Source organism: Sinohyriopsis cumingii, chromosome 14 (genome assembly GCF_028554795.1).
Source record: "Sinohyriopsis cumingii isolate HCF-2022 chromosome 14, ASM2855479v2, whole genome shotgun sequence".
Taxonomy (NCBI): domain Eukaryota; kingdom Metazoa; phylum Mollusca; class Bivalvia; order Unionida; family Unionidae; genus Sinohyriopsis; species Sinohyriopsis cumingii.
In genome coordinates, this window is record NC_142974.1 from 37,001,315 (window position 1) to 37,068,138 (window position 66,824).

General features: G+C 36.3%; 1 protein-coding gene across 4 annotated transcripts; it reads left to right on the plus strand.

Moving 5' to 3' along the window:
- The first annotated feature begins 23,773 nt into the window (after positions 1-23,773).
- Positions 23,774-48,922, plus strand: LOC149783593 (uncharacterized). 4 transcript variants are annotated; one of them, XM_089931852.1, is made up of 5 exons: positions 27,748-27,861; positions 29,348-29,562; positions 41,420-42,117; positions 43,773-43,982; positions 46,013-48,922. In XM_089931852.1, exons 3-5 carry the CDS (start codon positions 41,460-41,462, stop codon positions 46,768-46,770), a joined length of 1,626 nt encoding a protein of 541 aa, XP_089787978.1. In that variant the 5' UTR covers positions 27,748-27,861; positions 29,348-29,562; positions 41,420-41,459; the 3' UTR covers positions 46,771-48,922. The 4 variants fall into 4 exon arrangements, with proteins under 4 accessions (XP_089787979.1, XP_089787978.1, XP_089787977.1 ...); XM_089931853.1 differs by lacking the exons at positions 27,748-27,861; positions 29,348-29,562 and adding an exon at positions 23,774-23,887; XM_089931851.1 differs by lacking the exons at positions 27,748-27,861; positions 29,348-29,562 and adding an exon at positions 31,874-32,029.
- Positions 48,923-66,824: the final 17,902 nt, after the last annotated feature.

Genomic DNA, 66,824 nt, shown 5'->3' on the forward strand with positions numbered 1-66,824 from the left:
TAGCACATAAATTGTTAAGAGAAATAAATACAAATTTACATAAGTGATATTTTTCTAATTAATGCAATTTAAAATGAATTGTGCAATATCATTTAATGTTGTTGGGGGTGGAGCTGGGTTAACACCATTTATCAGCACATAGTAGGCTATGTGAGTTGGCCAGTATATTTGGCTGAGGTTGAACCTGGCAAGAACCACCGACCCACGGGACATAGGTGTGCTATGTGATTGACCTTTAAAGGCATAGCCGCAGACCAAGCGTAAAATTATGCGTGTCAGGTAAGCGGTAGGAGGCCCACATTCGCCTCTTGTTGCTCATTTGCTTCCTTCTCAATATCCCCAGAGTCCAGATAGAAAGTCCATTATGTTATTTGAAATCTTTTTCAACAAAAGGATGAAAATATTTATTATTGAAGTTTTAAGTCAACCAAGACACGCACAAACGAGAGATTTCACGTGCATTTATCTATTAATAAATGTTCATGTAGAATGGGAAAAGTAACTTTAAACTTAAGCAGATATGTTTATTCACATTAATAAAAGATTCATTACCTTGGGATCAAACATTACATTTAAAACACATTTCAATGCAAATGATGACATATGATATGTATATTTTACTTTGCAATATCCACATTCTAATGAATAAGAAAAACCTTTTTATAACCATTTGAAAAATACCCGACGTGTCAACAAGTGAAACTTAAATCACACGACCCATTTAAAGCAAAAATTTATACCTTTCGCAACTGGTAAACAGCTTACAATTGCCGAAAGAAAGAAGTTCAAGTGTTTTTTGTTGTTGTTGTTGTTTGGTTACGTAAAACTGGGTTTTCTCCAATAAATTGGTTAAATCTCTTGTCTTTCTTTATTTCCTTGACCATTTACATTCTAAAATTAAATAATATTCAACAAGCGCTACAGCAGAAATATTTTATTTTTGCAGAAAGTTTTACATAAAATTTACAAGACTAGAAAATAGCTATCTTACGAAGACAAATATCAACGGCAGCATAATAACTTTAATTTGTTTCTACACATAAAATAAGATTACTAACGATCACGTTTTACGCCACTTTTCAGTGTGAAAATTAGTAGCTTGACTGGTTCCGTCAGTGTCCATCAATATTAAATACATGATGATTCATTCTATGATATTTTATTGTTTATATTTAATATAGGATACAGGATAATATTTTATATAATATTCATGCCAGAAGAGAATTTCTTTTACATTTTTACGAAATGAACAACTGGTACATGTCATATTATCTCAGTCACCGTCGGCCGCCACTGGAAACTGTCCATTAAGTCAAAGGTCAGTTTATTTGTAGAATGAATGCATGCACTACACAGTTGAAACTCTCGATTACAGTACTTTAGGACACACACACAGACACACACACACACACACACTAACAACAACAACACCAACTTAATTGCTTGATTAACTTTACTGATGCTGAACATGAAAAAGAACAGTTGCATTTAAATATCAGCACATATAAAGCATGTGTTATATATTTTCAGGAGATACGTGTAGCTACATCTGGCGCTCGATTTACGCCGCGCCTGTGAGGTTACGGCGTAAATCGATATTGGCATAAATTGAAGGTAATTTTTCTCATAGAATGCTTGTAAATTCGGGACTTTTTTGGGCAAATAATGCCTGTAATTTTTCAATTAATGACTAACTGCATACAATTCTGGGTGAAGTACGAGATGCACTTATATGCACGTACGTGACCTACTTTCGAGATACATCACATGACGCCTGAAAAGGCTTAAAAACGAGCACAGTGGCGCAAATTGAGTATTATTTCTTCATTATAAATGGCTTTAAAATGAAGGTGCGTGAAACATGCTGGACTATATAGAGCGTAAACTCTATAGCTTTTTTATATACCTTATTTACTTTATCTCGAGTGAAAATGTAGTCAAATATGTTAGATTTGATGAAAGCGTTTTTCTCGAACGAACAATCTTAGCTGTAACCTATTTATTAATATTACAGAGAGGATCAACCGACATCGAAGCATTCGAGGATCCATAAATGCCTTCGTGCGGTTCATAAATCTAACCTATACAAAAGGTTGGGCGAATCACATGATGGGTACAATTGCTTTGAAAAATTTCAAACTGACTTTTTCCCTAATTTCATATTCTGCAAAAACACATGAAGGCATTTGCGTAATGAATACTTTAAGAAACAAAAAAATTTGATAGGCTTGTTATTTATATCTATATTTTTGTTACTCTTGGCATATGAATTTATCTAACTTCTACAAGTTTTATTCACGGTTGTAATGTATAGAGAATATCTTTTGTTAGATGGGCTTACGTGCGCTAAATCTGCTTAAAGCATAGTATTGCATAGGATCTGTAAATAGGTGTTTACGAATGCGTTCACAATTATTAATGATAGACTTAAATGACGCTTATGGCTATTCAGTGGAAATAGAAAGCGTTCATTATTTGGATTATAATAGCATTCTGAAACTGTCGTAAATTATTCCAAGGAGTTCTGGATAACGCCATCATGACAACGTCACAGTTCTTGGGTTCTTGGAGGACCAGTACAATACCGGTTTCGACATTTATAAGGAACTTTTCATTCATTGAAGACTTTCATATACGTTTATAGGGATTATTTTTTTATTAATTTCATAATACTGTAAGTTCCTCTCACATTTCTAATTTTGATGATTAAATTAATTTTCAAATTTATAATACTTGTTGGTTTTGTTTTTATTTTCTGTTACTTAGTTTGTGACCGTAGAGTCGTAACAAGCTATATCAACATCATCACAGCAAAAATAAGAACATCATTCATGCATCGACTTTACATTGAAAAATATTATCAGCAAGACCGATTTCGTAAGGAATATCGGGAGAAAAGTTTGGTCAGAATTTTAGGAAAGTTAGAGTGGAGTGTTCACATACTGTATTTTCAAGATACTAACTAAAAGTTGTATTTATTTGCAGGATTCATTATTCTGTTAAGCAATGGCAACAGGAATACCCGGTCACAATGGACACCTATTTGTAATGAATATCGGACAGCTAACAAATGTTTAGGGTGAATATCTCTGATCGCATGTTTTTGCCCTTTAACTTTGTCTATGATTGCAGACTGGAAGGGTTAATTTGTAAATAACATATTACGTAGCTAACGTTTGAACATGAATGTAGAATAAACTTAAAAAAGTGAACATGTTTACTTGGATTTGAGTTAAGGACATGGGAAGGTCGTGGTCTACGTGATGTTTGTCAGGTTGATTTACTAGAATTTAAGTATACAGACATGACCGTGATGACAGTTTGGAGTAAGTTTCTATTAAGATGATGGATTTTTTCTTCTTCAGAAACGGTTATTGTGACATAGATCAAGTGGTGGTGCATATTAGGCATGTTAATAATGTAAATCCTTCCTGTTCAACAGAACAAGGCCTTGAAATGTATTGAACTTGAGCAAAATGAATGTCCAGAAGTGTTATATGATACGTATGTACCAAATTCGGACACAGACAAAGCGGCAGTACAAAATGGATTCTTGAAAGAATTTTATATTTGACAATGCATTCACACCCACAAACTCATAGAACAATAATTTAAACAGATTCTCAGAATAGATGCTCAGTAAATTAGAGAACGTGAGGAATGGTGAATATTTATTTTCTCATTTATATACATATATTAAAAATTGGAAAAGAGTAGAGCAACGTCCATCAGAAGTGGAAATAGAGAAACTACATTGATCCGGTTATAATACAAAACAGCGTGAACAAAACGTGTTGGCATGTTAATTTTTCATTGTGCTGGTTGTAACGACTACAAGAATAGATAATACCACTATGACAAAGGTTATTACCGTCACAGGTAAACAGGCATTACAGTCAGAAACACGGCAAATATGTTTTGGATGTGTACAAAAATCAACTTTTTGCAATAAACCTTGACAATTATTAGAACGTATAAGACCGTATTACGAATTAGATAGCTCCATAGGAATGATGAATGAATATGGTTTAGTTCAGGCACAAAATGTGCGTCATCAGCATTATTTAATAGGCACGTACATGGTCTATCGCATAACGAAAATAATTGGAGTTTAAATATGAAAACTACGTATCATTTATCGACCATGTCACATCTGGTTGTGAGAGTGATCTGTCCATTAAGATATTGGTACAATTTTCAAGTAAAAGGGTTAAAATCACATTGAACTATGGTAAATATATATTGCACTTAGTACGAATTTCAGAGTTCAAAGGTTCAAGAAAGCATGAAATGAAAAAGCAATTAAAAAGAATATCAGGATTTTATCTTGCTTGTGATTAACACGTTAATACTTTTCAAAACAACCTTGCCACCGGTAAAAATATTTTGGTCATCACATAACGATTTGAACATAAATAAATGACTTATTCGAATGTATGCAATTCCATAGAACAGTAGTGAATGGGGATGATTCAGGGCAATATGGTTAGTATAAGAAGAAAAAAAACGAGTTTCACCGTTGGGAAAATATCGGAGTTTTAACAATGTGGAGCCATTGGGTTCAGTATGGGAATTTTACATGGTATGACTATCTGGGGCACTAGATAGGAACTGAACATGAATAGGACTGTATAGGGACAAGGGGAAACAAACAGGGGTGACGTCACGGTACTGAACACTGGTAACAATGTTGCCAGTGGCTGACCTGAGTCGGGCGGAACAGAGTGGCAAGGGCTAACCCGAATACGCGTGACTCTAGGGACAAATACATATATACACAAAAAACGTACGCGTGCTAACATATACACACATACACACATATACACACAAAGGTACGCACATACACACACATATATACAAATGTACACTTGTGAAGGGACAGTGTTAGAAAGATAGACCTTTCACACAAACATAGATTTATCAACATAAATCTATCACACAAACAACTATAGAACCAACTAAAAAAAATTTAGGTAAGAGACTAAATCTTTTCGAGGCAATGTAGTGGCTCTAAAAAGGGACTTTGTTAGTTTTGTTGACACCATTCAGTTAACAAAAGGGCATCGCAGAGATGTTCTTCTTTTCCATAAACTTCGTCTGACCTCTGGGCCGTAGATCAAAATTCGCTTCAGATAGCCTTGTCTCTCCACATAGATCCTTCGTTTCCAAAGGGCTGTCTCTGCGATCTAGGTAATTGCCCATGATGATATGACATGCATGGGATAGTCTGGGTTGAACAGCATCGACGATATGAGAACAGAAGATTCTACGTTAGTCAGCATCTTGTGATGAGAATAGGTGAATTGAATGAAGTCAACTGCTGTTATTTATAGAGAAAGAGCGTATTGTAACGGATTGAGTTCTTTCAACAATCCTAACACGCGTTACAAAATTGAGTCACAGTGCAGAGTATGTCTTCCAATCCGAAGAGAGGTACCTGTGATGTCACAGTCCGTATATAGGAACGCTAGCGTTTGTGCACAGTGGATCAATGCGACAGAGTCAGAACATGACAGAAACTACGAAGACGATGAATTGGGGTGTACCGGCTGTAGAGACTAGGAGTGATAGCATCTCAGCGACTACAAAATCAACCACAGTCTTACTTCCAGAAGAGAGCACTATTAATTGTGATTTAGGTGATTTTCTCTCTTCACAAGAATTTGTTTCGGTACTATTACCTTCGTCGCTTTCTCCTTCCTTACCGTACGTCGAGGATTTTAAACCGAGGCAGAAAGAAGAATTGGAAAAATGTTTGCAGCAGCAGAAGGAAGCAGAACAAGACCTTCTCATTCAACAGCAACAGCGGGAAGAAGAAGAGGCAAGAAGAAAACGACAGGACAAAGAAGAAACAGGGAAGAAACAAGATCAAGGAGAGAAGGAGGACAGTGAAAGTCAAACAGTGACGGTACTCTTAGACATTTTGTCAAAATTAAAGCGTGTGAACGAAATGTATCAGACTTCTTTAATACGACCCAAGTTAAAAATACCTCCCCGAGTGAAACACTCCAACCACATTAACACTCCCACCACGCCTGATATACCAAAGCTAGTGATTTATACAAAAAATCATCGACAGCAGGAGGTCCAGAAGTAGGTCTTGGTCGTGTCAAAGGGACAGTTAAAGAGCTTGTATAAAAAAAAATCCAATACCCAACGGTCCTTTTCACGGCCACCCATCTCTCTCGAAAAGAGACTACTCAATGTTTGCCAAAATCAGTTAAAACTCAAAATCTCTTTCTTCCCCATGATTCGTGGAGAACGTGAAAAAGTATTTCGGGACCTAACACGCACTTCCGATTTTGCCCAATGGATCGTAGACCCTAACGAAGAAACGTGGAGCCAAGAGGATAACGAAAGTTACAGATATTGACACCGCTATGCCACGGTGATGGATCACTATTTCTCGGGATACGATGGACAGTTTCTACTGAAATACTATACGGAACAAAGCAACGAACTTCCTAAAGTGACTTTGAAAGGAGCCAAAATCTTTTCCATGAAGTGGGACAAGTGCAGTTTAAAGATTCGATGAGTTACTTGGCCATGCATTTGAGTCGAATGCCTAAAACGTTTGGAATAACAGGCTATTTCCGCACTTTAATGCCAATCAACATGCCGTTCTACCCCATTTGCTTTATGCTCACTACTTCGACCCCGACAACATGTGCACCGAACAACGAGAATATTTCAACGATTGGTACCACATTCACGCTTCTAACCCCTTCGACTTTGAGAAGGAAATGTTAAAGTATTGCCGTTTCGACGTGGACGTTTAACGGTAATGGTGTGGAAAATTTCGAGAATTGTTCATGGAGCGTGGAGGAATCGATCCTTTGAAGAAAAAATACGCACCATTGCCGAAGCGTGTTCCTTAGTGTACCGCAAACGATTCATGCCCGAGAAGACCCTGGCTGTCATCAGCCCTCAAACGACCGATTTAGTCAAACGTCAATTCTCGGTCAAAGTTCTACGCTGGCTACATTACTTGTGTGACATGGAAGACAAATGGATCCAACACGCCCGAAAGGGAGGAGGTAAAAAAAACCCATCGGAACGTATTTTTTGGTCGGCAGGGACTTAGAAAACCCCAAGATCGTGTACGAGTTTAACGGTTACTTATTTCACGGATGTCCCATTTGCTACCCTCAACGGTACAGCAAAAATCATTTTTATTTTCAGCTTACCATGGAAGACTTGTACGAGGCCACTTGTCAGCAACGCTTAAAGTTACAACAACAAGGATATCAAGTGGTGGAAATGTGTGAACACGAATACGACTACCGTTTGAAAACTGACCTCAAATTTAATCGCATCGTGGAAAGTTACAAGTTGGTGGTCCCTCTGAACCCGAGGGTCAGTGTGTATGGAGGACAGACGAATTTCACCTGTTTGCTGTACCACGCCGACGAGGAGAAAGATGAGAAAAATCAAATATCAAAAGTGTGTTCGCTGTACCCTTGCGTGTGCAAATATTGTCACTTTCCCGCAGGACACTCACAATAGCTAACGGAACACATCGACCTGGACATCATTCGACAAAACGAAAGATTGATCAAGTGTAAAGTCTTGCCTCCCACGGCCTTGTAAAATCCCGTTTTACCTCACCACTGCCAAAAAACTGATGTTTCCCTTGTTTCGTACTTGTGCCGAAAGGTACAACCAAGACCAACCTTGTCATCACACCCAGGAAGAACTTGCCTTGACAGGAATGTGGGTCAGCGTGGAATTGTTTAAAGCTCTGGACCTGGGATAATAATTGTTAGAAGTGTACTAAATTTATCACTTTTCCGAGACACGAAAATAGCACACGGGCGACGAGACTCAGAAGGTCATTTTCGCAGACTTCGTAGATTCCTTTTTGAAACTGAAGCAAGAAGTAAGTGGCGATCCTTCCTGGTACCTCACTTCGGAGGACCAAGATAAATGCAAAGAGAAATACTTGGAGTAGGAGGGCGTCACTTTAGACCACATCGAGAAAAACGAACGTTGACGATCATTTGCCAAAGTGATGTTGAATTGCCCATGGGGTAAAATGGCACAACGACAGTGTTTTCCCAAGACGAAATATTTGACAGAACCTTCCCGCTACTTCCAGATGATTCACGTCAAAACAAATATGTGAAACACGTGGACGTCCTTCGTGAAGATTTGATCCTAGTCATTTACGAAGAAGAAGTGGACTTTCTACAGGCAACCGAATTTGAAAATGTCATTATTACAGCTTACTTGATAGCCCATGATCGCTGATAATTGTACGAAGAGTTACATCAGATTGTCTGCTGCATTTTGACACGGACATTGGATCTACATCGATCGCCAGGGTCAGCGAGACCCTGACATCCAAGGAGACCTTTTAGGAACCTGGACAGACGAGCACCCCGACGACAAGAGTCTACGTTTTGCTTGTGGCGGTCCCAAGAGTTACGGCTACTAATACTGGGACTCCAAGGAGAAGTGCACACCGGGTGTAAAGCGAAAGGATTGACTATGGATTATCGCACCAGTCAAGTGGCGAACCTTTGGATATTGGGCCTTGAAGTCTGGAGAGGATCAATATTTTAAAGTGACCACCTACGAATCTCACAAGATTCGTACGTTTACCCACGCACCAAATCGTCAGACGGCATTTAGAAAAAGTGTATCAAGTTGTGTACCAGAAACGAGTTCGATTTGCAATCACTTCACTTTACCTTACGGACACACTGGTAAAAAAATGGTTCTAAGACGATAGTCACCAACAAGAAATATGACTTCGTAACAGCAAGATTCGAGAGAGAGACCCACAGCGAACTCCAGGTTCAAGCAGTACAGTTTTCCTGTCTTGTTGACTGACTATTGTTAAGATGTCAATCACTTGAAAATATTTCAAAAATGGCCCACGGATAGGGAAGGGTTGCCTACTTCAAATGTTTTAGCTCGAACAGGATGTGTCTACATGTGACCTGAGACTGGATTGGGATACGAAGTAAAATGTTTCAGTTATGATCTGAAGTTGCGCATGGGTCGATGTATCTATACAGATTCAGCATTTCTTGAACATACTCGATGGTCTCCTCACTATCCTTATCTTTCTACGGCCTTTCCACCCATTACACTACGGTATATTGATGACGGTACTTTAGAGACGTGGTACTGTTATCCAGGAAGAAAAAAAGGAAGACTTCCAAAACTAGGCATAAAAGAAGAAAGATTTACAATCTCAAGATTTCGTTACGACTAGTATGAAAAGAGAAAACGTGCAATACCGATAATTCAGTGTGACTACCAACACCAAGCTAGAAAGATGAATCCGAACAAACAGACACCATTTAAGTTCGGTGATTCTCAAGTGGAGTGTGATGCTATGCCTTCCGATTGCAGGGATGGTGTACGCTGTGACCTTAGCGATTCAGTACCACATCGTAGGAACTTTGGCATGAGTACTACAATACTTGCCATGGAAAGTGCTGTTGTGCGTGTCAAAAAGCGATGTCACTCGTTACAGTACACCTTACCACTTTAGTGGTTTTTATCCTCAACGTTATAATACTGTACATCCACCACCGTACGGATGTCATCCCTGCCTGAGCAAACTATTTATTGTATTACCACCTCTGCATAAAAATGAACATGTGAAAGAAGAATATTCGTTCACTGTGCGTTTGCCCGAATACTGCGACTTTGAAGGTCGATTCTAAACTTCCAAGGAATGTGGCCTGAATATCTGGGAGGACCTATCCACGAAGAATTAGCAAGAGCTGTATTTATCTATTTGGGCAAAGGTGACAGAGTCAAGTGCATCAGTTGCTGTCTGTCACTTCACGAGTGGGATCAGAAAGACTCTACTTACCTGGAACATGCTCGATGGTCTCCGCAATGTCACTACATACCTTTTGTGCGATTACCTCATTAATCTCTTGATGGATATTTTACAAGGGAACATTCGTTGTTTGCCTGTGGGGTTGAAAGAACGCATAATTTGTCAAAATGCAAGCCAAACGCAAAAAAAAAACAAAAACAATTTCATCCTTTACATCACCGATGTTGTAACCATTGGTAGCTGAATGGTATCAGCGGACTGATTCATTTCAAAGTGTTTCAATGGTCAGAAATTGCCGAATCACGGGAGATTCATCAAGTTTTTGATGCCACTCATTCTACTTTCAAGGTGACGATAGTATACCGAATTCCAACGGAAGAGTTAGCGGATTACCAAAATCTTTTACACGAACTAATCTTGGTTTAAGGGGAAACTTCTGTGCGACGTGTGTTGTGTGAGTTAGTAACTACACCATTTTGGTAAGGTACTGAAATAAAGCGGCTTCTGTTCAAAAAGAACATTTGCTGTTTTCAACAAAAGACGGTATAAAAATTGACTACAATGCCAGACCGTTATCAGTCATGACACAACATATTCTTGGAAGGAAATCAATCACATTATTCAGAGTGTGGAGGATTACCAACAATTATTACGAGAACCGTGTCCTTTGAATTGGGGTAGACGTGTAATATGTCTTTGTGAGTTCCTTTCGGGTATTTCATTTGCAAGCCGATTCCTTGTGGACTCTTTACGACCAGTACCTACCACCAAAAACATGAGGGTATTACCTTTAAATGTGCACGAGAGACACATTCTGTTAAAAGCCTTGCACTTTCATATTGATCATTCTCTACCTCTCAGGTAAAAAGATTCGTCATCTTTTAGATACAGAAAATGTTTACGAAGATATGTGTGTGTAGCTTATGACTTACACCCTCAATGACAAGATGTACGTGACTGGAAAAGTCTTGGTTTCGAGGCCTGGCCAAAAGAAGTGGCAAACGAGACCCTAGATTTGTAATCATAAATTCAAGCGTTCAGTGAAAAATGTAACTTTTACACCTGTGTTAACTGCAGTGCCAGAAGAACCAGACACCGAGGAAAACCACCCCTTTCAGGACAGGGCCGTCATCGACATGGACATCCACGCAAGGCCATTATGGGAGGACCCCTCTGTTAATGTACCAAATCTAGAGACGCTAAGAACGCTACCCAGTGTCCCTTGAACGCCACACCTTGGTCACAAAACATATTGTACAGTTGTTTGTTTATATTCCACTTCAAGCGGTTTGATGTGTATTTTATCAATGTACCTAACCAGTAAAGTCTATCATACCATCAGTTTCAATGCTCATTACCTGGTCTTATTTAAAAGGCATAGACATAAATCGCGAGTGCAAGTCTTAGCCAAACAGTTAGGAACTCCTTGGCTAATTCATGCACACGACGATCCCACTCAAACCATTAACGCCTATTTACTTGCGGATTTTAAAACTCGCGACCTCCGATTATTTGCGATTGTGTACCCAACTGTTTCACCACTGGTGCCAAGACGGAGAGCCTGTTGTGTACACGTCTCCGTTGATTTAAAACTAATCTAACAAACCTCATACAATTTTGGTCTGTCTCACATATCGTCAACATGACGTCCCTTCAGTCTGATCTTCCTCTGAAATTGATTAGTGCTTTGTATAGCATCAGTCTCGAAAAAATCCACAAATACGTGTCGTGTCTTAGAAGTCAGTCTCAAAGAAGTCTTACGATGGTTTACGGTGACAACACGTCAATTACTGAAAGGCATCATTCACATCCCTCATCAAACCAAACGCTTTTTTGAGAAAAACAAAGTAGCCTTGACGCAACTGGCAGACCTTGCATCGATATTCAAACCAAAAAGCAAATCATTTTGAAACCTGGAGGTAGCGGTTTTCTAGGAGGTGTAATCATTCGCTCTCTTTATATGGGATCCCAATGCCCCTAAAGGTCATCCCCAAGACAAAGGCCGCTCTCCTAGCCAAACGGATCAATAAGAATACAATTACGGAATTGACCAAGAAAGATTGCTATGGATGTCAAATCGATCATTCCAGTCAAATTCAACATGATAAATGTCTGATGATGAGTCAAGAAGAAAAAATTGGACGAGTATCTAGAGGACGCTTGGGGTATCATTTCGGAAGAAGCAGTGTTTCATCAGTTGTATAAAGCTTTGCGTGATTGTTCCTCCCCTCTATTGACTGCTCTGGAGATCCATCATATAGAATCTATCTTTCCACAGAGTACGGAGACGAAGCAAAGAGCTGCTTACTTCACAGAGCTTTTCAAGTAAAAAGACAGGATTGTATTAAAGACTTATTATCATCTGTGAAAACAAGAAATAAAAAAATCAAAATGGATACCTAGGAACTATATTACCGTTTGAAAAATAGCTCGCACACCGCTTCTTGCAATCCTGTCGTGTGCGTTAAAGATGAACTTCCTTAGCGCAAACCTAAAGACCATCAAGCTTATGTCATCAACACGGATGACAGTCATCTCCCATGAACCCACTGGGTAGCCAGAGAATGTCAGGATGTTAAAAGTGGCCCAATGCCAAATAGAAGAGGTCTATAAAGACGAAATCAAGAATGAACAAGAAGGATGGACCGAGAAGTACAGACTTCTGAAACAGCAGAGAGAGAGAGAGAGAGAGAGAGAGAGAGGGAGAGAGATCAACAGAAGGAGAAGCAACATCAGTCGCATGAACCAGACAGTGATTTTATGGATGTCGAGTGAACATGAAAGAGTTCTCTTTCTCCTTCAAAAGAAGTAATCCCTGTCTTGTCGGAAATCCTGCAGTCAGAAGTGTGCGCAATCTTAGACGATAGGAGATTGCCACAATCCCTTCAACAAAACAGCCCTTTTAATGGCTAACCCAACAGACAAGAAAAGAAAGAGTAGGCAAATTGCCAAAATATTTGTCTGTCTTTGTGTTTGTCTGTAGGTTAAAAAATAGTAGTGTGCATACAAACACTTCGTTTCCCTAGCTTGTAAGATAGCGTAAATGTGTGTTTGTAAATAATGGGATAGAAGTCTGCCTATAAATATTTCGTTTCCCTAGCTTGTAAGATAGTGTGTTTTTTGTAAGTATGAACTGTAATAAAGTGTGTTTGCAGATAAAAAGTGAACGTGAGTGTTTCTTTTAGGTCCGCGCGTTCTCTGTTATTGATGTTGATGTGGGGATTTGTAATTCATTTTTGGATTATACCACCTCGTATAGCAACTAAGTACTTTAGTACAAGGTAGGAAAATTACTAAGCCTGGGGGCAATCAAAACGCTGTGCTGTTTACAACTCACTAAATATCTTTTACCTTTCTTATACTAAACTCCTTATCTACTCAATTTGCCGCCTATTCTCTTAAACAGTCTCTTGGAACCATAGTAGAATCGACTGGATTGAATCCACACGTGGTAAAAACACGCATATATCATTGTGTGATTTTCAATCACAGAGAACAAACACGTCAAATTACACAACTAACTAACCTCTACCCTTTTCTCATAATAACAATTCTAGCTGTTAGCACCGTTCCCGAAAACAGGTACTAGGAAACATACTAGTACTACGCCTGGTCAGAATCCTCACAAGTTACAAGCACAAGCTAACCGCTGTGAGATTTTCCGATACACGGAACATAACAGCACCTCCTCTCTCCTTTTTTTTCTTCTAACCGCAACTGCTATTAACAATATAATAACTTATACTCAAAACCTTACTCAAAACCCAAACTAGGAATGTCTCAACCAATTACAAACAAACTTAACTTTAAAACTAGAAATCCAGAGAGACAATAGACTTAAAAAGGAAATGAAAACCCACAATACCCCCACCCCTATGACACCAAACTCGCAAATGATCATAGGGAAATTGGATCTCAGTGCAAACTCCAAGCACTTAGAACTCTACGAAATGAAACTCAACTTTTCCTCCACCCCTGAAAGGAATGATCTAACAACACCTCATCTAACCACCCCTGAGAGAAACGAATTAATTCAAATATCAGCAGCCGGTCTAAGTATCAACTCAACCGTAAGTTTTAAAAACTTATTAAATCCATCGGCAAACAAGGAATTAGATGATACAATGCCCATAGGAACCCAAATATCGCCACTCCAAAAACAAGACCAGCCACCCACCCCCAACTCTATGGCCATTGCACAATCCCCGAAAAAAAACAATAGCCACGATAGTAGGAAACACACCGAAAATAGGGACCGACATATATAACAGGGAAAAAACAACAACCAACCCAATACCTCGACACAAACAGGGAGAAACAACTACACCCAAAATGGCGCCCAAAGGGACGACAACTCGACTCCTGCCCCCCCCCCGCCTTCATATCAGTATCAACAAACCCAAATGCCATAATAGTCAGATGCATGGACCATCAAAACCGTTAACTGAGGAACAATTACTCAGCAGCCAAAACAAAACACAAATTAACCCACCCACCACAACCACTAAATCAAACCCTAATGTATGGGATGGTAAGGGTAAAGGGAAGGGACCCATGTACACCAAGAACAAACCTACCCCCCAATAGCTCAAACACCCCCACCCCCAAATACCCCCCCCAAAAAAAAACAATCAAAAATTTCCGTATCACCCCATAGAACACACCCTTTATATCAGAAGCAACTCAAATAAACTACTAAACTTAACCATTAACAGTCTTAGACAGGCCCTCCTTAGGGTTCATCAAATAAACACGAGATACATAATAGTACACTGCAGCACTCGCAGTCAAATGCCAAATTCCTTGAAGTTGAAACAATTAATAACATAGGGTTAAAGTCGAAAGACACAAACATATAGGGATAAAAAACCAAATAACCAAAACACACAATAGCAACCAGACCCCAACAGCTAAAAACAATAACCCCCGAGCAAATAACTTAGCCACCCACCCCCCGCATGAACAACCCCACATTTAAAGCAGTTATCATACTCCCAGGACAAAATAAAGGGATAGATAATGAAACTATCACTGCCAAACTCAGAGACAGTGGTACACCCATAAATAGGGCTTATAAACTTAAAAATCACCTAGGACAGGAAACAAACACAGCGATCCTGGAATCAAACGCCCCACTCTCAACCATGATTAGACTAGGGCACTCTGGGGCACGTCACCGCCTTGAGACCTACATAAACAAACCCAGGTTCTGTAGCAATTGCCAACACTGGGGACACTTCTCTAACAAATGTAGATATGCCAAACTATTCTACAAATGCGGGGGCAATCACAAAGGCGAATGTCGTAGAGCAACACCTAAATGCACTAACTGCAGGGGCCCCCATCTACCGCAATCCCACTAATGCCCCACCATTATAAAGGAACATCAAACTGTAGAAATCATGAATAATAAGCAAATACCGTACCATGCGGCAAAAAAATGAACCCCCAGTATAAAAAATCACCACTATGTTATGACCCCAAACAAATCAGCAACTGAAGCAACCACAACCCAAACACCCAACCAACCAAGGTCAAACAAGGTCAACAAAGGTCAACCAAGATCAAATAAGCAAGACATACATACAATCAAATTTCACAAAAACCCACAACCTCACTCCGAGGAAACATATATTACCAACTCAAAAAACAAACCACTGTCAAACCCGACACTGGAAAAGTTACTCCAAGAGATCAAAACCGATCTTATTAACAACCACCACTCCATCGTGGACAAAATAACACAGATAGTAAGCAAAATCGAATTAACTTTGAAATTAACAACATAACCCACAATACAAACAATCAATAAAGGGGACCACCCCAATAATGAATTATACAACAAACCGCAATATAATAATATGGCAATAGAATGCTAGAGGGCTAACAAGTAATATCAGTGAACTTAAAGCTAAACTACAAAATACAGAACACAAACCAGATATCTGTGTACTAGACACAAAAATAACGAGTCGAACTAAACAAATACCTAAACTCCCAGGTTACGCCCCAGGACAAGGGGGGGGGGGCTTAGCCATATTTATAGCAGATAACATTCCAAATGCAACAACAAGTTCAGTCCCTCATAATTCACACAGGCAAGGGTCACATACAAGTATTAAGCATTTATGACCCAGGGGAAAATCAGACACAACTAATTTAATTACATATAAACAAATAAATGACCACAAACGAGTAGACCAGATCGTCATCTGTAGAGATTTAAATGCCCATAGCGAGCTGTGGGGGTGTGGTGTGTGACGGACAAAACAGGCATATTGATTGAAGAATGGACCGCTGAGTCTAACCTGACCATTTTAAATGACGGCACAAAAACACGCCTCAGCCCAGAAAACGGTCTCATGTCCGCCATCGACCTCACCATTTGCTCGCCTTAAATAACCCAGGTGGCAAACTGGATGGTGGATCAAACAGACACCTTGGGCAGTGAACACTTCCCAGTAATAGTTACCCTGCAGATGACGGTCCAGTACAATTCGCTCAAAAGAACCCCTAGATGGACATACCAAAAAACAGATTGGATGACATTTAAAGAAACTCTTAGCAAAATAGACACCAAAAACCTAGAAAATGACAATACTAACAACTATTATGAAAACTTGATTGACATCATACTAAAGGCGGCCACCACCAATATACCCAAAACTAGCGGTAACCCAAATAAATAAGCTATCCCATGGTGGAATGATGAATGCAAACAAGCCATCACTGATAAGAAAAAAGCCCTCAATAAATTTAAACGCACTAAAAATTCTATTGACTTCACTATATATAAACAAAGTGAGAAAAACCTTAAAAACCTAATTAAACAGGCAAAGGAAACAACTTGGCATGACTACTGCACAAATAGCAATACTACGACTAGTACCAAACAAGTCTGGGATAAGATTAGAACAATTAGAGGGAAGATGACTAACACCACCCCGAAAATAGCTGGAGCCATTACTAATAAAGAAAAAGCTGACCGACTAGCTCAACATTTCTCAGAGATGAGTAGTAACACCAACCATACCCCAGCATTTCAAATACATAGGGACAAAGTAGAAAAAACTCATAAAAATCTATTTAAAGATGTCGGTCCCAAAGTATCTCACCTAAATAAGGACATTACAACTTACAAATGGGACCTAGCATTAAAAACCAAAAATGAAACAAGCCCAGGGGAAGATCAAATAGGTTACACCGTATACAAAAATATCCCAAATAACATCAAACAATCAATTGTTAAATTACTAAACCAAATATGGACCACAGGCAAGCTACCCGATAAATGGAAGCATGCAATAGTAATACCAATACCTAAGCAAGGAAAAGACCCAAATGATATCAGCTCTTACAGATCCATTTCCCTAACAAACAACATTTGTCAGATCATGGAAACCATAGTCACCAACCGACTCAAACACCACCTAGAGAGCAATAATTTAATCTCTGACAATCAATGCGGATTTAGAAACAAAAGATCGACTACGGATCAACTAATACGACTGGAAACCGCAATCAAATTAACGTTCAACTCTAAACGCAAAGCTGATAGGAATTTAATTGCAGTATATATTGACCTCGAAAAGGCATTCGACCTTCTTTGGACAAAAGGCTTATTAGCAAAACTCAGTCAATATGCCATCACAGGTCGAATGTTTAATTTTATTGAGAATTTCCTCGCCGATCGTAAAATAACAACTAGAGTTGGCGACACCTGCTCTGAACTAGACCCTCTTGAAAACGGTACACCACAAGGGAGCGTACTTAGTCGATCCCTTTTCAAGATCATGATTAATGACTTGGACACCAACTTGACATCAAGTCTAATTGAACTTTCACAATTCGCTGATGATAGCGGACTATGGAGAGCAGGAAATCCCTCCAGCCACAAAGTAATTGGCGAAATTCAAACAAGTTTAAGCAATATAGGGAAATGGGCAGATAAATGGGGGTTCAAATTATCCCATGAAAAAACTACAGCATTATTGTTCTCTACCAAACGTAAATCCCAAAATCAGTACCCAAAATGTACCATTCAAAATCAAGAAATTAAATTCGTAAATTTTTAGGAATGTTCTATGACTCTAACCTGAACTGGAGACACCACATTAACGAACTAGTTAAAAGGTGCAATAAAGACCATAACCTCCTTACAAACCTTACAGCAGGGATGGGCAAACTACGGCCCGCGGGCCGCATGCGGCCCGCCAAGGGCTTTCATGCTGTCCGCCAAGGACTTTCATGCGGCCTAGGAACAAGTCATCATTCTCACTGACTCTGTTTATGTTACTCTGTTTATCAAATAAATGTGCTTCTTTTGAAGTTTAAGTTTTCAAATATTAACAACATATTAACAACTGAAAATTAATTATGATGTTATTTAGAAAAACCTTTTGTTTTTTTGCGATTTCAAATATTAATTATTTTACTTAATGAACTATGCGGCCCGCGACAAGGTGTCAATTTGTGCATGCGGCACTTGCACTGGAAAGTTTGCCCACCTCTGCCTTAAAGGAACCAACTGGGGATCCAATCAAGAAACCTTACTGGTCTTATATAAAACATTAATTAGGTTCAAACTAGATTATGAATGCCAAATTTACAACTCGGCACCCCAAAATAACCTCAAGAAATTATATAGCATACAAAGAAAGGCCATAATTATTTGTACTGGAGCACTACCATCCACATCACCAGTGGAGCTTCAAATCCTAACTGGAGAACTGCCGCTCCACCTTAGAAGGCAAGAACTCACCCTCAGATATGCAGCCAGGCTAACAACACACCCCGATACACACCCCACCCGGCTAGCTATAAATAAATGCAACGTACCTTTTAGAACTAAATTAACACAAAACATACCAGCAGAGAAATTAGTTCATCAGCTAGTTGAACAACTTCCTATAGACAACCTTCAAGCAGAAATTACAAATCACTATGACAAAGAGCCATGGATAAATACCAACCCCTCAGTTAACACCCTCATAACAAAACATGGCAATAAAAACGAACAAGAACTCAAACTAAAAACAATCAGTACCGAAGAGATCAACACAAAATATTGCAACTACATTAAGATTTACACTGATGGATCCAAAATAAAAGAACCACCCAGAACAGCAGCAGCTTACGTAATTCCCGAACTTAACATTAAAGTAGGACGAAGATTACCTAACCTCTGCTCTATATACACAGCTGAATTCTGGGCCATTCTTGAAGCTCTCAAATGGATCGAAGAGAACAAATTAGCCCAAGCGGTAATAATAAGTGACTCGCTAAGCGTCATAAATTCAATACTTAATAACAACACCAAATCAAGAGAAAACTATCTTAGGCAAACCAATATATTGTTAAAAAACTAAACAATACTAACTTACAAGTAGAATGTATGTGGATACCATCCCACATTAACATACCAGGTAACGATATGGCAGATATGACAGCTAAACAAAAAATAAACGAAACCATTCACATCAACCTAGATTATAGCATATGTGAACTCTATAGCATATATAAAACCCTCATTGACAATAAATGGCAGGAATTATGGAACACAAACACCCAAGGCAGGAAACTAAAAACCATCATTAAAGAAGTCTGTAGAAATAGGAAACCACCCAAAACAAAAAGCAATGACCAAAAAATCATAAATAGAATACTCACAGGCAAAACCAAGCTGGCTAGCAGCTTCGGACAGTACATAAGACCACAACCACACAACCCTAACTGTTACCACTGCCGGGTCCCAGAAGACTTAGAGCATATTTTTAACAACTGTCACACACTTGAAAAGGAAAGGGCTAAGTTTGAAGTTAAACAAAGTAAGATTAGATCTCCAGCCACTTACCCAAAATTCTTGATGAACACAAACCCCAATATTAACTTAACATTCGAAAATATCATAAGTTTCATACACGAATCTAATCTAATTAAAAAAAAATTAAAAAGTAAATTAAGACCAGTCAAAATGCATCTACAAAATCACTATTTGGGAATTATGACGGCCGACTCGGTCTCGTGGGTTCACAGACTGTCACAACCGTTCATAGCCTGAATAATAAAAACCATCCAAGGCCACAAAAACTTAATAGGAAATTAGGAATCGAATTTGTTTTTAAAAATCACTGTTTGGGAATTATGACGGCCGACTAGGTCTCGTGGGTTCAGAGCGACACAGCCGTTCATAGCCTGAATAATAAAAACCAACCAAGGCCACAAAAACTTAAAATAGGAAATTATGAATTAATTTTAAAAAAAATTATAACAAAAATAAAATTATTTAATTTTTTTTAAAAATCAATTTTTTTTTTTTATTATATATATATTTAACAATTTCGTTTCTCCTATCTTTCTCTTTATTTATCTCTTTTTCTTTATCTCTTAAACAACATCTTAACAAACTCGCATGAAAATTAACACCTCTACGAATCCACTCACTCAACCCCGGTGACAGCCATAAAATGCTTTTAATAAAAGTACCTAGAATTACCGACAGGACCCAAAAGGCTAGATCATATAAGGTGACTACAGAACCCAGACCATCAGGACAGTCCACACTAAGTGGATCAACTTAAACAGATTTAGGAACAAAAGACCCCAATTTATCAATATATAAGGTGGTGTAAACTCCAAACACCATCAGATCCCGCAGCACAAGGCTGCAAAACAAAAACTGACTTAGGAAGTATAACCCCAAATTAACACGCATAAGGTGGTCTAAACCCCAAAGACCATCAGACCCAGCAGCACAAAGCTGCAATACAACAAGCACTGATAGACCACTAAGACTCTAAAATCCAATACCAACCAAGGTGGTCTCAAATACCCAAGACCATCAGGGCCCTGCCACACAAGGTGGCAACATCAAAACCTATGGCTGTCAACCTGGGTATTTATCTTTAACCAACTCTAAACAGCACATAGCTATCCTCAAAATTATGCAGGACTAAACTTTTAGAAACTATACCCTGGAGTCAACAGACGCCAAACTGTGCCATGAACCGCCTCCCGATCCATAAACCTTGCCTCCTCTACCACGACCGGACATCAAACACCACGCGTGCAGTGCACTCCCCTAAATAGCAGTATACACGAGTGCGCGTTGGGTCCAATCCCACTCGTCTCAATCAGCAAAACAATGCAACTTAAGCAATGAGTGCGTGCTGGGTCCAATCCCACTCACCTCGGCCATACATCCAGATCGTTAGGAACTAATTAGTACCTCGATCTGACGGCCTAATTAATAAGTGTTCCATGAACACATAAAAGCCTGGGGGATGTGGGTCTCCTTCCTTCTCCCATGAGTAATTAAATAGCACGCTGTGCGTGCAGAAAACAGTGATACATGCTCCAATTGAGCGAAAATCACTTTAATACAACTAAGTAAGTAAGATTTGTAATTTTTGTATAACGGGATGTTTTTGTTCACGTCCGCGCTTCAGGGATACAAAGCGGTGCGTTCGTCAGTGTTCACTCGTCAACTACCATATGTATCAGCAGAAAAAGCAAATTACTGGAACTTCAGATGCATCTAGAGTATGCCAGGCCACTCCAAGACCAGCTAACCATGAAGGTCATAGAAAAAAGTGCCAGTGTTAAAGAGGAATAGGAGAGAAAAATATAAAAAAGAGAAGAAAGAAAGGATCTTCCCTCAGTGTGAGGTGAAACCTGCGATTAGGACACGAACGCCGCCCCAGCGATAAGTACCACAGCCACTACATCTGTCGGTCTCTGTCTATCTGTCTGTCTCTCTCTCTCAAGCCTCTGTAGGCCGACATGTATATATAGGTCTTATGATCTTATGAGCAGGTCTCAAATTTATATTACTTGCCAACCTGTTAGACAGACACGCATGCATGCAGATCAATAATGGCCGTGCGTTTTCCGGTTCGGGACATTGCTACATCAACTGGAGCAATCGAAAGAACCCATATGTAGAAAAAAAATCTAACCTTTATTTAATTAGAGTCAAATTATGACAGATGAGGAATACTACTGATGGATATACATGTAGCAAGATAAATTAATTATCCCAATTAGATTCATGTTTACAGGGGTCAAGTTGTGTAAATATAAACGTCTTCTATGCTCATAGCATTTGAAGCAACTATAACACCATATATATATATATATATATATATATATACATATACATATACATACATACATACACACACACACACACACACACATATATATATATATATATATATATATATATATATATATATATATATATATATATATATATATATATATATATATATAGTATGTACGGGATGTATAGTATGTACGAGATGCATACATTTTTCATTAAAAGAACATGCGGCTTGCCGAGTTTCATTTTAATGAGAATTGTATACAACGAGTGGTATATCATTGATACAGCATACATACTGTACATATATTTTATTTATATCATATACAAACACATATCTTTGCCCTTTGAACAGAGTTATGATTTACTTGAGGCAGCTGTGTATTGACCAAGTGAATGAACTTACATTCCCAATTGTGTCCGCTACTAAATGTAATTCTATGCCTTTTGTGGGAATTCACAATCACCTTAACTTGATTGTTTTTTTTATATAGTTTCTTCTTTTATTCATATTAATTAAATCAGCATTATACACACTTATGATTTATTCACGAATGCGGTTTTAAAACTAAAAGTCGCGCATTACAAACACTTGGAGACCGCTACGGTGGCCTAGTGGATAGAATGTCCGCCTCGGATGCGGAAGGTCGTGAATTCGATCCCCGGCCGAATCATACCAAACACTTACAGAAGTTGTACTGACAGCTGCCTCGCTTGGCTCTCAGCATTAAGAGGTTAGTGTTAGGATAATGTGACTGGGTGGGACATCATGCTACATGTCTGCGGCATAATGCCCCAGTGCTAGACATCACTATAAACTGTTACACTGCAGACATCGTAGCGATATGACTGAAAAATTGTTAAAGCTACCTTAAAAATACAAATCACACACACACACACACCCACACCCACACACACACACACACTTGGTTACCTACGCGATTGATTTAAACGCTAATCCATTTACCTACCGGGTCATGGAAATTAATGTGGAATAGAAACTAAGCGAAACGATGAACCAAAAAGAGGTAATTAAAATATTTTAATATATTTACAGTTGATCTAAGTCATTATTCTGATTTAGTAACAGTACCACCGACAATAAACTCTCTCTCTCTCTCTCTGGTCGGTTTGACTCTCTCTCTCTCTGTGGTCGGTTTGACTCTCTCTCTCTTTCTCTCTCTCTGAGGCCTAATCGTTCTTGTTGTAATATAAGACTCACCGTTCTCCTTCTGTACTGGCGGATCATCTGATATAACTATCATTTTGTTCTTTTCTCCTCTTCGTCTCTCTTTTATTACCAATAAAACCGTGCAAGATGCAAGAACGTAAACAAAGTGAGATAATTATCAGAAAACGTCAGATTTTCAGAAGAAAAGACAACCACCGAAGAGAACCAAGGAAACAGATTTGCTGTCACATCACATGTGCAACTTTAATGTTCATTTCAATCTAGCAACTGTTTTAGAAACTGTTGTTGCTTTAAATGATACATTGTAAATGGTATGTAATAGAACCAATAAAAAATATGTCATCTAATGTGTATGAGACTTGTGTATGTTTTACAGAAAGTTTAAATTATTTTCTAATATAGAAACATTGCCAAGCGTAAGTTTTCTTTTCTCCATTTTGTCAAGAATTTCTAATGCGGGTTCGTAATCAATAATGTGGCACGCGCTTTGACCAAAAAGCTGTGTTACCTTCAATTGTTTGATTCAGGTATGTTAGTGATATTTGTTATCATGCAAACAAAATGATTCATGTTTAGAATTTAGGAGCAGGAAGGTCAGCAAGATATGTATGTGTTGTTGTAGACCTAATCACAAGTGCCAAAACAATACAGATTCAGCACTTACCACCGATCACGTGCAAAACATCGGGTGGCATGTAACGAGATAAATTTTTATCGGTATTTATTTTCATTGGTATCCTTACATTTGTCATCTTTCTCCAAACAGAAACTTGGGAAGACAAAATTGAAGGTAACACGCATTTTCTTAAAATTAGACCTTAATATGAATTGTCCAAATATTATATTGTTATTTAAATTAAACCACTAGTTTTAATAACAGATAAAAGGAGTTATATTTATGCAATCTGAATTTGTGCATATTTTCTGCCATTTGAATATTTTGATCTGTTGGTACGTACTAAGTAATAGCATTGATTTATCGATAGCTGTAAATAGCATACCGCTTATAGATGATCAGAGTAAACTTTAGGCAGGCTGGGGATGTCACATATTTTTCTATGTACTAAATTGTTTGTTCGACTGAACTCTGATACTTGATATTTGTACCTATTTAACATGTAGTAATTCATCCCGTTGTTACTTGACTATTTGTAACCATTAAAGTTTGCGCGCAGATTTTCCTAAAAATCACATAGCTATTTGGAATTTTCAAAATTTTAGAAGAGTTACCTCAATTGGACTTGTCTGCTTCTGAATTGCCTTCATCTGCTTTAGGTTGGTCAAAGAGAAATTTCATGAACAACTCAGTTATTCATTTTATTATAGTAAATATCACTTGTAATTGGTAGTATTTAAAATATAGACATTCGATAAGTACTGTTATTTATCATTATGTCTATATGTCTGTCTGTCTGTCGCTGTCTGTCTCTGTTTGTTTGTCTGTCTCTCTCGCTAACGTCTGTAGGCCGACATGTATATATATAGGTCTTATGATCTTATGAGCAGGTCTGAAATTTTACTTGCCAACCTGTTAGTCAGATACGCATGCATGCAGATCCATAATGGCCGTGCGTTTTCCGGTTCGGGACATTTCTACATCAACTGGAGCAATCGAAAGAACTCGTATGTAGAAAAAAATCTAACCTTTATTCAACTAGGGCCACATTATGATAGATGAGGAATACTACTGATGGACATACATGTAGCAAGATAAAATAATTATCCCAATTAGATTCATGTTTACAGGGGTCAGGTTGTGTAAATTGAAACGTCTTCTATGCTCATAGCATTTGAAGTAACTAAAACCATCAATATATATATATATATATATATATATATATATATATATATATATATATATATATATATATCTGGTAGTAAACGATGTAAAAATTTTACTCATATAGTAAAATGCATTCACTCAGGTAGCGAAATTATGGTGACAAATAAAGAGGGACAGATATACAACTTATCTTTACAGTCCCGAAAGATACACTGGGTTTTAGAAACCCCAAAATTAGCCCACGTCTAACAAATTACATGTACAGAGATACACTCCGTCATCAGTACATGTACACTTTGTTTCAGTTCCACGGCTGCTACAGTTAAACTTCACAGCTACTACAGACTCCGAACACTCAGGACACTTCGAAACACTCGGAACACTTCGAATATTAGACCCTCCGGACACTCTGGACATTAGACATTAGACACTCCGGACACCCCCGACATTAGACCCACCGGACCCTCCGGACACAAGACATTAGACCCTCTGGGCACTCCGAACATTCGACACTAGACAGCTAAAAGTATATCCAATACCGTGTACTATACATGACACGGGCATAATAACATAATGACGTTATACACGGTAAGTTATATAGATTACATTATCGGCACAATAATTACAAAATGACAGGTTCAAAAATAAACATAGCACTGCTCGATAAGAATCCTACTACATTAAACAGTTCTTCAAAAAATGTAGCTTTACATTACTAATATAAATCCCTTGCTAAGTCGCAAATAAGAATAGAAATAGGTGCATTATACTGCGTAAACCAAAGCTACATAGCAAACATACAAAAATAAACGTGGCAATACAGTGGTTATAACTTATAGACTTGAAATTAATAAATTTACATACCTCTACAGCTGAAGATGTGGAAGTCCTTGAAGCAGACTGCCGGCTGTAAAGACTTATCCGTATTGTAAAGAAATTTACGAACAGTGAGGTATTTATACACATAGTTTGTGCATTGTAGGCATTCGGTTCGTCCCATCGAGAGCGCTTCGCACGTGCGGCATGGGATGAACCGAACTCACTATTTCAAAATACAATATACATAAATCACCGTCGGGTATCGTTGTACACAAAAAACGAGACCCGAGTACATGTAATCCATGAATAAAAGAGTTTAATTCCGTGACATATGGTATGTAATAGATGTATACATTTTTCATTAAAAGAAAACGAGGCTTGTCGAGTTTCCTTTTAATGAGAAATGTATACAACGAGTGGTATATCATTGATACAGCATACATATTGTACATATATTGCATTTATATCACATACAAATACATATATTTGCCCTTTGAACAGAGTTAAGATTTACTTTAGGCAGCTGTGTATTGACCAAGTGAATGAATTCCTTACATTCCCTAGTGTGTCCGCTACTAAATGTAGTTCTATGCTTTTTGTGGGTATTCACAATCACCTGAAGTTGATTGTTTCCTTTTTTTGTTTCTTTTTTTATTCACATTAATTAAATTAAAATAATACATACATATGATTTATACGTGAATGATGGTTTTAAAAATAAAAGTCGCGCACTACAAACACTTGGAGACCACTATGGTGGCCTAGTGGTTAGAACGTCCGCCTCGGATGCGGAAGGTCGTGGGTTCGATCCCCGGCTGAGTCATACCAAAGACGTACAAAAATTGTACTGACAGCTGCCTCACTTGGCTCTCAGCATTAAGAGGTTAGTGTTAGGATAACGTGACTTGGTGGGAAATCATGCTACATGTCTGCGGCATGATGCCCCAGTGCTAGACATCACTATAAACTGTTACACTGCAGACATCGTAGCGATATGACTGAAAAATTTTTAAAGCTACCTTAAAAATACAAATCACACACACACACACACACACACACACACACACTTGGTTTGCTACGCCATTCATTTAATTTCTAAGCCATTAACCTGCCGGCTCATGGAAATTAATGTGGAATAGAAACTAAGCAGAATGACGAATCAAAAAGAAGTAATTAAAATGTTTTAATATATTTACAGTTGATCTGTCATTATTCTGCTTTAGTAACAGTACCACCGACCATAAACTCTCTCTCTCTCTCTCTCTCTCTCTCGTTTTGTCATTCTTTGGTCGGTTTGACTCTCTCTTTATGGTCGGTTTGACTTGAAAACTCTATCTGTCTGTCTGTCTCTGTCTCTATCTGGGGCCTAATTGTTCTTGCTGCAATATAAGAATCACCGTACTCATTCTGTACGGGCGGATCATCTGATATAACTATCATTCTCTTCTTTTCTCTTCTTCGTCTGTGTCTTTTATTACCAATAAAACCGTGGAAGATGCAACAACGTAAACAAAGTGAGATAATTATCAGAAAACGTCAGATTTTCATAAGAAAAGACAACCACCGAAGAGAACCAAGGAAACAGACTTGCTGTCACATCACATGTGCAACTTTAATGTTCATTTCAATCTAGCAACTGTTTTAGAAACTGTTGTTGCTTTAAATGATACATTGTAAATGGTATGTAATAGAACTTATAAAAATTATGTCGTCTGATGTGTATGAGACTTATGTATGTTTTACAGAGAGTTTAAATTATTTTTTAATATAGAAACATTTCCAAGCGTAAGTTTTCTTTTCTCCATTTTGTCAAAAATTTCTAATGCGGGTTCGTAATCAATAATGTGGCACGTGCTTTGACCAAAATATTGTGTTACCTTCAATTGTTTGATTTAGGTATGTTAGTGATATTTGTTATCATGCAAACAAAATGATTCATGTTTAGAATTTAGGAGCAGGAAGGTCAGCAAGATATGTATGCGTTTTTCTAGACCTCATCACAAGTGCCAAAACACTACCGATGCAGTATTTACCACTGATCATGTGCACAACATCAGGTGGCATGTAAGAGAGAAATTTTTTTTATCAGTATTTCTTTTCATTGGCATCCTTACATTTGTCGTCTTTCTCCAAACAGAAACTTGGGAAGACAAAATTTGAAGGTAACACACATTTTCTTAAAATTAGACCTTAATATGAATTGTCCAAATATTATACTGTTATTTAAATTAAAGCACTAGTTTTGATAACAGATAAAAGGAGTTATATTTATGCAATCTGAATTTGTGCATATTTTCTGCCATTTGAATATTCTGATCTGTTGCTACGTATTAAGTAATAACAATGATTTATCTATAGTTGTAAATAGCATACCGCTTATAGATGATCAGAGTAAACTTTAGGCAGGCTGGAGATGTCACGTATTTTTCTATGTACTAAATTGTTTGTTCGACTGAACTCTGATACTTGATATTTGTACCTATTTAACATGTAGTAATTCATCCCGTTGTTACTTGACTATTTGTAACCATTAAAGTTTGCGCGCAGATTTTCCTAAAAATCACATAGCTATTTGGAATTTTCAAAATTTTAGAAGATTTACCTCAATTGGACTTGTCTGCTTCTGAATTGCCTTCATCTGCTTTAGGTTGGTCAAAGAGAAATTTCATGCCCAACTCAGTTATTCATTTTATTATAGTAAATACCACTTGTATATGGTAGTATTTAAAATATAGACATTCGATAAGTACTGTTATTTATCATTATGTCTATATGTCTGTCTGTCGCTGTCTGTCTCTGTTTGTTTGTCTGTCTCTCTCGCTAACGTCTGTAGGCTGACATGTATATATATATAGGTCTTATGATCTTATGAGCAGGTCTGAAATTTATTTTGCTTGCCAACCTGTTAGTCAGATACGCATGCATGCAGATCCATAATGGCCGTGCGTTTTCCGGTTCGGGACATTTCTACATCAACTGGAGCAATCGAAAGAACCCATATGTAGAAAAACAAACTAACCTTTATTCAACTAGGGCCACATTATGATAGATGAGGAATACTACTGATGGACATACATGTAGCAAGATAAAATAATTATCCCAATTAGATTCATGTTTACAGGGGTCAGGTTGTGTAAATTGAAACGTCTTCTATGCTCATAGCATTTGAAGTAACTATAAAATCATCAATATATATATATATATATATATATATATATATATATATATATATATATATATATATATATATATATATATATATATATGTATATATGTACCTGATGTATAGTGTAACAAGATATTATTTGATTTAATTAACATAAGTACAGACTTAATTTTGAAAAATACAAATAAATTAATTTAGTAAATACAAAGACACGGGGTGAATGGTTCACAACGATTTGACAATGAAACGATGGATATAGTTTACTCTGGTAGTAAACGATGTAAAAATTTTACTCATATAGTAAAATGCATTCACTCAGGTAGCGAAATTATGGTGACAAATAAAGAGGGACAGATATACAACTTATCTTTACAGTCCCGAAAGATACACTGGGTTTTAGAAACCCCAAAATTAGCCCACGTCTAACAAATTACATGTACAGAGATACACTCCGTCATCAGTACATGTACACTTTGTTTCAGTTCCACGGCTGCTACAGTTAAACTTCACAGCTACTACAGACTCCGAACACTCAGGACACTTCGAAACACTCGGAACACTCCGAATATTAGACCCTCCGGACACTCTGGACATTAGACATTAGACACTCCGGACACCCCCGACATTAGACCCATCGGACCCTCCGGACACAAGACATTAGACCCTCCGGGCACTCCGAACATTCGACACTGGACAGGTAAAAATATATCCAATGCCGTGTACTATACATGACACGGGCATAATAACATAATGACGTTATACACGGTAAGTTATATAGATTACATTATCAGCACAATAATTACAAAATGACAGGTTCAAAAATAAACATAGCACTGCTCGATAAGAATCCTACTACATTAAACAGTTCTTGAGAAAATGTAGCTTTACATTACTAATATAAATCCCTTGCTAAGTCGCAAATAAGAATAGAAATAGGTGCATTATACTGCGTAAACCAAAGCTACATAGCAAACATACAAAAATAAACGTGGCAATACAGTGGTTATAACTTATAGACTTGAAATTAATAAATTTACATACCTCTACAGCTGAAGATGTGGAAGTCCTTGAAGCAGACTGCCGGCTGTAAAGACTTATCCATATTGTAGAGAAATTTATGAACAGTGAGGTATTTATACACATAGTTTGTGCATTGTAGGCATTCGGTTCATCCCATCGAGAGCACTTCGCACGTGCGGCATGGGATGAACCGAACTCACTATTTCAAAATACAATATACATAAATCACCGTCGGGTATCGTTGTACACAAAAAACGAGACCCGAGTACATGTAATCCATAAATAAAAGAGTTTAATTCCGTGACATATGGTATGTAATAGATGTATACATTTTTCATTAAAAGAAAACGAGGCTTGTCGAGTTTCCTTTTAATGAGAAATGTATACAACGAGTGGTATATCATTGATACAGCATACATATTGTACATATATTGTATTTATATCACATACAAATACATATATTTGCCCTTTGAACAGAGTTAAGATTTACTTTAGGCAGCTGTGTATTGACCAAGTGAATGAATTCCTTACATTCCCTAGTGTGTCCGCTACTAAATGTAGTTCTATGTTTTTTGTGGGTATTCACAATCACCTTAAGTTGATTGTTTCCTTTTTTTTTGTTTCTTTTTTTATTCACATTAATTAAATTAAAATAATACATACATATGATTTATACGTGAATGATGGTTTTAAAAATAAAAGTCGCGCACTACAAACACTTGGAGACCACTATGGTGGCCTAGTGGTTAGAACGTCCGCTTCGGATGCGGAAGGTCGTGGGTTCGATCCCCGGCTGAGTCATACCAAAGACGCACAAAAATTGTACTGACAGCTGCCTAGCTTGGCTCTCAGCATTAAGAGGTTAGTGTTAGGATAACGTGACTTGGTGGGAAATCATGCTACATGTCTGCGGCATGATGCCCCAGTGCTAGACATCACTATAAACTGTTACACTGCAGACATCGTAGCGATATGACTGAAAATTTTTTAAAGCTACCTTAAAAATACAAATCACACACACACACACACACACACACACACACACACACACACTTGGTTTGCTACGCCATTCATTTAATTTCTAAGCCATTAACCTGCCGGCTCATAGAAATTAATGTGGAATAGAAACTAAGCAGAATGACGAATCAAAAAGAGGTAATTAAAATGTTTTAATATATTTACAGTTGATCTGTCATTATTCTGCTTTAGTAACAGTACCACCGACCATAAACTCTCTCTCTCTCTCTCTCTCTCGTTTTGTCATTCTTTGGTCGGTTTGACTCTCTCTTTATGGTCGGTTTGACTTGAAAACTCTATCTGTCTGTCTGTCTCTGTCTCTGTCTGGGGCCTAATTGTTCTTGCTGTAATATAAGAATCACCGTACTCATTCTGTACGGGCGGATCATCTGATATAACTATCATTCTCTTCTTTTCTCTTCTTCGTCTGTATCTTTTATTACCAATAAAACCGTGGAAGATGCAACAACGTAAACAAAGTGAGATAATTATCAGAAAACGTCAGATTTTCATAAGAAAAGACAACCACCGAAGAGAACCAAGGAAACAGACTTGCTGTCACATCACATGTACAACTTTAATGTTCATTTCAATCTAGCAACTGTTTTAGAAACTGTTGTTGCTTTAAATGATACATTGTAAATGGTATGTAATAGAACTTATAAAAATTATATCGTCTGATGTGTATGAGACTTATGTATGTTTTACAGAGAGTTTAAATTATTTTCTAATATAGAAACATTTCCAAGCGCAAGTTTTCTTTTCTCCATTTTGTCAAAAATTTCTAATGCGGGTTCGTAATCAATAATGTGGCACGTGCTTTGACCAAAATATTGTGTTACCTTCAATTGTTTGATTTAGGTATGTTAGTGATATTTGTTATCATGCAAACAAACTGATTCATGTTTAGAATTTAGGAGCAGGAAGGTCAGCAAGATATGTATGTGTTTTTCTAGACCTCATCACAAGTGCCAAAACACTACCGATGCAGTACTTACCACTGATCATGTGCACAACATCAGGTGGCATGTAAGAGAGAAATTTTTTTTATCAGTATTTCTTTTCATTGGCATCCTTACATTTGTCGTCTTTCTCCAAACAGAAACTTGGGAAGACAAAATTTGAAGGTAACACACATTTTCTTAAAATTAGACCTTAATATGAATTGTCCAAATATTATACTGTTATTTAAATTAAACCACTAGTTTTAATAACAGATAAAAGGAGTTATATTTATGCAACCCTGAATTTGTGCATATTTCTGCCATTTGAATATTCTGATTTGTTGCTACGTATTAAATAATAGCACTGATTTATCTATAGTTGTAAATAGCATACTGCTTATAGATGATCAGAGTAAGCTTTAGGCAGGATGGAGATGTCACGTATTTTTCTATGTACTAAATTGTTTGTTCGACTGAACTCTGATACTTGATATTTGTACCTAATTAATATGTAGTAATTCATCCCGTTATTACTTGACTATTTGTAACCGTTAAAGTTTGCGCTCAGATTTTCCTAAAAATCACATAGCTATTTGGAATTTTCAAAATTTTAGAAGATTTACCTCAATTGAACTTGTCTGCTTCTGATTTATCTTCATTTGCTTTAGGTTGGTCAAAGAGAAATTTCATGAACAACTCATTTATTCATTTTATTATAGTAAATGCCACTTGTATATGGTAGTATTAAAGAAAAGACATTCGATAAGTACTGTTATTTATCATTATGTCTGTCTGTCTGTTTCTGTCTGTCTTTGTTTGTCTGTCTCTCTCGCTAACGTCTTGAATCCGGCATGTATATATAGGTCTTATGATCTTATGAGCAGGTCTGAAATTTATTTTACTTGCCAACCTGTTAGACAGACACGCATGCATGCAGATCAATAATGACCATGCGTTTTCCGGTTCGGGAGATTTCTACATCAACTGGAGCAATCGAAAGAACCCAGAAAAAAATATAACCTTTATTCAATTAGGGTCTCATTATAACAGATGAGGAATAGTACTGATGGACATACATGTAGCAAGATAAATTAATTATCCCAATTAGATTCATGTTTACAGGGGTCAGGTTGTGTAAATATAAACGTCTTCTATGCTCATAGCATTTGAAGTAACTATAACACTATATATATATATATATATATATATATATATATATATATGTGTGTGTGTGTGTGTGTGTGTGTGTGTGTGTGTGCATAGTATGCACGGGATGTATAGTATGTACGAGATGTATAACTTTTTCATTAAAAGAAAACGAGGCTTGCCGAGTTTCCTTTTAATGAGAACTGTATACAACGAGTGGTATATCATTGGTACAGCATACATACTGTACGTATATTTTACTTATATCATATACAAATACATATATTTGCCCTTTAAACAGAGTTAAGTTTTACTTACGGCAGCTGTGTATTGACCAAGTGAATGAACTCCTTACATTCCCTAGTGTGTCCGCTACTAAATGTAGTTGTATGCCTATTGTGGGTATTCACAATCACCTTTGCATATTGATAAGTTGATTGTTTTCTTTTCTTAGTTTCTTTTTTTTATTCACATTAATTAAATCAAAATAATATACATTTATGATTTATACGTGAATGATGGTATTAAGAAAAAAGTAGCGCACTACAAACACTTGGGGACCGCTCCTAAGGCCTAGTGGTTAGAACGTCCGCCTCGGATGCAGAAGGTCGTGGGTTCGATCCCCGGCCGAAACATACCAAAGACTTACAAAAATGGTACTAACAGCTGCCTCGTTTGGCGCTCAGCATTATAAGGTTAGTGTTAGGACTGGTCGGCCTGGTGTCAGGATAATGTGTCCGGGTGGGATATCATGCTACATGTCTGCGGCATGATGCCCCAGTGCTATACATCACTATAAACTGCCACACTGCAGACATCGCAGCGATATGACTGAAAAATTGTTAAAGCTACGTTAAAAATCCAAATCACACACACACACACACACACACACGCCATTCATTTAAACGCTAAGCCATTCACCTACCAGCACATGAAAACTACTGAGGTATAGAAACTAAATGAAATGACGAATCAACAAGAGGTAATTAAAACATTTTAATATATTTACAGTTGATATAAGTCATAATTCTGCTTTAGTAACAGTCACCACCGACCATAAACTCTCTCTCTCTCTCTGGTCTGTCTGTCTGTTTGTCTCTCATCCTTGGGTAGGTTCATCTTAATTTTTACCGTCATTTGTAAGTCCAGAGATATCATGGGATGACACAAACGAAAATCTTGTACGTTCGTCATTTTTAGCCAGTATCTTGCTACAATGAGAGAGAGAGAGAGAGAGAGAGAGAGAGAGAGAGAATTAAGAGTAGTCGATGTTTAGAACATTATAGTATGTTTAAGAAAAAACAACAAAAACAAACCATAATACATCAGTATGTGTACCATATAACCGAGGAACTTATTGTATAATGTCGACATGGTTGCAACTTTGTATTATTGACAAACACTGTAGATAAATCACAAGGAAAGTGCACACGTATGGTTATGAATAAATAAATAAATAAATAAATAAATAAATATATATATATATATATATATATATATATATATATATATATATATATATATATATATATATATATATATATTCATTCTCAGGTATATATGAGAATCTATCGTTGAAAAATGTCCAGCTTTCGCGAGCCAAGGCTCACACAAGCTGGACATTATTCAACTCGTTTCATAAATTGAATATTAAAATATTAATCATTACCCATTTGAGATCCCTCCCTCTTTCTCTCCTCTGTCTGTCTGTCTGTCTGTCTGTCTGTCTGTCTCTCTCTCTCTCTCTCTCTCTCTCTCTCTATATATATATATATATATATATATATATATATATTCATTCATTCTCATATCGTCTTTTGCATATTTTGTGGTAGTAGTAGTGATTTAAGTATAGACTGGATTTAGTTCAGACTGTTTCAAATGTTCCCTTCGTTTCCACCAGAAGATTACCTAATTGTTATTTTAGCATGTTGCCAAATGTATGAGTTGTAACCCTTAATCAAGTTTTCACTTTTATTTAAGCATGACCAACATGTAAATAGCGTATTCAGGTATTTACTGGTAATAGAAAACGCTTTATAACAAACAACAACATAATGGGGGAGCCACATTGTAAGTAGCTTGTCTCTCACATGCCCAGTAGTTGTATCAGTCCTGTTCTTGAGTCTCAAATTTAGCCTGATTTTGTTTCGCTTATTTTGTGGTGTGTTTGTGTGTATGCCTGTGTGTGCTTCACTTCATGTCAACACTTTTAAATAGACAAGTTGATTGAGTGCCTTGCTAATGTAGCCTATCCTGCTTTGTCCTATGGTGGGATTAGAACTCCCTTCTGGTTACGAATCAGAACACCTTAAGAAATGAAACAAAGAGATAATCCCAAAGTGAGTCTTAAACGATGTACCCAGATACTTGAGTCATCAAATATCGCTGTGAACAGCATATCGATTGCTAGCATTTGCATTATTTTGAAAAATCAAACCTGTTGTTGTACTTTGTACAACTTTTTTACCCATGGAAAGAAAATAAAATAATAATAATAATACCACACGCAAGCGATAACAAGTGTATATATACATACATCAATAAATCTGTATGTTAGGGATGTAATTGTATCGGTAAATATGTGTGTTGTATTAAATAAAACATTGTAATTTAATGTGCTGGGATGGGCACGTTCCATTCATGTAAAAAAGTATATGTGTTGTGTTAAAAAGACAAAATCATTGCAATTTAATGTGTTGGGATGGGCACGTTTTTTCCCTTCATATGCTTATATGAAAAACACGATGTTGATCAAGTGGTGATCTTCTTAAGGTTCCATTTATTTAACGCTTTCAAAACTTTATAAATATCTTTTTAGTCTGAAATCATTGGAATATTGCTTTTGCATCCTAAAATAATGTGATATTTATCCTTTATTACATTAGAATTAATAATATTAATTTTTTGAATATTTTTTGATGGCGACTATACCCAATGAGCAAGCAATACGACCATACTCAAACAGCAGGCCATGTCCTAAATATATTTTCATACGAGTTTATTAAACTTCAACTGAATGGATTTATATAACAATTATTCATACACAACCCACCCATGAAATATTCTTATAAAACATTGTGCTGAAGAAAAACAAATTTTACATATCTTCTACACACACATTTATGAATCTGCGCTAAGCTTTTATAAATAATTGTTCATTATCAATATTTTAGTTTAGTTCAACACAATTCGTAACTGTTTATCAAGCAACGTGTACCTAAATGTTTTTGACACCTCAATCATGGCACATGTGAGTGTCTTTCAAAATAATATTTGCTAGAATATAGAAGTTGTACTGCTTATATATGTTCAATGTTTTGTTTAGTAACAACGGAAACCAGCCAGTTTAACACATATATTTTGGATTCATTGCATACATTAAGAACGTACTTACACCAGTTCAAATAAACTTTCGCAATGCTAGTATTAAATTGATTTAATGCAATTTTCTTTACATCCGTTAGTGAACCATCGTTTAATATTTCCAGGTTGTTGATGTTAGATTTGACATTTTCAGTAGAGGTAGTTAGAAAATAAGATGGTGCAGTTTATTAAATTCCTTTTATTTTTGCTTTAACAGCTCCCTCTTGGAAAATTAATGCGGACATTCGTGTGGAGAACATAATGTTATCAGACATTAACTTCGGCAAAATTTATCAAATGTAAAAACGTAAAATTATAATTATAACACAGATGACTTCAAATTGGTATAGATAAATTTAAATGGCAATGTAACAAAAATAATTTATGTTGGTCTGGTCGAGAGGTATTTGAAGAAGACAGCTGACAGAATCTAGTTAGCATTCATTCTGGGTGGTAGTACAGAAAACAAATTTTGACATAAAAACGACCTGCGCAAGATTTATGTTTCCAATAGCCTTCTTGAAGGTGCCCATCATCCAAACTTTCTTACATCCTTCACACAACCTTAATTTGTGGAGGGGTACACGATACGAAAGCCTCTGTGCAGCTGAACGTGCAATTTTCCACTACATGAATAACATACTAAAAAACTAATACACAATGTCATTCAATAATTGGATAATAAGACTGAAAATGTATGTAGAGTTGCATGGGGAGAATAAAAAACTTTGTAGAGCGTACTTTGAAATAACCCTCTTATTCATTCCTTCAATTGAAACTAAGCTTTACACATTCATTTTACATACCGTGCGTTTTTGTTTACCCTTGACTTTTGTGACGTTTTTCTTTGCTTTTGTACAATCCAGTGTGCTATCTCCTTACTGTCAAATCACGGGGTTAACCGGAACATCATCGGCCTTTTCCTGTAAGTAAAGAAGGAAAGGTCTAATGTAGTTCGGCGGCGAAGGAAGACAAAGTTACAATCGGAACATCTTCGGCCTTTGCTCTCGTAACATATGTGGTGCGCTCCATCTGAGAAGAATTACCAAACACATCAAACTGATGTACATTCCAAAAATAACTTCATAGGGTTTTTCGCGACCTCACGGAAATGGCATAGCGATGTTCTGATTGACAACCGGATAGTCATCTCTGAGGATTCAGCACATCTAACCGTTAAAAACGTAAGACATATATTATCCTGTTAAATGCCAGCTGCGCCAAGTCGGCACTTGTCCCAAATTACAACATCGAGAAATAAGCTTCCAAATAATAAATGAGCTCAAAATTAATATCGCAGTTTAATGTTATGCGTGTTTGTCCACTATTAATTTATGTATGGGTACTTGGGCTATACTGTCCGATAGTGATAGCTCATATGCTGATTTAATGACCATATGGTCAAGGAGTTGGTTGGTTTCATGTGATTGGCTGTATTTAAATTACGGATACTTATTGCTATTTTGCATGTATTCATGCACGGTTAGACAAGGATATAATGGTTCATTTAACACTTGTTTTGAAAAGAATTGTCCTGATTTTGTCTTTGTAAGATGCAAAATTAAATTATAAGAATTAAACAGTGTATAGTTTTATGTTGACTAAAGTATGAACCGTGTGCGAATTTCGGTTGGTGCAAATTTCATTTAACGTAAACAATCACATGGCCAATCCTTAAATAAAATGTACCAATACTAAATCCAGTCACCACGCAGTTCATTCATTTATGGGTATTTTTTAAAAAGTTATTCAACCTTAGAATGATGATCGCCTTTCATAAATCAGAAAAACTTAATTAGTTTTCACCGTATTTGGTATAAAAACAACCATAAAACCATTGTTCGAAGCGTCGATATAGTTTAACTTATACATACAACAGAAACTGTTCCTCTGAAAAGATTGTCTAAGAAATCTTTGCAAATACTTGTGCATATAAAGGCCTGAAAATATAAAGATCTCTAATAAAATACAATAGCAAACATACATAGACAATATTTCTCCCATAGCCACACATTTGCTTTCAGGTCTACGGTATCATACCTATAAAAAGCCTGTAAAAAGAATAAAGAAAACATTCGGAGATTCGAACATCAATTAAATGATAAATAAAATAACACATTTACTCTCATGTTCTTTTCCTGATTACTATTTCTGTGCCACTGTCATAACTGGAGTACCTAATTGATGACTTCCAGACACCAACCACTAATTTGTATTATATTATGGTGTATCCATCAAAGAATATGTTTATGCAGTAGTAAAGAGTGAGTGGCTCACATTAATGAACTAAATTTGTGAGATCACTTTCAGAGGGCATATATTTTTTTGGGGCTATTTCGCATTCGATATGGACGGTAAAGGTTACATCGAAAACTGCATTCGACGGAGACGCATGCGCTGGTGGCAATCGACCCATAGACGGCAAGTGTCATGTCGCATTTGATTCGGTCGAATGTGGCATAGCACGTACTGTTGTACGGTCTAATGCGAAACAGAGCGTACGGAATCAGATGATAATTAATTTTACTATATATTTTCTATGTTTGTTTCACAGTTTCTCAGTACTGAACTTTGCGTTGTGTCCAAATGATTACAATTCATCTTATTCTAAAGTACCTTCCAAGATGAATTCTGAAGTTCTTGTCATAGGTTATCAAGCATATAAACAAAAACACCGTTCATTATATGCTCATTTTTGTTTTCGTCGACTTTACATTGTCAGAATCATGCAATATTTTACGATATTGCACAACTTCCTTTTGCATTCACGTGCACGACACCTGTGCCCAATAGTATATTAGGAACTACTTTGTAAACAAATCATGTACATTCTTATAGTAGACCGCTTTACGGTTTGGTTGATTAAATTCGTTTCTTAATGAACTAATGCAGATGTTTCGTGGACTGCCACATACCAGCTGCTTTGCAATATTCCGTGTTAGCTTAAGTGATACAATGTTTCGGATTTAGGCTAGCGATAGACGCCAGACAGGTCATACAATTTCTCGGCCCCTACAAATAACATACAAGTGACATGGCATAAACGTGTCTTCTTCAGCTGGTAATAAGAATAGCAAAAAAAAAATATGCTTACAGTTTTACATCCTGAATTTATTCAAAATGTACTTTCTTAGTTCTGCAAATCCGAATTACACGAGCCATGTCATGGGTTCAAAAACTTGATTACACATTTCTAAATTGTAATATAATTTAGACTACATTCTAAGTACAGTTACATCCTCCTTACTGCACTCAAAATGAAAAGAAAATTATATTCCATTGTATCTTTTTGATAATTACAATTGAAAGACTTCATATTTTTCCCACATTATGATTCCAAACATTCAATGACAGAACAGAAACACACTTGCAGATGTCAATACGCTGCTCCCTCGCTGCTGAAATCAGATGTGCTTCATGTAAAATTGACACAGATAAATCCAGTCATTATCACGAAATGTAGCAGAATCGACAAAGATACCAAAATCCATTCATACTGGACTAAATGGAAAAGTTATATAAAAGACGGACAATTATGTCCTTACAAATAACATACAAGTTACAAGGAATATACGGTATTCTTTATCTGGTGATAAGAATGGCAAAATAAAATATACTTACAGTTTTACATCCTGAATTTCCTCAAAATGTTTTTTCTTAATTCTGCAAATCCGAATTACGTGAGCCATGACATAGGTTTTCAATCTGGATTACACATTTCGAAAGTGTGTCGTAATTTCGATAAGTGCAATTGCATCCTCCTTACTGCACTCAAAATGAAATGCACATTAAATTTCTTTTTGAAAATTGCAATTGAAAGACTTCATACTTTCCCACGTTATAATTTCAAACATTCAATGACGGAAACAAAAACACATTTGCAGACGTAAACACGCTTCTCCCGCGCCACTTCAATCCGATGTATTTCATCTATAATTTGCACAGATGAATCCAGTCCAAAATCACAAACCTTCGTCGAATCGAAACACAATACCAAAATATATTCACTCCAGATCAAATGGAAAAATCGTTGCAATGCGCATTCGTTCACAATATGACTGCAAATTTCAATTTTAACTAGACACGCCATTTTCTTTCGAAAGGTATGTCGAGCGCGCGACTAAGTTCAAATTTATCTGGGCGGAGCTATGTGCGATTTAATAATGATGTCATTTTGTAATGTCAAATCTGCGCTTGTGTATTTAGTTTGGAATACGGCATTCATTCATTTACGTTGTTTCTTGTAGTGTATTTTGTTTATATAATTAAACCTTAGGTAGAATTAAAAAATGAGCATATAATAAAAAGGTTACTGCATTTGTATGGGAAAATATGAACTTGTTTTGTCGGAAGGATATACTGCACTCACAAGTTTGTGCAGTATTCATTCCGAAAACTCGTTCCTATTTTCCCATACAATCGCTTTAACCTTTAAACACTGGGTCACAGATTTCACTACCAGAACATCATCAATGCCTCATTACTCGCTGTGCACTGTTGTCAAAATACACACAGACAACCATATCATATTCCTCAAATTCTAAAGAATAAAGAATTACCTTTAAACAGCACCAATACTTCCTAAATAAAACTGTCATATCACCGCCAAGAGGTTAGAAGGCAAATGCTCTAAAAATAAACTGAGACTAAAGTCGTGGATACTTAACCGGAACTCATAATTGTGATCTGATTCCGTACAGTATCGGTCGATTGAAAAAATCTTAAGTTTTATTTCTCCATTCACTACAGCACTACATTCAGTGTAACTGCCGTTCAAAATTTATTTCCATTCTGAATGACCCTGGTAATTTTGATTTAATTTGTAATCATATTCTGATACATATTCATTGTATTATTGAAAGCTTCATTGTTTTGGTCAGCTAAATTTAAATACGTTAACAAAACAAGTTATAAACTTAAAATTCATGAAACCTTTGCTGCATTATACTAGCAAATGTCCCTCAAAGTTAATGACTGAAACAATAGTTTGTGGTGCTAATAAAAAAAATTACAAAACATTAACCGTGTTACTCAAAAAGTTTCAAATACTTTTATTTACAGTTTCCAATATCTACAGGTCACATCCCTTCTTTCAAAAAAGATGTCTTCCAATAGATCCCCAAATTTGTGTGAAAGAGTTCTGAGGAAAATACAGGCAAAGACAATAACTGAAGATGAATTTGGGAAAGCCAAATCATTCCGCCTGTTCAGCATCTCTAGACCTCACATGCGAGGATTCCATGCCTCTTGGATGGGTTTCTTTGTTGCTTTTACATCATGGTTTAGCATTCAGCCTCTAATTCCTACAATAACAAAAGAACTTGGCCTTTCGAGGGTGGAGATTGCACGCTCTGGAATTGCAAGCATCGCAGCGACAATCTTTGCACGAATTGGTGTCGGTCCGCTGTGTGACAAATTTGGTCCAAGACGCACAATGTCAGCAATTCTGATACTGGGATCAATCCCATTAGCTTTATCAGGTCTTATTCGCGATGGAATAGGACTACTGATCGTCCGTCTCCTCATCGGAATCCTTGGGGCAACATTCATACCATGCCAGTTTTGGACCTCGGCCATGTTTAACGTAAAGATCATTGGGACGGCCAACGCTGTTGTCGGCGGTTGGGGTAACCTTGGTGGTGGCTTCACATTTCTGCTCATGCCAGCTCTGTTTGAATTGGTCAAGATATGCGGAGCGGATGAATATCTGGCTTGGAAAATTGCTCTTGTTATTCCAGCAGCACTTACTCTCGGATTCGGTAAGTTTTCAAAATAATATCACGTATAAAGGTCCAAAGGTAACTTGGGCTCTATAGACTCATTCCTCTTATAGGTTTGCTTGTTTATATTTGTTTACTTGTTTCCTGCTGTACTGACCGTTGTAGAATAATGCTTAAGTAAATTACTCTAGTATACAATTACACTTAACTGTCATTTGCATGTTGCAAAATTATTATACAAATGTACTCATGTGAATGCACATGGGCATGTATAATCGATTAAGAATAATATGTCAAGAATTTCATAGTTAATATTACTTCTACTAGAGATACCCGTGTTGCTTTTCCTGAACTACTCCGTCTCGTAATCAAATAACTCCTACTTTACAATCACTCTTCCATTACTAACACTATTTTATAAATTTCCTATCACTACCATCCATTAGCACTGTTGCTTTCGATACTTTATGTTTCGCTAGTATTTCTATTATTTTTGCCACTAATATTGTTATAAGTCAACAAGCAGGGGAAAAGGTCATTTAATAACATATTCCTTTGAAGGGATGGGTGTGTTTTCTTCAAACATGAGGCTCAGCTGCAAGTCTTATTATTGCATTTGAAAAATACCAGATAACTTAATAGCTTTGTTTTTTATGCCCTCACCATAAAACAAACAACCAAAAACGAATAAATAACAATATTCCCCAAACAAACTTGAATATGTTATTTTTAAGAGAAACAGTTTTAATTTAAAAAAAATATTATATAGATGAACTTTTGTACTTTGTTTGAAGGGGCAACCTCGTAATTACAAGGCTGTGATGTATTCTCCAAAGTGACGAGTGTCAGGTCTTAATCATCATGGTTATAAAAAAAATATCAGCCTTCTAGTACCCGGATGAGAATTTGATGAGCAGTGCTACTTGGTGGGGATTTAATCATTGTGACTAAAACGTATAGTAGTGACCAGATTGGAATGTAATCGTTGTGACCGTAAAATATCACTCAGCCATCCAGTGACCGGATGTGGATTTGTTCATCATGGCAATAAAATATCAGGCTGTTGTGGCCCGATGGAGATTCACTCATAATGGCTATAATTTAGCAGGCCTTTAATGGCCGGATGGGTATTTACTCATCATGGCTATACTTTATCAGCCCTTTAGTAACCGGATGATGGGGAATTAATAATTATAGCTATGAAATATCAATTAGCCCTGTAATGGCTGGAGACTGATTTACTAATCAAGGCAATAAAATATCATCCCACTAGTGGGTAGAGGATTTAATGATTATGACTATACAATATCATCACTGTAGTGGACTAATGGGGGTTTAATCGTTATGGCTATAAATCAGCCCTGAAGTGCCCTGATGGAGATTTAATCATTATGGCTATAAATCAGCCCTGACGCTCCCTAATGGGGATTTAATCATTATGGCTATAAATCAGCCCTGAAGTGCCCTGATGAAGATTTAATCATTAGGGCTATAAATCAGCCCTGAAGTGCCCTGATGGGGATTTAATCATTATGGCTGTAAAATATTAGCCCTGTAGTGGTCGGAAGGGAAAATTATTTATTATGGCTTTAAAATATCATCTCTATAGTGGTCACAAGGGTGCATAATTTGTGTTAAAATTAATATTTGAAACAATGACAAAGTGTACTAATTACCTCAGTCTAAACGTTTAGGCATACTAATCATTTGGACAACAGACGACTGTCCCCAAGGACACTGGTCAGAACGCAAATTCCCGGAGGGAACACTTGTCGTGACTGTGGATGATGGTAATGTGGAAGACCGTGATGTAAAGGATACCAAAGAAGATAAAAAGGATGAGGAAAACAGAGAATCGGAAAGAATGATCATTGATGTGGGAAGGAATCCAACCCCTGACTCATGTAAATTTGCTTTCAGCTTTACATCTCAGATTAGAAAATCTTACTAAATGATTTTTCTGTGCTACTGTAGTTTTATATACATATTGGCGTAAGATAAAAATATGATATCTACGTTTTTTGAGTAGATATTCTGAAATATTTCACGAGCAAAGTGGAAATAATATATAAGGTATGTTTTTATATTTATTATATACTTCTAAAAGCAAAAGCCGTCGATTTACATGGATTATCTCCTTTCTACGCCAGTGCGATTATCAGCTGTATTACTACCGCTATTTATATCTATATTGTTTGCTTAACTTTTTCCACGATTGTAAATTGTACGTTAAGATAATGGTCATTTGTGGAATGAATTGCCCACTGAACTTAGACACAAAGACACAGTGATGACATTCAAGAGGGCTCTCGACACTCACTTATTTCGACTGCAAGAACAAACTTAAAGACCTAATAATGTTTCCTACCTTAAATATTCTCAGCATGTTTTTTAATGTTTTCTAATTTCACGGTGTTTGTTTTCGTAATCATATCTTTATATGTTTTTTATCTTATAGGTGTTGTCTAATGTTGTAAAGCGCTTAGAGCTTCTAAAGATTAGGCGCTATACAAAGTCCTCATTGTTATTATCATTATTATTATTATTATTTGTAAACATCATGCACGCAAGTCTAACATTTGTCCATGATTGTAGACTACAAATAGCTTGTTTTTGAGTTTAGAATGTTCTAATAACTATCGTGTTCACGTTTTGATGGGAGTCTCCATTAGGATGACTCATGTCCTGGTCTAGTGGAGAGTCTATCTATGGCACTTGGTAAATAAATGATAGACTCCTGTTTTTACGATGAGTCTTTGGAATCCATTTATAGAGTTCACAGTTTTATTCAGATACAATTCAATAAATATTATTCATTTAAATCATCCTTTGGAATTACTATGCTATCACTGACTTTTAATTAAACATTATATAGAATTATTGTGAACTCGTTCAAAGACATTCTGAATTGCATCATTGTGTACATCAGGACATTCAAGACCATTCAAATTCATTCGAAACTTTATATACTTTCGGACTTGAGATAAGGCATTTATGATTATTTGGTCTTTAATTTTCAATCCTGGTAGTGCCTTTTTAAATTACCACTTTGCATTGTGGAAAAATTGTTTATCGTTTTTCGTAGAGTATTTCAGGTATACGATATGGCATGAGTGACATATCCAAGCAACAGGTCTTGTAGTTCTATCAAATACAGTTTCCATGACTCATATCGAACGTTAATTATAAAATACGTAATACTTGAAATCTACTTCCTGTTGTTTTATCACGTTTATAGGTGTTTCTTAACACCTCATTGACCAACCGCTCGGTGGCCTAGTGGTTAGAGCATCCGCCTCAGATGCGGTAGGTCGTAGGTTCGATCCCTGGCCAAGTCATACCAAGACTTACAACAATGGTACTAAAAGCTGCCTCGCTTGGCGTTCAGCATTAAGAGGCTAGTGTTAGGACTGGTCGGCCTGGTGTCAGGATAATGCGACTGGGTGGGACATCATGCTACATGTCTACATGTCTGCGGCATGATGCCCCAGTGCTAGACATCACTATAAACTGACACATAGCAGACATCGTAGCGATATGACTGAAAACTTGTTAAAGCTACGTTAAAAATCAAAATCACATCACATCACACATCACATTACACCAACAGCAGAAGAAGACTGATTTAGGCCTAACTATGGAAATACAAGTTTCTCAATAACGTACATAAAGGCAGATATTTCATAAATAGATAAAAGTAGTTCCAACAGTGATATAGCCACAATGATGAAGCAAGTGGGATCGTCATGGTGACATACAACGAAACACGCTTGGTAGGTAACATTTCTAGTTTCGCACTTCTCGCGGTTGCTACGGCAATATATGACAACTTCTTAATTATTGATCGGTATATTTGGCTCCACTAGGACATACTTTAAAAAAACTCCATTGATCTGTTCTAAAAACATTACACGGGGATTTTTTTTTCTTTCAGGTGCTGATGACAGGTGTTGTAGAAATGGTTGTGCCAAAGATAATTGTTGGTTGTATTTTACAGTGTTTGTTTTATTTGTTCAATATGGACTTTGCTTTGGGGTTGAAATCGCTGTGAATACTGTCATGAACTTGTATTTCTTGTATCGCTTCAAAGTAGAAAATTGTACAACCACCTCTGAAGGACACGTTCCTCTATTAAATTGGACTAATATCACCGCAACGCCCCAGACTTTTGTAGACACTAATGACTGCAGTATCCTCACACAGAATACTGCAAGTCTCATTGCGTCCATGTTTGGACTAATGAACTTGTTTGCACGAGCTTTAGGTGGAGTGTTTTCCGACCTACTACGTAAATTTTTTGCCATACCCGGGCGCTTGCTGGCTCATTTTGTATGCCTCGCATTTGAAGGTGTAATGTTGATTGTCTTCAGTCAGATGACAACAATACCTTTAGCTATTCTGGTCATGATTGCCTTTAGTCTCTTCGTCCAAATGTCTGAAGGAACTACTTTTGCGCTCGTTCCATATCTTCATCCTCGTTATATTGGTATTATATCAGGGTTGATAGGTGGGGGCGGAAATGCGGGCGCCATAATATGGAACACAATTTGGGTAGATATGGTAGATTCAGACCCAAGCCGATGGTTTTGGACCCTGGGAATTTGTGTTCTAAGTGGTAGTTTTCTGACTTTGCTAATACCCATTCAAAAAAAGCGAATATGGGGTTTACGTTGCCGAAATCAACAAATATAAATTTCACTTCCTCTTCCGTAGAAACACTCGGTAGAACGCTTAAAAAAAAACCGGTGCTGTATATTATATTCCGACACAAGAAAGTTTCCTACATATTCTAAGGGAAACTGAAAAAGAAAAGAAAACAATTAAATGTAATAAAGTATTGTAATGTAATTGATGATGATTGTTTTACGTTAATGCTGATGGATAGGTTAATCAAGGTCACGACATGATGTTTATTGAGGTCAACACCATGGCCTTTGAAAAACTCGTGTTATTCAGCTGGTTTAGAACTATCACTCGCATTGAAAATTGTAGTCATTCCGTTATAATGCAAATATTACTCCACGTTAGATCCAAACACAAATTAGTCCTTCTTCTGAACTTATAAAGTAATGTACTGAATTTCATCTTAAATGTGGAAACAATATGAAAGAAATCCATGAATACTGCATTTAATACTAGTAGCTGTTGACTATTTAATTTGTCTTGGGTCAGGCAATGGTTGATTGATAGTTATTTTTCACTGTGTGTCCTTCTGCTTATCACTTTATTGACTTTCGGATAAAGGTATATTTGGTAGGCGATAATGGAAGAACAAAAAATGTGAGGTAAAAAATAGTTGGAAAAGTGGGACTGGAGCCAAGCATATGATTCCGAACCCATGCAGATTTATCGGTAGGAGTAGAACAACGTTTCAATTCTGGAAAACAATTTTGATCTGCTACAGTAGCAGAAGGTAGAGTAGAAGGGCATGTATGTTCATTGTGCAGCTTATGTGTGTGTGTGTGTGTGTGTGTGTGTGTGTGTGTGATTTGGACTTTTAACTTTGCTTTGAAAATATTTTCAGTGATATTGTTACGACGCCTACAGAGTGGCAGCTTATAATGATGTCATGCTCTGGGGCATTATTTTGACACCGACCAGTCCCACCACTAACCAGCGAAGCAGCTGCTAGTACCATCTTTACAGAACTAAAAACTTAAATAGACAAAGTTATATTTCGTCCGTTTTACTACCTCCTACAGAAAATTTGAAAGGTTAAAAAAACATCAACTCCGATTATTCTTAGAGTACGAAGAACCGAGCGCACATCCGCCCTGCTCTGCAACGTCAACAGGCAACACATTCGATCCTGAATCAAACACAAAATTTGTTCACTATGCTACATTTCGCTGACTGGCTCCAGTGCACTTTACCTATCTGACTCCATGCATTTACACCATCTACAAACGTACGCTCCGACACTCGTATTCTTATTGTTCTGCTGTTAAAATGGAGTCATATGGATAACGTTCTCTAGCGTACCAAGGACAAGGTTTGTGGAACGAATTGCCCAATGACCATAGACACAAGGACACTATGACAGCATTCAAAAGGGTTCTCAAAACTCACCTATTCGACTATAAGAACAGATTTAATAATATTAACATCCTTAATTATTGTCAGCATGTTTTAGCTTTGTAATTTTGATGTATATATTTGTATGTGTTATCTAATGTATAAAATCTCTTATAGCTTCTAAACATTAGGTGCTGTACTAAGTCCATATTATTATTATTATTACATTATTAACCGCTCCGGTGGCGTAGTGGTTAGAGCGTCCGCCTCGGATGCGGGAGGTCGTGGGTTCGATCCCCGGCCGAGTCATACCAAAGACTTACAAGAATGGTACTAACAGCTTGGCTTTCAGCATTAAGAGGTTAGTGTTAGGACTGGTCGGCCTGGTGTCAGGATAATGTGACTGGGTGGGACATCATGCTACATGTCTGAGGCATGATGCCCCAGTGTTAGACATCACTATAAACTGCCACATTGCAGACATCGTAGCGATATGACTGCAAAATTGTTAAAGCTATGTTAAAAATCAAACTCACATCACATCGCTTTATTATTAATATCATTATTATTATGGTGGCTCTTGTAGTTGTTGTGGAGGTGTAAGATGCATGCTTATTATATTGGGAAACATTTTTGCCGACAAGAAGACGGAGGAGTCCTGATTGTATGTTGCAACAATACTAAATGTAAACAAGATTCTTGATGCACGTTATCAACAGCTGATTTCGGGATTGACTTATCAATATATATTTATTTCGAATTTTGAGGAACAGTATATGTTGCCGCAATTGAAAATAACACTTGGGTTTAATTATATTTATAAAATTGATGTGTCTTCTTAAAACATCATTCTTTTCGTACGTAGTTTATTCAGCATTTCCAAGTCTTTACATCTATCTATCTATCTGCCTGTCTGTCTGTCTGTCTCTATCTATCTATCTATCTATCTATCTATCTATCTATCTATCTATCTATCTATCTATCTGTCTGTCTGTCTGTCTATCTATCCACCAACCCACCCAACTATTCACCCATCCGTCCATTATTCTGTTGGTTTCCCCAATCTCCCTCACCGTTATTTATTGATTTGTTATTACTATTGGGTATCTTCTAAGTGTTGATTATCCTTGTTGGCTTTGTTTTTCTTTTCAAGGTACATGTATTTTTGCGGCACCGAAAGAACTAATTAATTTATAAAACGGTTGTAGTTACTAAAGTGTGTATTTTCCCCCGAGGTGAGAACTGAAGGCAGGGCTAAAGCCCGCGCACTGGCTGGAGCATACCTCTATTGGGCAGTAGACCGGGGTCATTCCCCCATCTCCCCCACCTGTTTATGATGTCATATTTTCAAGTTAATTTTTTATAGTGATCACCTGACAACAGGCCGTCATTGTTTTTGTTATGTAGTCTGTAATTTTGATTAAAAAGGCTAAAATCAGAGCCAAAGACACCATGGGAGGCACTTAATATTTATTGGTACGGTCTCACTATTATAAATAGAGATGATATTTAAAAAAACAACATGTTATCGAAAATAACTGGAAGTCCCTATGAATTTTAGGTATATTAAAGAACTGTTAGTTAAATATAGAGATAGGACGGATTTATGGAAAAGAGATGAAAAAAAAAAGGAATAAATGGATAAAGGAAGATGTCTCTACAAATGTGAGATGTAAAGTAGAATATAGCTATGTAATTAACTAGGATACAGCATGGGGGCATTGGACCAACATCAATTCCTTAAAGATAAAAAGTTTAATATTCAAGTATATGCACAATGCGTGGTTAACGGGGGAAGTGGCCCTGAGAAGACGATTGATAAGGTTAATACCGAAATGCCCTATGTACAAGCAGTCAAATTTCGCAAAATACCACGTTATTTCACAGCCAGGAATACATTTCAACTTGATTATTGGTAGTCCGGTTTGGCGATTTCAGTAGTTCTGCTGTGTCATTTTATTATGACAGAAAGGTCACAGACTGTTAACCTTGTTTCGACTGATACATCTTGGTCGACAGGGGTACCATCACATTTTAGTTATAACATATAAATTGAATCAAGATGTGGACAGGAGATCGCCATCTTTGTTCCCTAACATTCTGTTTCCGCTCTCGAAGAAAATAGTTTTCCTCGCTGACTGACTCTTGGCCGAAGAAAAAACCCCACGAACAAACGAATGAAGTTGGTGTTATTTACCAAGCGCTTCTCGAAAAAGACTTAGTTCTTAGGCATTTTACTTTTGAGAATTTGCAGTTACATGTGATTTTAGATCATACTTCTGTGCTTAACCGTGTTGGCTTTAACTAGATGTCATTCCCACCGTGTTGGCCTACCGTGTTGGCTTTAACTAGATGTCATTCCCACCGTGTTGGCTTTAACTAGATGTCATTCCCACCGTGTTGGCTTTAACTAGATGTCATTCCCACCGTGTTGACTTTAACTAGATGTCACTCACACCATGTTTGGTTTTAACTGGATGTCATTTTCACAGTTTTTGGCTTTAACTAGATGCTGTTCTCACATTGTTTAGATTTAAATATATGTTATTTACAGTGTTTGACTTTAAGTAGCTGTTAGTCCCATAGTGTTTGGCTTTAGCTAGATGTTATTTACAGTGTTATTATTCTTCATATCTAGGTTTGTTTTGTTATCATTTGCTTATTTTAATTGCTGCACTTATTTTATTTTAATTATTTATTTATAATCTAATTAAAAAAAAGCCAATAGTAACTGGTTTGGTAATCGTGTTTTACCGTAATTTCTAAACAAGAGTAGAAATTTGTTTTAGTGGATATCTGGTTTTGGCGGATAATGGCTTAGCACGGACATATATTCTTCGAACAATTTCCATTATTATTATTAATAATATTCTTACTTTGAAATTTTGCTTAATAGAAATTTACCCAGGATATTTAGTAACGATGTTTTTTTCTAATATTTTTTATTTTAGCTAGAATACCTTTAACGTTTGTATCGTACCACTCCCACCCCAAATATTACGCACACGCATACTGAGGCGGAAAAGTGTATGGCTGTTTTTTCATATATATATATATATATATATATATATATATATATATATATATATATATATATATATATATGTCAACAACACAGCTAAAACATGAGATACAAAATACGGTGAATGTGGAACAATTAGGAGCGCTGCAATTAAATGATGTTTGTTAACAGAATAGCGACATATGCACAAGCCAGAAGGATAAGTGAGATTGAATAGTTTTAGTGATAGGTTTCACTAGCTTGTGAAAGTTATGACACAATCAACACTGATGACCTTTCAGAGATGAGGAACAAGATCTTTGGAACCGCGCCATCTATACCAGCCAATGATAACGATGTTTGTGAATATTCATGAATTAGTTTAAACATAATTTATTGGAATCTGCACACGTTCTAACAATTCAAATTAGCTCTCTCCCTACATACAACATATTTCAACATGACACAATAGACTAATAACGAAAAATTATTGGAGAGGGAGAGAGAGTGAGATAAATATATGGTATTGAGAGTAATTTAATAATAAATAGAATATGAGGAAATGAATGATGGTTTCAATCTCACGTCAAGAACAAAAATGTATGTCCACAAGTTAATACGGTAAAGACCAGCTTCAAGTGAGCTTACGTTATGTTTATGTCGAACTCCTGTTTGGATACTATTTTGTGTCCGATAACTAAAACTAGGCACTTTGCTAAGCAAGTTGTTTGGACATAAACACTTTTTCAAAGCACTGTAAGACATGCTACAGGGGTGTCTCTTGTTCAAGATTGTCCCTATTTAGCCTAAAATTGCAAGTGACTATATTAATTGAACGTCGAAGATTATAATTCTTTTATTCGAACACGTGAGAAGGGAGTAAATCAATTAGACAGTCCGGAGTTTGGCTTTGCATGAAGATGTCAGAAAGTCGAATTCCTCCATTCTTGGCATCATTAATAGTGGTAATACTCAATACGAATGCCTATCTCTCAGGATGAACCGTGCTGATTTTATTTTCCAGATGTAAAATGATAAAATAGGGCATGGAACATATTTTATATAAGACTCGATAATGTTACATAGTCCACACGCTCTCATACTGTTCACCATATAAAGTGAACTTTCAACCGACTCAGTAGCACAGCAAAGTTATTATCTTTCTGAATTAGATCAAATTAGAAACTTATTCAATTGGTAATTTTCTTAGACATACGAAATCTCTTGAGCTCTGGTATGGGGAAATCGGCATTGAGCAACACTGATACCATGAACAAATTAATAGCTGTCCTTTCATGAAGAGGTTATAGTTCCTTGGAGAGTTTTAACGAAATCATCTTGTAAAATGTGGTGCATCATTTCATTCCACGTCGGATCCTTTCTGTATCAGGTCATTAGAAAATGAATCAAATTTTCACTTATTGCTTTTTCTCTTCATTAAATATAAGCAAATGCGCAAGCAGGTGTGAAAACTAATTAGATCAGACCTTAAAATAATTTAACACAAAAGGAACTGCAATAGAGCTAATGACGACAGGAGACTGCTCTGTAATACATAGAGCTCGCAGTTGTTTCTTTCCTCTCATGGTTCCCTATGTGACAGTAACAACACTCTCTTCTTTGCATTCGCTGTTAAACGTTGTTGGGCCACACACCGGCTCCCCATAATCAACTCTAAAATCTAACGAAGACGTAAATGCAATTACTCTAGTTTTATTACAATGCTTTGTGCGGTAGTACTCATTCTATACCAAAGAAAGTCTTTAGGATCTGAGGCTGAGACTTACAGTTTATTAGTTTAATTTAGAGAGATTAATATCGAACTATATTCCATCAACAACAACAACAATACGAAATACTAATAATAATTGTTATTATTATTATTATTATTTTTAACGTAGTACTTCTTCTATATCAGAGAAAGCCTTTAGGATCTAAGGCTGTGATTATCAGTTTATTAGTTTAATTTAGAGAGATCAATAGCTAACTATATTCCATCAATACTAATAATAATAATAATAATAATTATTATTATTATTATTATTATTACAAATATGACAGTAAAAGTAATGCAATCATCATCACACAAAACAATCTGGTAACGTTACGCATAATAATGTCATTTTCATACGTCTAAAACAAGTCAAAATAAACAAATTTGAACTAAATCACGTAATACAAATAATAAACATTTGTTTCAACCGACACAGTAAAATCCGTATGTTAGTATCTGTCAATTAATATCAGTAAACGATAATCATTGGGAGATTAAACAAAGTAAAGTTTATTTTTCAAATCTGAGTTTGGACATCTGGAAGATTTTGCAAACCAAAGTGCATTCATTAGTAACCACCGAAGTCTTCCAATATTACCGCGATTGAAATGAGACCATTTTTAGCTGAAAGTTTCAAAGAAGTGCAGGACGGCGGGCAGAGTAGGACAAATACTTGTAATTCATAGGGGCCTACTGAAGATTTTTTCCTATCGTCCACAAATTCTTTCCGTGGACATGAAGCAGTGTTCATATTTTGTTTGTTAAGTGTGGTGTTACAAAGAGTGGCAATAGGGTAACACTTTACTGCAAGAAGATCAAGTAGAATCCATTTTGTTTGTCGAAAGAGTAGTAATTGATTCTAATCAATCACATTTCGGCCAATTTTATGAACAGTTAGGAGAAAAGAAGGAATCTTTGTTTTACACGTAAAGGACATTAGAGAAATGCAAGTGTTCTGTACGTTATTCAGAATGTATTCAAAAACGCGAAGTACATTGATCTATCTGAATATGTCTCAATGCTCATTACATCGTGTTGTTTAATTGACCATGAGAAGAATCTCAAGTTCACGTTTTTGGCTAAACAGGGGCGCCTTGGCTATATTATGCAGGTAATGATGCCACTTCATTACCACATGCCTATTTACTCATCGGTGTCACACCAGTCATTCCTCGTTATTTTATGTTGAATATTGAGTCCTTTCCCAATAGTTATCAATATAGAGGACCAGATATTTACACAGTGCCTCCCTCGTCTGTCTTAACATTTCTACACCAATCACTTATTTTCTCTTTGACAGTATTAATGACTTAATTTTGATTTCAGCGTCTTTCTAAATTGATTCGTGTACAATATGCTCAAATGGGCAGTGGTGTTCACATTTGTAAGGAGTCTCGAAGTTGTGTGACAGTTAACTTTAACAGGACGTCAATTACTACAATTTATCAATCACATTCCTCTTCAAAGAAAACGACTCTTAGAAAGACATAAGGTAGCTTTGACACAATTCAATTAGCTAAGAATCGATAGTGAAGCCAAAACAATAAGACAATGTCTGTCCTCAAATGTGTGTTTGTTCTTCTCTCCATGCTGTTTATGGACTATAGAAGACTATGTTTGGCTTTGCGTAAGCATTCATTATCTATTCTCTCTTTATCATTTCATACAGTGTGTATATTTCTATTGTCATTACTTTTAGTTTACGGTTATGATTAAAAGGATGGCAGAGGATAGTAATTTTGTTTCAAAGTAAAGCCAATACCTGTCTTTAAATATGTGTTTGTTCTTCTCTCGATGCTGCTGAACATCTTTATAAGGTTATGTTTGTGTATGCCTGTAAAAACTCCTAAATTTGTCTTTTCTTTCACTCCATATATAATAGCGTATACATAGGTTTGTCTATGTACGAGCACTCTTACATCTTTCTCTCCGATTGATGGGCCCGAGTGTCCGATTGGCATACAGCGCTCACTTTTCCAGATCAGGAACAGTTCAACATACAAGTTCCATAACAAATCGAGAAAACACACTGCCTGTATAATTGTTAGATCTGAACATTACATACATGTCCAGATTCTGAAAGAGAGCCTTTTACAACTAAATACGGCACGTTAACCTGCACGGCATGTCATTTGACCTTTCAGTTCGTATATTTATAAAAAATTGTGATGGTAATAAGAAATCTTATTAAAAACATAAAAAACAACAGCTACTTTAGGATGTGTAATTTCGCGATGGTTCTTATTTCTAAGAAAAATGTCTTTTTCTTTCTTTTCGGAAATAATTTCATTTAATCTCGCTCAGACAATTTTCAACTTTCGGTTTCATGGCACATAAATTTGTGACGAGCAAATATGTCTGATTATGATTGAAAAAACACATTGTTTTAGGCTTTAGGGACCCCAGAATTGTCGAGCTGGAATTTGGTGCAATCGGTTGCCAGTTAATGGATGATATCATATTTACAATCGGCAACACAAACATTTTGTCTTCTCCGTCTACTGCAACACTAAGTGGATACTTCCGGTAACCTGAACTGTAGACAAAGCATTGTTTACCAGATGTCATATCAAAACGGTACGCTATGGCCGTCAGTAATGGATATATAGACACGCGCGTTGGACATATTGAGGGAAACATAAACAGGTGTGGTGCCTTAACAATCGAATGTTTGATCAAGGTTTTCTTTTCTATTTCTGTTGACGAAGCTCCATTAACATTCGCGAATTATATGACGCCTCATTACAAGGCTCAGACAAAACTGTCTCCTCAATGCTGACAGCATCCACGCCATAACATGGGTATCTTGTCCTTGCCGCCCCTGTGCCTCGGAGGGAAGATCCCTCGTGGAGAAAAGCTGTCCATTGTTGTCTACCAGCAACATGTTTTTACTACCTTCAAGCAAAGAGAAGCTTGTGTAAAGTTTGACTTACACTGGTAGTTCAGGTCTTGTTTACTGATTAGCCACTCATCATAATTTCAAATTCACTCAAGCTTGACCATCTTCTGAATATCACTTAGCATATTATTGCGTTTCTTTTAGCTTTCTGCGACTTCTGCTGAAATAGTTTTTACTGTGTCTTTAGACCGTTCCGATTGCCTTGCGGATGTGGGAGGTCGCTGGTTTAAAGCATGGCCGAGGCATACCAAAGACTTATAAAAATGGTACTAACAGCTGTTCGATAGGCGTTCACCATTAAGAGGTTAGTGCCAGGACTGGTTGGCCTGGTGTCAGGATAATGTGACTGGGTGGGACATCATGCTACATGTCTGCGGCATGATGTCCTAGTGCTAGACATCACTATAAGCTGCAACATTGCATACATCATGGCAACTGAAGAATTACTAAAGCTACATTAAAATTCAAATGACACATACACGCACACACATACACACTGGTGTCTTTACAAGGTTAATGTTTTCTTCGTTGAGATCCAGGAGTTTCTTTAGATGGTCCTCTAAATTTTGCATTTGGTTCAGAATTGTCCATGGGATCGTTTTGAATTGTTTACTAGGGAATTATGTTGTAACTCGAAGACACAAATTTTCGTATTTTTTATGTTAATGGAGTTCATGAACCGCAACAGGAATTCTCATGAAATCAGCAGCAAACCTATACTTTTTATCATCGTGCCTCAGGCACTCTAAGCTCCCATTAAACATTAAGCAGGGTCCTGGATTATTCTTTCATGCTTCTAGTGTTAAAATCGGATGATCTTTGCTTATTTTCAGTTTTGATGGTAGCAAGCACAGTTATCACACATGCAATCACATACCCTATATAATCTAGTTACATATTCTGACATTTGCAGATGGAAATACGTCACATACACGCTTAATTTTCGATTTCCCCACGAGTGGAAAAGGACTGTGTGGAATATTCTAGACTATTCTCCTGTAAATTTATCTTTTATTGCTGGATTGGTTGTTACCTTACGTAATGAACGTATAACGTTCTGAAATATTCCTTTGTAGTACTGGTCTTCTTTGTTATGCTGTCTTGAATGCTGAATTCGCTAAAAGAATGGAAACATGGCAGTTGAAGTGAGGTAAATACTATGTTTGCAGCCGCCATTTCAACAACAAAAGCAGCAACAATAATGGAAAATTATCTGAATTTAACAACTGTTAAGAATATGAAAATTATCAAATTAAAATCTTAAATTCACATAATGACTGATTCGGAATCAGTTTCATCATGGGAAAGGCGTAATTCTGTTATATTGTCTTGTTAAATCTATTTCTTTCAGATGCACTTGCCCCCCTCCCCCAGTTCAAAAGAGTCTAGTCAGGTCAAGTCTATTTCTTAGTTGCACTGGGAATGAAAACATGAATAGTTACATTAAGAAATGTATTATTAAAGTGAATCTGTAAAGTCTGTCTTCCACAGTTTGAATGATATTGTATCCGTGATTAAGCATAATATGTCAGGGTAGTTTGTTGTTTAAAAGGGAATTGATAAGAGCTTACAGACAAATGCTTATGAATTCAGGAGAATATCGATTAGTAGGTATTTCATGGACAAACTGGGTTTTGTTGCAATTCTTTCAATGGGTCTAAGGTCATAATTTTCAAGAATGATAAAAAAATGGTCTGTATACTTCTTCTCTTTGTAGCAGCTGTTGTAAATTCTTTGGATAGTTTCGCGGGTGCCGGGGAAAATAAAGTCTTCCAATCCTATCACTCTATCGGGGAGATAATTAATAACGGTGGTATCGAGAAAGATCTGTAAAACGATTGTCTCCCTTGAAAAAAGAATTGTACGTTTATAGGGTTATGTTTTGACACAATCAACCTAACCCTGGAGAATTTATAAAAGAGATAAGATAATTACATTATGGTCTTCTTGTAAATAAACGCAGAAACAAATTGTAAGTCCTTTTAGGGAAATTTAGCTTTGCGGCACTTTGTGTGAGGTCTGGTAAAGTTTTCGCATCAAGAATTTTAAGATCGTTTCGTGAAATGGAGACTTTCAAGGGCATAAAATATTTACAGAGATTAGAGAATATTTGATATGTTGCAAAAGGTTCTGTAATTGAATTTCTACGATGCTTTTGGAGCAGGGTTTTCACCTTTACTAATTTCTTTATATGTATTATTTCCGGTTGTGATGGTACATTTCAAATGAAATTTTGTTAATTAAATGTTCACACCATAATTTTGTTTACGTACGTATTCATATTCTAGAGTTGCTATCCACTTTGGCTTGTGACTTAAATACAAATTCAATAAGAACTCTACACTTGCCCTCGACAGCTTTTGTGACACAATAAACACCTTCCCATACTATTTGTTCTGCAAACTCAACAGCTGTATATGTCGTGACTTTTGTCCTCAATCTTACAAGTTTCATAAAACTGTTCCAAAAGAATGCCATAAATGGTGTGTGTGTGTGTGGGGGGGGAATTACACATTTGGTAGAAAACCGAATGAAAAGAATAATATAAGTCTGATGCATTATGTATTGAAATAAATGCAGTTGATTTCAGAACTTTTATTAACTTTGTTTGTTCTTCATTGGATGTCATATGGAAATGATTTTTGCAGAATCATTTCATTGATGTACACCAAATGTTGAATGTGATAGCACGGAGGCAGGGTGTTAAATATGGATAGAAGTTAAAATGATAGATGTCTATTGTACACGAATTTGTGTATCCTAGTAACTCGTGAAGTTTGTTAAGTTCTGAGCTCTGTAGAAGACGAATAGGTCCTGTCTTTGCTGCCCATTCACCAATACCACCTGTCGGCATTTCAGTCGGGATGTGAAGCACTTCTTTATTCTTATCCAGACTTGCAGCGGTCCCTTGTTGTGTGACACGCAAAGGTAATGCTTTAATAGGATCAAGTATCCATCATTCCCTTGCAACATCTTTGAGTTTACCAATATGCGTTGAGTAGAGCACATAAAAGGAAGTGAACGGTTGAATTGACAAGCCGGCATTTTCGATATTCTTTTTATGATAATAAGAGATATTGATAAGTTTAAGTGGTTTTCTACTAGATGCCACTAGATAGTTCGACATACATACTAAATAGCTGTGTCGACGTTCATTAAACATACTTGTGTCGATTCTTGGAAGCTTCAGATCCTCAAGAGCACTTCTGAGGTCAGATATCACCTCAGAGGAGTACAAATCAACAATTGTGAACCCTTCATTATTAGGACTCAAAAGAAAAATGTCTTTATTATTTTGATTTACAGACGGAAAGATCCATTGTTCTAGAGTTTTCATGTTTTCCTTTAAAATACCATAAAGTCAGTACTCGGCAATCCAAAGTCTAAATATTCTACAGAACTTCCATACAGAAATTCCAAGATCCTGAAAATCCATAACTCGATCGGAACACTGTTGGATAACTTGCTGCAAAGTAGATCTTTTCCGGCTTTATATAGGCGAGGTTTTACTGTTGGAGGCAATATCTGTTCAAGCTTTTAAACACAGAGCTCACATAAAACTCCACTATCTTTGAACGATTTAGACTGGCATGCAGTAACTAATTCACGATGCAAGAAATATTCAGAGTAGCAGTTAAACAGACCCAAAAGTCTGAGATAATAATGGGTGATTTTGATAAAAATAATATTAAAACTTCATCATTCGTGAGAAGAAGTGGTAGCTGGCATACTCTCTAGATATTGTACTACCTACCATTCGTACATTGTCAGCAGTGCCTAGTTTTGTGCTAGAGACTGGTACATTTATTTGGATACTGCATTTGTCATGTTCTGATGAGCGGTGGGACTTCAGAAATTACACGACAGCAGTAAGGTTGACATTTTCAATTTGACTTCTTGAGTCCTGTATTGATTTCTTAATTGCTAAAGGAGAATCAACTAGTTTCATTCTCACTACTTTTAGAATACCTGCTAGTTGAGGACTCAATTCACGAAAAATATTGTGGAGATAAGTTTTATGATTTTGGCAAGGTTACCCAGTGTAATAATGACTCTTTAACGCAGCCAATTGATTGATTGTTACCCAATGATTCTTGCACAACTGCGAAAGCTGCACCTCGTCCTCTATCATCAAATGATACAAGAATTGCACAATGGCTTTCCAATCATCATCTGTGGCCAGGATCAGCAGACGAAACTGTGAGTGAAAGGCTTCTAATAATATATGAATGATTATATAGGAGCTATTATGTTTCTCTCCAAATATGTGCTGCTTCAAATACAGCAAAGCTGAAATGTAAGCAGGTAATACAATAGCCTGAAAAAGAGTATGGTTGCAATTAGGACGATAGCCCTTATATTTATTCCACTGTGTTCTCGTCTTGCTTCATGGTCTAACACTATATGTCAATTTATGAATCCAGTTATCAATTGCGAAAGAAGAAAGCAGAAAGCTCTGCCAGTTTTGGCTCTTCTATACTGCCTAATAAGGATCATTCTTTTTCTCAGATTCTTGGCACAATGCTTCTTTGTTTGGAATAACAACTGCCACGCCGCATAAAGGAAGCTGACCTAAATTCGTCTCTTTCAATGCATCCTTCACGCTGTTCGGAAGTTCAAATCCATCCTTGAATCATATTCTTTGCACTACATAAAAGGATTTAGATATCACTTTTCCATCTGAAACAACCGCTGTATAACCAGTCTCTTTTAATGACATATTAATGATACTTGTGCAGTCTTGTTTGTGTTGACTGGAAACTGAAAAAAACATCGTCTCTCTTTCTCGTGTCCTCCTCTGACATTGTTACTTCTACTCTATGTTCCTCTACGAGTTATCCAGAGGAAATATTGAATCGTAATTGTTGTCACATTGTAAGCTAAATGCTAAGCCCAGTGAGTATTACATTCTTCAATGCCGAATTCAAATTCTACATTTAATCTCCATCTTTATGGCCAAACCAAACCCACATGAATACTGTAGTTTAAAAGAGTTACTAATTTAATACAATTTTGTTTCTCTCATCAAGACGCATTAACGTCAGATAAATGTGTGTATATATAGTGTACTTTCTATATTCCCCAACTTTGTAACATTATTCTTAAAGTGTGTACGGTGTACAACACAGGATTTTTATTTTCTACATTCTCCAATCTCATATAACCTATTCTTGGCCTATGAGAGGTTAGACTCACCTATGTATCTATTATAGTGTACTTTACTATTATTATTATTCATAGCCCATGACTATGAAACAATAATAATATAAATACTACTAAAAAAAAACAACTTTTACATTTCATAAAATTATAAGTATGAGTTGTCAATATCTTTCGTTGTGCTCCTACAAGATTTGGATTAGAAACTAAACCCGTATTAGATTTGGATAAGAAAACTAACCCTTATGAAATTTGGATTCAAAGCTAAAACCCTGGATTATAAGCTAAAGCTATATATTTATGTGCATTTATTTACATATGCTTTTACTTTTCTTACATTTTGTATTTATTCGTCATATCTTTATTTTTATAACTGTGAAACGAAGTTAAAGCCTTTTGACTTATTATGTCGCCCGAAAGAATTTGATTTGATAAAGGTGCGCAGTTCTCTTCTACAATAGGGGATGAGTATATGTCAGATTTTGTATGATTTATTCTGAGTCATATCACCGAAAAACGCTTTTGTGTTTGATGTCATTATAAATAAAGTATATTTATCACTAAATTCTTTGAGCCGCTCTGTAGGAAGATATATTACGCGTGAACTGAACCAAAGACTCGCTTTGCTGTGATGATGCCACTGGAACTAAAAATGAAAGTAAAGATTTTGATTTATTCTTGCTCCTTGGGAAATATGAAAATTATGCAAAAGTGTTCTTATCCGTCATAAAAAATGATAATTAACTAAGTGATATATATATATGCCACATTAATAATTGTATATTCATTAACGAGTGGATAAGATCTAAAAAGGGAACACATTTTTATTATGAGTTACGTATAGCCAAATTCTTTTCATCATTTTCAGTATACATAAGGTAAGCATCTCAAAAGTAAATTTCTTAGATGTATTTGCGTGTGTTGAGTGAAATAAATAGTATACTTTCCTTTAGAACTCTTCCTGCGCAAGCGATATAAAAGCCTTTTAAGGAAACTTAGCACAAACCAGTTGATTTTAAATAATTTGTATTTTACCTCTTCTCAAGACACCAAAAAAATAAAAAAGCTAAACAAATGTACACATGTGTGGAATTTTATTCAATGTTCTCTTTTTTAATGATTATAACCTATTCAGAAAATTTAGAGACAGTATAAAACATGACATTAAAATGTACACAACAAACATCTATGCCAAGAAGTATAATCTGTTTTAAACTGGCTTTAAAATACAACATAGTTTTATGTTTTTTTTTAATTTTCAATCTTAATAATATTTTCTTCATCTCTAGCATTAGAATCTGAAAGGATCTGTGTTACCAAAGGGACACAAACAATATAACTCAATAATTGTGCCACATAGATGTATTATTTAGACTTTTCTCTACCTTTACAAGCTGAATAGGGTCAATTTACATGGGTGTAATTGCAATCGGTACACCTCCTTTGTCGATCTTCATGTCTTAGTCCTAAAAATTGGAGCTGAAGCAGTAAACTAGAGTTTTAAGTGTGCATGCACTTAAAGGTCAACCTACACTTCAGTGACATCAGTATCTTCTAGAGCGGAAATCTAAACATTTGATGTAGTTTTGATATGTGATATTACTGATATCACATATGCACCGGACATGCACGTTTTATTGCAATAGGTTGAAATGTGTACAATTTGAACACATATGCCTCTTTATGTAGTGTTCAAAATCTCGGATACGAGCTTATAGTTGCCACATTTTACTATGGAACGCTCTTTTATTCTAAGATACACTCTTAGATTAATTGATAAGCCAAATATATTATAATTTGAGCATTGTGTTAAGTGCTTTAGGTGAAAGATGCAACCGTATAGTAAGTTTATAACAATGAATTAACAGGTATTGGAATTTGAACCAAGATGTAATTGTCACAGCTTTGTGTACCATATATTGGTGAGAGATACACATATATTTATTGTCCTAAAATGACGCTCGAAGATAGAGGATGGACACAATTGTTATAGCAAATTGGACACAGATCTTGAAAAGTGAGTTCCATCAACCAAGTTTTGTCTGAAATATGCCAGTCCTAAGTTGCACGCTCAGTAGGAGATTGGTTACAATAGAAGTATTAGCATTACTGCATGGATAACAGTAGTAATCAATTGTTCATAAATGATAAAAAGTAGAGTCCAGTGATCCAGCTTTTGTGACATATATGTTGAGCCCAATATGCACCACAATGCAAGTTTTCTATAAATATTTTTCTAAGATAGAGTAAGCACTTAAAACTCGACCTCTAATTCAGTGACATCAGTAAGTATTTTCGGAGCGAAAATCTAAACATTAGATGTAGTTTTGATCTGTAATATAACTGATTTCCAATATGTACAGGATATGCAAGTTTTATTGTAATACGTTCAAACCTGTATAATTTGAAGACAAATGACATTTTCATGTAGTGTTCAAAATCCACAATACCAGTTCATGGTGACAACAATTCACTATGAAATGTTCTTGTATTCTAGGAAACACACTTAGATTAATTGTTAAGCCAAAAAGTATTATAATTTGAACATTGTGTGAAGTCCTTTAGGTGTAAGATGCAACCTTATAGTAATTTGTATTGCAATGAATTAAGAGGTATTGGAATTTGAACTAAGATATAATTGTCACACCTTTGTATATTAAATAGTAGATCTTTGTGACCATATATTTGTGAGCGACACATATGCATCCCATTCAAATACACACAACAAACAGTGTGTTTAATAATAATAATAGATTCAGTGTTCTAAAATGCAGCTCCAAGATAGAGGAAGGACACAACTGGTATAACAATTTCGACACAAATCCTGAAGAATGGGTTTCAGCAATCCAGTTTTATCTGAAATTGGCCAGTCCTAAGTTGCACTCTCATTAGGAGTTTGGGTACAATAGAAGTGTTAGCATTACTGCATTGATAACATTTTCAATCAATTATTCATAATTGATAAAATGTAGAGGACGGTGATCCAGTTTTTGTGCCACTATCGTGAACCCAATATGAACATACAGCGCAAGTTTTCTATAAATACGTTTCATAGATAGAGGGTGCAGTTCAGTCAGATTGGAGGAACACAATTTGTAGGCAAATTTAGGTCGTATCATTATAACTGTGGTAAACAACACACATATCTATCTTTATGATTGCGATAGGAGAAAAGCTAGCGTAATAAGAATTAATACGCACAAGATTGAACCATTGTGTTGACGCTCAATAAATCAGTTAAAATATGTTGAGTACCTTAGGTTGGGATGGGGTGCTCCCACGATAATCTTTAATTATTACAGAAGACCCACCCTGGCTCGTTTTGGTTAGAAATTGATGTAGTGATAGAGATGCAAAGCTCCGAGCCCCCAGTCAGCGATGCCGACAGTTAAATTACTGAATGCACAAAAGGTGAAATTCAAATAAACAACAAATTTAATGCTATTCAATTACAGAAAATCCTTCCTCAAATGAAATTCAATATTCAAAACCCTATTACTCGTCTTTCACTCGACCAAGTGACAGCCTATTTCATCATCTGACTTAGTGTGATATTTTTTCCTCCTGTCCTGTGTTTCCACTCATCTCATGATCTGTAGTATGTCTTGACTAGTATCCAGTACACCTTAAATCTAACAACCACGTCCTTCACCCTTCACTTCCTCCACCTTCCGTTCTCTCTTTTCTTGTCTCCCAGAGACTTGGGACCAACTGTACCAGGGTATTTCTCTTCTCTGTCTCCTACAGTTCCTCCGGTCCCTGAAAGCTTCCTGTCCGAACACACAAAGACATTAGTATTTTCCACTTGCTATCTAGCCTTACACTAAGCTACAATCTATTAGATAAGCCATTACCTTCTTTGCTCACGTATTCGTGCACATCGAAATAACCATAACTTCTGGTATGGTATACACGGTATCAACTGCTTATCATGCATATATCAATAGATTTCATCACATCGGTATATACAGATTCTCAATCTTATTATACAGAACAATATCACATAATCAGACGCATTTTTGAACTTTACACTTCTATAAAGTGTACACATATATCCACATATCCATGCGCTGATATATTCTTACACATTATACTCCTACGAAGTATACACAAATAATCAAATACTCATATTAACTAATGTTGCACTCTGCAACCGTTATACAAAGTTATAATTCAATTCAACATTTGCAAATCTAGAATATCACATGAATAAATGCACGAGGTTACTACGAATTAATCAAATAGCGGATTACAATATTAATTCTTTACATAAACATTGCTCATCTCTCAAAATATGCATGTAGATCAAACACTACAAAAGAATCAAACCCTACAAATAGTAATTCTACGTACTAACGATTCTAGTAATGAAGTATACATACTGCACATAATTAAAGTACAATTACCTTACCTTAATAAATTGCGACAATCGAGCAAATAAGTCACAGACCTTACCAAAGCTCCTTTGTAATTCCCAGAATAAAAATGTTTTCCGCCAATTTTGAATGACGTCGGAGTAGATTAGAACTTCCTTATGTAATTCCCGCTAGATGATTTAGCGATTACTGATGTTTAGTTTCAAGACACTAGATTTAAACTTGCGATTCCAGTGGTGGCCACGCCTTGCTCAATTCCGAGTGGATGTCGATTCACCCGTGGTCTACATAATTAGCAGACATTGCCCCCTCCCCGACAGTCTGTCAAGGGTGGATTTACGACCATCACTTGATGTTCTTTTGGGCGCAAACCGGCAATTTACTCCACTTACCTCTGAATCGCACGCCGCCGAATAAGGCGCCAGTAACAAGTTCATATGGCCATCTTATACACAACTGGCTTCCTATCCGTCTTTTTTTATGTCGGCTTACCTCGCAACATTTATGAAGCGAATAATTACCCTCAGGGTCTAGCATATACATGTTGCAATTTGGCTGTTGTTCGTTACTTATAATGTGACACTGTTCCATCATTTAACGGTTTATCTCACATATTTCATACTGTTAATTTGAAGATTTCAATACTGCGTACGAGAATACGCTCACTGGGCTCATGATTGCCGGTACGATCCGAAGTTACACACGGAGGGGGTTGTTTCTTTTTTCTGTTTTTGTTTTCATTCTTTCCAAATAATCTCCGGTCGATTCATTTGGTGCTTCATAAATGAATGAAAACTTAAATACAGAGACCTATCTTAACGTGCAAAAATTACCAAACAAATAACAAAACTCACTTGTGCGATGGCTAATCGCAGCCATTAAATTACGGTCCATTAATTATCCAATTTTAATAAAATAATTGATTAAGCAATGTTTAACGTTTAAATTAAAAATTGCTAAACAAAGCTAAAATTACATTACAATCATATAGAGGATGACTTGAAATAAAAACGTATGATAATGTCAGATAACGATTATAATACTGATTTACCCCTGGACATAACAAGTGTATATATGTTAGCAAACCTGAACTAAGACATATGTAAAGTAGTTTTTCATTGTCTTTTCCTTTTGTTTTGGCTTGTTTTATGATTCCTTTTATTGAAACTTTAATTCCACATTTTCTTTGTTCTTTCATGCATTCAGTCTTTCTTCAGTCTGTTTGCCACTGCTATTTTAATTTGATGAGCCGGTTGTTCACTGAAATCATATATTTTTCTTTCATCATATATGAATTATACACAACTAAAAGCACGTAAACAGTCCGATAAGAAATAAAATTTGCTTAATAATGTATCACAAACTCAGAAAAGCGTAATAACGCAATATGGATGGTATCACCTGGAAAATGTAATTCAATTTTCTAATTTAAATGTAAATGACCATACGATTGACGTGATATTGTGCAAGATGGTATTGTTATATTTACAATGAGTGAATTAATTTTTTACTAGATGAGAT

Coding starts and splice junctions, on each gene's coding strand:
- LOC149783593 (XM_089931853.1), top strand. CDS start 41,460: ATGTCTTCCAATAGATCCCCAAATTTGTGTGAAAGAGTTCTGAGGAAA. Junction 42,118..43,772: donor AGCACTTACTCTCGGATTCG/GTAAGTTTTCAA, acceptor CTAAACGTTTAG/GCATACTAATCATTTGGACA. Junction 43,983..46,012: donor GAATCCAACCCCTGACTCAT/GTAAATTTGCTT, acceptor TTTTTCTTTCAG/GTGCTGATGACAGGTGTTGT.